Source organism: Vidua chalybeata, chromosome 11 (genome assembly GCF_026979565.1).
Source record: "Vidua chalybeata isolate OUT-0048 chromosome 11, bVidCha1 merged haplotype, whole genome shotgun sequence".
NCBI classification, from domain to species: Eukaryota; Metazoa; Chordata; class Aves; order Passeriformes; family Viduidae; genus Vidua; species Vidua chalybeata.
In genome coordinates, this window is record NC_071540.1 from 11,912,961 (window position 1) to 11,985,049 (window position 72,089).

Genomic DNA, 72,089 nt, shown 5'->3' on the forward strand with positions numbered 1-72,089 from the left:
TCCTGGGAATTATTACTATTTCTCTAAAGGTTGGTAAGACTTCATCTAAAATCTAGGCCATTTTTTCTCGAGAAAGCTTTATTCCAACCAGAAAAGAGAAAGATTATACTGATATAGAACCTGGTGAACCCAAAGGAAGGACTACAGCAGAGCTGGTTGTACTGGTTCTCCTACTGTTCAAAGCAGAGACGAGGTCAGTGTGTGCCCTTGCTCCTTTTTGCACCTTTTGGACTCTTGCACCCTTTGGACCCTACACCCACTTCTCTCTTGCACAAGCCAAGATAAGTATGGAGGAGGATGGAGTGTACCTCATGCACAGTCAGACTGAAACTGGGAGTGCTCCCAGTTCCACCTCACTTACATGCAGCTTTGCAAATTGCTCTCATACAACTATCTCTGAGACAGAAAAGGCCTGGTGCTAAAGCAGCAGCAGGAGCTAGTGATCCAAAACAGGTAGCAAGAAAGAATATGCTGAAGCTGAAACTTAACTACTGTATGAAACGTTCCAAAGGAGATTGAAATCTTTAAAAGACACTAAGTGCTAGTAAACTGGAAAGAGGTCAAAGGGAGGTGAAAAAGTTATGCCTGTAGAGAAGGGGCAGTGGTGTAGTTATGAGGGATAAAAACTGCTGGACATCAGTGTCATCCTCTCCATACACACATATTCTATATGTTATAAAATGATAAAGATGCCATGGGATAGCTTGCTTGGGTGACACTGATGGTCTCAGGAAGGTCATCTGGTGCTGGAGGTAGCAGATCCCAGGTAAAACGTGCTTTGAAGGCGTGTATTTGTGACAATCTCAAGCAATTTGATAAGGAAGTTACAAAAGCTGCTATCATGAGAAACAGGGAGAAGCCTTGTTTTCCCCTAGAACTTGGTATTCTTGCATGAACAGAATACCAAAATACTGTGAAGTGTTTCTGTAATATTTATTTTCAGTCTGAAGATGGTTTGTAACATGACAGACAACGTCAAAATGCTGGGTAGGACAACCCAACCACCCTTCTCAGTGAAAGAGATGCATTTCTTTAGCTCGAGGGAAGAGATACTATGACAGCAGCCTGCTAACAATAAAACATGGAAGTTTTAAATACTAAATAAACATTACATTTGGAATGGCATTGTGATTTTAGAGACACTGTGAAGGAAACTTGCCCAACCCACTCGTAAAAGTCCAAGAAGCTGGGGCTGATATATCTCCTGTCATTAAAAGATGCCCAGTATAGTCCATGGCTTGGCATCCTTTACCTGCTAACCTAGAAAGATGGGCACCCCTTCCAATGCCATGTTCCTATCACTGTGAAATCCTTTTAACATTGATTAGTCAGAAGGCTTTGTTCCCAGTTCCCGCAGCAACCGGCTATTCCTCAAGTTTCTTCTATTACAGAATAACCAAACCTAACTTCATTCAACTTATGCACTTTGTTTGAAAAATGTTTCGTCTTTTTAGTGCTGGTGAGCCTCAAGGCCAGAATGAGTTTCTGTAGATGTACCAGGACATGAAATTAAATACTTGATGTATATATCCATTCCCCTTTTTACTTTTTTCACTGTGTCTTGGATTATAATAAGAAACTGATGTCCCAAGTCTTCAAGTCTGAAACAACTTTGGCATATAAATCTACTCATAAAAAATATCCCAAACCCCAAGTCTTTAGTTCCCACTGCATTCACTGCTTTGATAGCTAGAACTCTTTTCATTTTCCCACCAAATTTATTGTGATCCCTTTGGTTTAAATAGTGGTGGTGTTTTTTTCTCAGTGACATTTATCTCAATTTACTTACAAAACAATTATATCCTCTCTCAGTTACTGTTTTGCTTGGCTCAACTGCCAAGCTCTTGCACCAAGTGTATCAGACACTTCGTGAAGCAAGACTCTTACAGATGCACCAACAGTAAAGTGCAAGTTCCAGACTATTTAAACACTGTTTGTTCAGTAACACCCTTCTCAGAAGATGTTCCTAGGTTCATAGGAAGGACTGTAGGCAGCCCCTGTAGTTCTGTTGGGTCAGTGGCAGAGGGCTGTGCTGCAGCACTGGAGAATTCAAACCCTGCTGAGAATTCAAACCAACAAGCACAGTGAGCCTTCACACCACCAGCAAATGGAGCTCTGAAAGTACACACAGAATTGTTGTTCACTGGGTTTTTTTTCTTCCTAGACACTAATGTGTGAGTGACAGCCTCAGTTTACTGTTACAGCACACAATATATTCTCCCATACATCACAAGAAATGACAGACAAGAATTTGAATTATTGATGACTAACCTAGCAATACCTGACTATTTTCTGAAGTAAATGACAACCTGTTTCCCAGCCAACTGTGGCATATCACTAACACCCTGCCATCTTGCCTGGCCCCACCGAGGCTTCTAAATACAATATTCTCTTCTCTGACTTCAACTCTACCCACTGTCAGGCTACATTAGGCATAACAAGATCCAGACAGATTCAAGATTAAGCAACTTTTTCATAAAATCCAATTGAGGACTTTCTTACCTTGAGGGTGCAGCAGATATTACATTAACCAGATTGTGCACATTTTCCATGCAAGAACTAAAGGCATACATGTATATATATATATATATATATATACATATACATATATATATGTGTGTATATATATATATATATATATATATATATATATATATATTCAGAGTGACTTAATTCTCTTAGGAAATAAGCGGGGGCTTTCTAGATTCCTCCCACCACAGACATCATGATCAAGCTCAGCTAATTGAGACCTTGTGGGGAAAAGGGTGCTCCTTAGCAAGGCCCTATTTTTCCAGAAGCAATACAGGAGTGCCGCTGTCTAGCGTAGGAAGTCTGTGCAGATCATTAAGGCAGTAATAGTCACGTGGAGAGAGGGGAACCAGGTTTAAAAAGCTCCTTACTGGCTAGGCTACATCTTCAGCTCCCAGAGAGACTGCAGTCCCTGAGTGGTGGAACCAAGAAGGAGCAATCCCCCTTCAGTCATCTTCCCCCTCCCCATAGGTACCAGGGAATGGGACAGAGACACCCTCAGTGCTATCTGGTGAGTTTGTCAACAAGATGCCTTCAGGGCTGTGCAGCTGAGAGCAGAGACTGCCTTTATGTCTGAAACAGAGCGTGTCCTTTATTTGCTGTGGGAGAATGGGGGTGCAGATTCACTTAAACTCAGGTGAGCCGAGCGTACTTGGGGGCAGTGCATGGCACAGGGTCTGTATTTGGTATATTTGGTGTATTTGGTGGAGTGACTGATGGCTGGTGCGAGGAGGAGGCAGCAGCACAGCTGCGCACGAGCACGATCCCGTGGGCTGCACTGCACAGGAAAACAGCAACTGCTCATAGGGCACCATGGGATAGTCATACAGACTTGCAGCACGTATGGCATGGTGTGTCAAAAAGCAGAGAAAAAGTCTTGTGTGGTGTCTTGGAAAGAGATGAGGACAGGAAATCACAGAGTGACCAAAAGAGAATGCATGAGCTTCATGATCTAAGCACCTAGGTGCTCTGGAACAGTATAGCCACTGCTCAAATACTACACCCAAATGAAAGCTTTAGGATTCAAGTCAGAGCTTGGATGCTGGAGCTTGAACCAAGCATTTTTTGTGAAGGCATAAAATCTGTATATTGTCACTAGCTCTCTTGCTAGCATCTTTTTAGTCTGTGGCCTAAAGAGAGATGGGGTGGATGCCAATAGGTGAACTTTAACTCTGAGGTGATATTCTTTTTCGCATTCCAAGTTTGCAGACAAATCTGGTTTTCTTTATGAACTCTGACTAGCGCCTCTTTATGTATTACAATATATGTAATAGTGTTTAATCAGCCCTAGCAGAGTAAATAAGTATGGTAGGCTTGTAGGTATGGTAGTAGGTATGGTAACACCTTCGAGAATCCTGTGTGACTTGACCTGCTCCTACTGATGACCAGCAGAAGGAAAGCTACTTAATACTGGGGAGGGAAAGCTGGCTTCTGTCTTTTGAGGACAAATTTTATTCCCTTAACTAACACAGAATGTAGAGTTACTGTTCACAGCTGTGACAAGAAGAGTCCCTGAAAACCCCTTTCTGCAGCTGTATTTAGCCAACTTCTGGCACCAATCACTGCTCTGCCAGATAATTCTTTCCCCATTTTACATGCAAAAGACTCGGGTTCCATCTAGAATAGCAGCAAATAGCTAATGTCCCATAAATGCCTCAACCTGACAACTGAATTCTACCAGCCTCCTACTTGCCATGAAAGAAGAAGCTGGGCATCCATCAGCCCTGGCATAGGAGCATTAGCATTGTCCAGCTCTGCCGTGCAGCCTGCATCCCACCGGGTTCTGATGTCAAAAGCCAAAAATTCTGCTGTTTAACTAAAGCCACGCTAGCGGACAGGGGAGATCAGCCGAGAAAGAAGGGAAGTGGGCGATCCAAGCAGGCTCTACCTGTTGCCTGCTAACGGCAATTTCAGCTGGCTGGGCTAGGGATGCGTGTTTTGCCTGGCGGGAAGCAGCAGCTCCGAGCGCGCCGTAGTCTGCGGCAGGACGGAGCCGACCCGAGTAACTCGGCGGGGAACCAGGGACAGTGCGGGGCTCCGAGCGGTGCGGGGCTCCGAGCGGTGCGGGGCTCCCGGGCGGTGCGGGCTCCGAGCGGTGCGGGGCTCCCGGGCGGTGCGGGCTCCCGGGCGGTGCGGAGCTCCGGGCGGTGCGGGGCTCCCGGGCGGTGCGGGACTCCGGGCGGTGCGGGCTCCCGGCTGTGCAGGACTCCGGGCGGTGCGGGGCGCGGGTCGGAGCTGGCGGGGCCGGGCGGCCCCAGGTGCGGCCGCTCCCCGCGGAAGAAGGCGCGGGCAGCCCCGCTCCCCGGGGGCGCCCCGGCGGGCGCGGGCGCCGCGGTCCCCCCTCTCCCGCCTCATTTGCATGGCTCTTATTACGGCCGTGCCTCGCTCCCGCCGCGCTGACACCGCCGGGCTGAGCGCGGAGTCGCCTCCAGCGGGAAGCGCACTTCCGTTATCTGCGCGCCCGCGCCCCCTCCTCAGCTCGCTCTCTCTGGATGTTTAAGGCGAGAATGAACAAACAGGTCCAGCCCGAGCGTAAAGTGTCGGTGGTGGCCCCCTTGCCGGACCGCGCGGGGCCGCCGCCGCCGCCGAAGAAGGACGTGGAGCTGATCCTGGTGAAGGAGCACAACGGGGTGCAGTACACCAGCAGCAGCCTCCTGCCCGCCGCCCCCGCGCCGCGCTACGGCACCCAGGACAGGGAGACCTGGGGCAAGAAGATCGACTTCCTCCTCTCCGTCATCGGCTTCGCCGTGGACCTGGCCAACGTCTGGCGATTTCCATACCTCTGCTACAAAAATGGAGGGGGTAAGAGAACCGCTTGCGAGGTCTTTTTCCCCGGCCCCACACCCCCAAGGCGCACCGCCGCGAGGGCGGCATCCCGCTCTTGTTGGCGGAGTTTCTGGGGGAAAGCCGGGAGCCGGGCTCACCCCGCGGTGCCCGGGCGCGGTGCCGGATGGCCAAGGGAGGAGCGGCGGCACCGCCGCGCTCCGCAGCGCTCCCCGCTCCTCCCGGGCAGCGGGGACCCGCCGCGGCCCCCAGGGCACCGCTCAGCCCCTTCCTGGGAACCATTGCTCGCACACTCCTCGAAGTTTAACTTAGTTTTTCAGTACAAGCGTATATGCCTTCTGCTGCCGCTCCAGGCTGCTTAACACTTTTTTTTCGTTCGCAAAAAATAGCACCAAGAGGAGTGGGGGGAAAAAGGCCAAACCAAAAACACCCAAGCAGAAAAGTAGCATCTAGAAGAGCTAGTGCCAGACCACTGAAAGGTTTCGTGAGGGCAGTTTTAATGTAGGATTGTGACTTCTGCCCTAGGTTCTGCAGCGTGGGGGTTCTCCCCTCCTCCAAAGTAGGTAGGAGACTTGTTACAAACAAAGCCTCACCTCCTGCACAGTTTGGCAATGACAGAAACAAAAAATTACACACAGTAACTATAGTTGGCTCAGATTGTCTGGCATGTCTTCAGTAAGACCTTAACTCCATCATCCTCTTTCATCTCCCTGAAGAACGCTGTGCTGTCAGTGATGACTCCAGACTGTGATGGAGTAACACCATCTGCAAGCCGGGCAGGTGCCTGGGGTGCTCTCAAATCACACACAGAAAGAACAGACCCTGCCTGGCAGATGGAGAACTGTGTGTGAACGGTGAACCACACAGATAGAAATGACAGAGAGAAAGCACGTTCTGAAAGATACATATGTATGTATATAGTGACAGAGTGGTTGCCTGGTGATAAAAGCTAATAGGTCACACTTGTAGCATAAAATAATTGCTTCCTGTGAAAATAGGAATGCAGGAAAAATGGGAAAATCCCTATCAAATAACATAGGCTTATACCTGTCCTTGGAACTTAATAGGATACTGATGCTAATGAAACACTCGGTTGAGCTTGGTAGCTCCAAAACTTCTGAGAGGAGTCAGAAAATCTCTCTGCTCACCACCCAAGCAGACTGAAGAAAGTAGTTAGTACTGAAAAATAGCTTTCATCCTTGTTTCGTTATGTCCAAAAATAGTCCTAGCCATTCACAGTACAGCAGCATAACGCATCAGGAACCCAGCAGGCTCCCGCTGGGTCAGGTGCAGGTGGGGCAGCATCGTTCATACCACTCAGGACAGATGCACCACTGCCACATCTCCATGTTATCTGGCAATTTTCAGGGAAAGAGATATATTCTTCTATCTCACATTGCACAAGGTGACACCCAGACTGCCTGAACTCTTTTCTATTGTAATTTGGGTCACTTAATTTCCTAACCTGCTTCCTTCATAATTCACTGCCAGCTCAGGCACAGAAGGTAACAGTCTGCAACTCTTGCATTTTGTTTAGCAACCATGTATTATCTTATGCCAGTTCAGCTAGAAAAAACTGAGTCTTCATTAGCATCTTCTAATTCAAATACTTCCAAATGGCAGTAAGAGAAAGCCAACAGCTACAAGAGGCACATTTCAGTGAAAAGTTTGCAGTAATTCTTCCATATCATCAAAGGTAGAGAGGCCCTTTGCTACCAAAGTCTATAGATTGGCCAAGAACTGTTTACTGATACAGACACCAAACACTCTGGTATCTTAACATTTTTCCATCCATTGCCTCTTATGTTGGACATACATATCAATTTTAGTCAGTAGAAACTCTTGTAAGAGTTTCAGGCTCTAGAAGTACTTTACTGAGTTTCAAGCCTACTCAGTCCCTTCTTTCTTTCAAACAGTGTTTGGGAGCTTGTTTGCTTTATGTGTAGATTTTCCTACAAGACCAAAAAACATAAGGCAACAGGCATATGTGCATATGCTGTGGCATATCATTGGATTTTGTTGAAATCTTTCCAGTCATAAATCACAGATATTCTTAAATGTCTCCCCCCCTGCCCCTCACTGCTATTGCATGAGGGAACCTTTCCAGCACTAATTTAACTTTTGCTGCCTCAAAAGGATAACACAATGGGCGTCATATAATTGCTATGTATCCCCATGCAAAAGTTGGTATGTGGATATAGACATGGCAAAAACTTAATTTCACTATCTTAGTAGTTTTTCTGGACTGCTGAGCAAATTAAAGGGACGAAATCAGAAGTTGTTTTTATACTTGTTTAGCATGTTCAAACTTAACCTGTAAAAAAATTTACAGGATGCTCATACTAGGATTACAGTTTGCCTTTTGATATTTATAAGGAACTGCTAGGTAAACAGAACAGATAAACTTGAATTGAATGGTATGCATAAAGTAAAGCAGTGGAAGGTAAAATGTTTCCTTTCCTCTTCCCCCTGCAGTTTCTCTTTATTCTGAAAGCCTCAGCAGTTACTCAGCCTCAGTGACTTAACTAGACCTGACTTTGGACAGTCAAATATGTGGGTTATGAACACATTACCAGTTGATTGATACAACATAGTTGGTGAAACAGAAGCACAAGCAGCTTACAGTGCCCTAAGTCCTGGCTCAGCACAGCTTGTGCCACCTAACAAAAAGAAATTCTGCTACTCTACCAAAAGCTACACCACAAAGGTTCTACAAATGTTCTTAGAATTTGAACAACAACATCAAGGACATGGAAGTGGTAGAAAATGGCATCTTCCTTTACATTTATAAAAAAGTTAGGTGGTTGACATATGGACTATGTCCTAAAGCTAACTATGATTAATTCAAGATGCCTGCAGACACACTAAGGGCCTTTCCATGTTTGTAAAAGTAGGTGGCTCTCAAGAAAGCACGAAACTTACAAGAACTGAGAAGGAAAATATAAACACACACTCTATTCCCCCATTCAAAGTTGAATTACACAAGGACATGGATGTATATACACCCCCTTCTTTGGGGCTTTTGGGTTAGATCTGGAAGTTCCACTTATAGCAAACTCTGATAGTTTACTTTAGTAAGTTTGACTTTCACAAGGCATACACCACCCAGCGGCAGTTATACAGACTTTTTTTTGTTAGTAAACTTCGGAGTTAACTGGTGGTGGTAACAAAAAGAAACATTTATATTTTAACAAGCTCCCAGTAACAAAAAGCTAGAGAGTAAGAAGCATCCAGCAGAACTAAACCACTGAATGAATAGCCAGAAACATCTGTGTTTTGGGAGTAGCCTGCTGAGAGACCCCAATGGGACTTCTGCACAAAGATAGATGGCAGAATGTAACCCTTCTGTAAACAACTATAATTTTTGGAATCATTCTTCTGCTATTAAAAAAAAAAAAAAAATCCCCAGTCTTTAGTAAGGTCTAAAAATCCAGAGCATTTATTTTTCTATATCAGTTACCTACTTTCATAGGATTTGCCTGCCTTACAAGGGCAGACAGATCCAGTGGCTGTATTATAATGAAACGTGCCACAGAAAGCTTACAGGACAGTTTAGTATTAACAGACTGGAGGAGTTCTTGCCCTCACTGACTTCTTGGAAGCAGGATATGTCCACTGTGTGCTCTAAAGTATTTATCAGGTGATAGGGTAGACTCTGAACAGATGGGGAAAATCTGCAAGCTCCCGCTAAGTAGATATGGCAACACTCCAAAAGGGGGAATTCTCAAACATCACCTTGTCAGTCCAGTTGATCAAAAAAGACCACAACTTGCAGTATTTGACTGCTGCTTGCAGCACAGAGGAAAAGCTCTGTTTGCAGCAGATGGAATACTTTTTGTGCAGTGCATTTGTAAGAGTTGCAAAGGAGCAAGGCTTGTCACTGGAGAAATCATCAACTATGGTCATTTCTACTGGCTAATCTTACAAGAGCTATATCCTTGTTATAACCTTTCTGGCAAATCACTTTTTAAAAAATTATTTTTAAGAAAAAAGATTCCCTGCTGTATAACTCTCTCTGAAAGTGGTCAACATCCAAAGAACTCTTAACAAACCCAACTTTTTAATTGCTCCCCAGGTCTACAAGAGGCTATGGTGAATTAAAGGAGAAGACTGCTATTAAAATTATACTCTCATCAAATTGGGGCAAGATTTACCCTGATATTTGGATTACATCTGAAATTTTACTGATGCCAAATGAAGTTGAGTAATGCCTACTATGATTAACTGATGTGCTCACAGTGGGGGAGGATGATGCTCAGTCTTAGTTAACAAGCTATTGTAGTTTTTGTACAAGACACTTACAGTATTAATGTTCATTTTTGTTTCCTGTTCCTGCATAGTCATAGGCAGAATTAATATTTCCACTGAAATTTGGAGAAAAGGAATTTACCAACATAAAGTACTTCTTTTGTGAGCCAAAGTATTTGCAAGGTCAGTCATGTTCAGACTACTCATTAGGAAGCATGTAATTGTCGGATTAGTCACTGGAGACTTACTGTATCATAAGAATCAGATTAAGTTTTTAATGAATTTAAGAATAATGGCAGATAAATATTTTAACATTTCTCTAGCTATCATAATGCACACTTTAAATCTCCCCTGCAGCATTATTTTAAAGGATTTTTAGACCACAGTATTTCCAGAAGAAATTGTTTGCTTCAACGGTTTGCCAGCAATCAATACACTTCAGAAGTATCTTACAATTTATCCTAATGCTCCCTGTCCTAGTCATAGTTCCATAAGCTGTAATGCAGGACTGAGCAATCCACAGCACAATACCAAAGACTGCATAAACCACATCCTGGTATCCCTGAACAGGCCGAGCACAAAGTCAGGAGCCCAGAGCTGTCACACATCAAGAAGGACAGAGTGGAACTGTCACTTCCCACAGCGCTGGGAGCCTGGCCACCACACCACTCCACTGAGAGCAAACTGTGGTGCTGACAATACCACCTTGTCCTTCTACTACACTCTGCCTCCTCAGTTTTGCAAAGTGTCTGCCACCAAATTTAATCACTACTTTGGGGAAGAATATAACCTGGTACTTTACAGTTCAAAGGTGGATGACCTTTGCCTTACAATATCAGAGTTTATACTTCAAAATAGCATTGATGATGATAATAATAAATCAACTTTGAAGTAATCTCACTGCAAAGCCTACGCCAAGAGTTTGACTCATCAGTCAATCAAAGCTCAGATGCAAATATAGTAATTTTGGTTTCCTAAAAAGGGGTTTTCAATTCCCATTAGCACATCAAACCACTGACCTCAGATAGGTTAAACTGTTGTGCTCTTCACTACGGCCTTGAGCTCTGGGTTCTCAGCCATAGTGTGACATTAGGGACAATGCTCAGTTGTGTGATGTTGCAAACACCTCCTTTCCCATATCCAGAGTCAGTGTCCAGCTTACAGATGCTCTCTTCCCTTTCCCACTCCATCTATTCTCTTTTCCTTCCTTGATCAGCCACTAATCACCTGGTGCATGCAGGGCATGGGTTCACCCAGGCTCAGCAGCCCTGGAGCTCACATGCCAGTTGCCAGCTGCTTCTCTGAAATTCCCTGTTCTGCTCTGCATGTCTTGTTGGCTCCACAAAATAAATCTTCAGAACAGGAATTTATGCAGGGCTATAAGCTACTGCATCATACACCTACTACACATGAAGTATTAAGAATAGCTGAGAGGGAAGAACTGAATCTCTCACCCAAATCTTTCATCAGTTGTAAACTTCTTGTTTCTGACTCTGAGGTATGATACCATGAAGTAGTGTATTTGTCACACTGATGTTATCTCAGCTAAATACCTGCCTGTGCAGAGATGTTATTTGTCCCTGAACAATTCTAGCAACTCATAGCTTGACAAATTTACAAAGGTCTAGAGATACACTAGCATAGAAAGGCTCCAGATGAGATCCATAATTTTTAGCTTGATGTTTCACATTAAGAGGACCATCCTGTGGCTGATGCAGGGCAAGTATTGAGAACTGATCTAAAAGGTGCTCCAATCAATTACCAAAACTGATTTTCCAGCTTTACTGACAATAAGAGCTGGTGTGGACCAGCTGACAAAAGCAAAGATACGTCTTTCCAAGTACAGTGGATGCACATTTTGATTACCACTTGAAGCACGTTATTCTAAACTAAGAGGCAGAAAAGACTTCAAGAACTAAACTTAGTTCTGTTTTTAAAATTTTAAAAATGTCTGCTTAAGATCTTCCCATCCCCTGCCTCCCTGCCAAGCCCTCTTCATTCCTGTATACCCTTCTCAATTCTGCCAAGGAATGGAAATACTGAAATATCCCTGGTAAACCATTTCTGCACAAGTAAATTCTTCAAGTGACATTAGGGAGCCTTCAAAGCTCATATTAACTCCTACTGAAACAAATACAGGACTTTCTTCCAGTTTGATATGGAGACCTGGGTTTGGTTACTCATTCAAACAGAAATAGCAGGCACCTGAGCTTTGTGTGCCTGCTTTCTCACTCACATTGCCCTAAGCTCTGGAGTAATGGAAAAGAGAAAGGCCAGCTTAGGAGTGCAGCAGCCAACAACCCTTCTTTACTGAAGAAACCAAAATATCTCTAAAGAGACTGAGACATAGTCTACATGGTTTGGGGGCAGAATTTCACTTTCATTTTTAGGCAAATACCACAAACTTGTCTGTCAGTTCAATGAACATATGAATACAGCTTCAGCAGTCTAAAGATATTATTTCCAGACAGATACTTGTTCCCCATGCTTAGACCAACATGAAACAGAATGTTAGTGCAACTACTTACACATAAGATCAGGAGGCACATACATCTTTAGTGAGAGTTTAAATATGCTGTAAGGGGAATGATGAATTAAAATCAGGCCATAAATTACTGAATCTCTTGCTGTGTATTAAAGTGGAAATGAATGGTTGAAAGAATTTTGAGAACTTCTGAGAAGCAACATCAAATAGCCCATGTCTTCATTTTTGTTATGTCTGATAGTAAGCACATCAGCAACTCCCAGTTGTAAAGCCTTTGTCCCAGTTTAACTAATTGATTAAATATTTAAGAAGTGTAGTATGGTTCTCAGCTATCAGTCTGCACTGTAATCTCCATAGCATTTACATACATTGCAGTTATTACATGTAGTTATTAGATACTGTTTTACCTAACTGCTCTCAACATTATTACAAAATAATAAACCATAACCAAATAATTGTACACTTGGAGATACAGTTATACTAAAGTATTATAATTTAGAAGTCAAGACACAAATTTAAATTATACATCTTTGTAAAACAGTTCTGGATCTTTCACTACTACCTCACTCTTAGTACTTTCCATTTTCTTTGTACATATAGAATCATAGAATTATTTGGGTTGGAAGGGACCTTAAGGATTGTCCAACCCCCCCTGGAATCTTGCATCTGACTCTCAACTTCTTGACTTGAAATGTGGCAACAAGAAAGAAATTATTATTGTTGTTCTTATTATAATCATCATCAAAGTTGAAATAAATTTTATTAAGGACAAATCCACTGTCCCAATCCATTTTCAATGAAGAGTATGTAAGGAATCCAGGAATATCACACTGGTTATAAACCTTGATTTTTCCCTCCTCAAAGCTTTTGGAGACAAAGAATTCATGTTAGCAGCCCAGTACCCATGTCCTGATAACCTGTAATTGCCTCCTCCAACCACAACTCCTAAATCATCTGCTTTCCTTCTCCCTACCTTTGTATTAAGTCTTGAACCTTTGATGGAAAGGTTTTGTCCTAACTGTGCAGATCTTATATACTGGTGCCCAGTCAGAATAGTTTCAAATGCAAGGCTTTATTGACATTCAAAACTTGATTTCACACAGATGGATATCTGAGTCCTTCAGGAAATCAGCACCAAAAGTGCCTAGATCCCCAGAACTGTTGAGTAATTCCTGTTCTCATGGAAATTCTGGGTAACTGTAGTATAATTCAGCATCTTAATTTCTGTATATATTCAAGATACCTAATTTTAGCCACAGAGCTTTTGAAACCTTTAATCCATAAAGAAGGGAAAAGGAGGTGAGAGGCATGGAAAGAAAACAGTTGATTTCCTTGCCTTGTGACATATTCTTCAACAAAACCATAGGAGAGAACCTCTAAACTACTTATCAAAACTATCCTTTGTTTTATTTTCACTCTTCCTTCTCCTTTCCCCTATTCTGTACTGAAACAAGTTTTGCAATCTTTCCTGAAGCATGACAAAGGTGACAGCACAGAGCAGCACTTTGGGGACCAGGGTTTACCATTCAGAAGCAGAAACTGTCAGCAGGGAGGTCTGGCTGTGTAAGCCACGTCCTTCTCTGCACTCATATTCATCTAAAGCACACTACCAACTTTCCAGTGAACAGAATTCTGTGATAACACATTACTAAGCAAAATTCAGGCAGGATTGGGCAGGCAGCTGTCTATTGCCAGTCCATAAATGTTTTTTTTTTTATGATAAACATTCTGACTGCTGGTATGTAATAAGACAAGCTGCCCTTATTATACAATAAGTCTTTTTATAGAAGATGATAATTTTTCCAGTGCTCCTACTCCTTAAGGCTTTATGAACACAACCACTCACTTCCAAAAGCACAAGTGATTGCAGAATTTGTGTTCTTAATGTAGGTATTAACTGATTGCTACAGTTTGGCTATTATAATTGTCCAAGAATATATGCTAGCTGTCCAGAATAGGATCCAATCCTCACAGACTGGTGGTGTTAGACCACAGAGACATGAAGTCTTTCTTAGAATGCTTTGTTATAAACTGTTTCCCTAGAGCAAACCCAGCGTCAGAAGAGCAGCACTGGTTTGATTCTGCCCCACTGAAGTACGCAGTTCAACAGGAAAAGAATATTACTCCTTTGCAGTCTTTACTTCAGAGCTGGAGAAAGTTATTGCATAATTTCCAGGCACTGGGTGTCCTGTCTTACTGCAGCACTTTTGCTAGTCTGAGAAACAGCTTTTGTGGCACTGGTGCAGGGGAAGGATTGTGGCTGGGAAATTGCACAGCATTCATCTTTACTGAAGCCTGCAGGACTGTGGGGATGAGCTGATTTTCTGGCCCAACAGCAGCATGGAAGAATGAACCCTCTGCAACTGCCTCATTGACCATCCAAACCACTTTTTCCTTGGGCCCAGTGTATGTACTGAAAAAAGCATCTGATTATTGTGCATCTTGGTTTTTGCCAGCTATTTTTAATTTATTCTGCATCTCCTGACCTATGTGATGTACAGCACTCTTCACTGATATTTTCATTTCTATTTTGCTCTTCTGTAATGAAAGACCCTCTTGCAATGTCTATCCTGAAGCATGCCAAAGGTGACAGCACGTTACTTGCCCTTAAGATCTGTATCTTGAGGGAAAGTATGATACTGATTCCAGTCAAATTCCAGTTAAATAAAAAAAGAGGAAGAGGATGGACTTTTCCTGGCACAGCACTCTGTGCAGAGTAGAGTTAACGGGAAGCGTTTTTCAGACCACAAGGTGGAGCAGTAGATCCTCACAGGTCTTGGGAGATCCCAACCTGATAATTAATGTCACAACCTTTATAGGAAAAAAGAATTTCATGGTGGCTCATTACTTCTAAATACAGTAATAACAACTATTATTAGCAGACCATTCTTGGATTTCCCACTTTATTTATTAGGATATTATAGGAGTGGCAGCTTTTAGCAGTGCCTAATTCATGTGTAGGACCTCACCTGTCAGCATGGCCACAATGACAGCAAGGACACAATCCATTGATAAGAGGAAGTTAAGCCCTGAACACACCTTTTTTAAAGAGAGTGCAACAATAAAATGGAGATACAGTCTCTTCTCCCCAGGGGTTGATACAGGAGGAAACAATTTCTCTAATCCTAAATTTAGTAGGTGCTCCAAATACCCTCAAAAGATTTGCCTTTGGGGAAAAAAACAAGCTCCACACAGACTTTCATGGATACATTCTACAATTGAAAGATTACTTTTTTCTTCTTCAATGTTAATGTAACCAACATTTCAGGAGGTCTCAGCATCTTTCCTTATTGGCAGAGGAATCCTTATTTCACAACACAGTAATTTCACAATTAAGTATATTGTACTTACTATGACATGAGAGAGTTCAAGGCCAAATGTTACCAAAACATCAAGTTACAGCTTAGAAGCCACTCCCAGAAGTGTGTTTGGTACATGACTCTTCATCAGCATGCAGGGCTGTATCTGCCCATGATGTGCAGTAGGACTGATGCTTGAAGAAAGCTCCCAAGCTCATGCCCTCAAACTGAGGGGAGATTGGAGCTGTACAAGGCACCTTAGTTCTACAATTTACTACAAAAGTAAGGAATAGTGCTGGGCAGTGCTTTGTGTCCTTTCAGAAGAGAAATTCAGATGTGTAAATGAGATTATGAGACAGGTATTGATGAGATCAAAGACAGTCCAGGACTTTGTTTTAGGGAAGAGTTTGATCATTTGCTTCTTTCCTACAATTTGTTTCTTGTGTATGTATGGCTGTACAGCCTTAGTTAAAATCAATAGATTCGTAAACCACATGGGAGGAATCCTGACCCGGCTGAAGTCAATGGGTGATTTTTTTCCATTGACGTCACCAGAGCCAGGATTTAAACCCAAATAACAGACGTCTCTTTCTTAAGGACTCCTAAGTGGACAGAATTTCCAGACTAAGAATTATGTGAGCAGAAAAACACAGTAAAGTAATAAAAAACTCCTCAGACTAAACTGATACAGAAGACTTCTACTAAGTAGTAACTGATATTCACTCAGTAGAATAGCTCAGTACTTTACCTAAAAAGCAAACTGCCAGGATTACATAGGTGATGGTGAGTATAAGACAAAATAGATTTACTCTGTGAGAGTTAGACTATGACCTCAGCATTCTCCTATGCCAAGCTCAAGCAATAAAAAAGTACTATTTTAAGAAGTGCCTTTTCCTCTCACAGTTTCATAGGGACAAATGATTTAGGCAAGACTCTCTTTCTAGCTTTCAAGGCTGAAAAGAAAAGCTGGGAAAGTACAAAGTAAATTCCAAACTAAAAGCAAGCAGGGAAATAAAAGGATTGTAGTAGAAGATCATGCATTTTAAAGTATTCTGGGGCCTACTTCGTGGTTTTAGAACTTTTGAAATTGGTGGCTATAAGAATACAGTTACTCTCTGGCATAAATTACTGTCTTGACTCTACCCTAACAGAAAGAGCCAGAAACCAGCTACCAGGGTCTTCCTAAACAGCCATTTAATCCTTCACTGACTCATACTGAAGCTGATGACAAAATCACTGTTTGACCCTAAATTATGAGATTCTGAGATCTTCAAGATCACCTATATGTTTCTTCCTAAATACTGTTTTACAGTCATGATGTATTATGTGTTTAAAGCTGCTTAGAAATACAAAAATAAAAAAGCGCTGTGTGACAAGTTGAAAACACCAGACTCAGACAGACTGATTTATCATGAGGTCTGAGTAATCAGTGAACAAAACTGCCCTGCAATCTGCCCAAGCAAAAGTTTGCACTGTGATGGAACAAGAAGGATTTTGCTTCAAACTGTTAATAGGCCTCTGCTTCATCTTGGGAGGGAGCTATGACGGGCCCTGGGGTCATTTTCACATTCTTCCATGGCATATCGAGCTAGGAGGCCCTGTGCAGAATGGCAGTGACAAAGCATGTACTGGACAGCTTGGGCTGAGGGGAAAATTACATTGCTTGAAGCCTATTAGGAAAACAGTCCACTAAGAAGAAACATAAGGCTTGAGTTGCAAACGTAAAGAAAAACTTTTGTCTTATTAATTCCCACAGAAGAAGCTGAGTAGCTGGAGGATGGAAAATGAAAGAAGGGCGTTGCTAGCCAGTACAGGTAGATCTGTGCAGCACTGTTGTGATTTCATACTGGTCCAAATAAGACTCAGTTTACCCCTTAAAGCAAACTGATATCAAGAGAAGCAGTTCTTACAGTCCTCCTTCTGCAGGAGGGATGATATGGAGAGGTTTCACTTTGTGCTCACAATGCCCAAATTCTCAGAGACCCCACCTAATGGCTGGCACATAGAATACTACCAGCACTACCCTGTGCCAAATACAGATTTTCAAAAGGAAAAGATTTCTGTGAAGAACTTGCTGACAGTTTTTATGAAATTCCTGTGTTCGGTGCTAACAGAAAGGTACAAAGTAAAGAAGCCACACCCACTTGGAAATTACCATTGCCCAGGCCTTCCAAAATATTAGCACAATCCAACAGTAACTATAACCTTTGATAAGAGTACAGGATTTTCAATTTTTCTAGGCAATTGTGCAAATAGTAGCCATGACTGTAATGGTAAATTTGCCAATATCATTGTTAATAGCACCACACGTAGCCATTAAAGTTTAAAAATCAATTAAAATTATGCAGCATTTGTCTTCTATAAGAAAATATTCTTTATGGCTAGATAACAAACTATTCATTTCAAATATATCTGATATCTGTAACTTGTAATTTAGAAAGCATATCTAAGAAATATCAGAAAACTGCACATAGTGGGTTTTAAGAAAACACGGAGAATGGCTTTATAGGGTGTATAACTTTTTGCCTTCTGCTTTAAAGCCCTGTTTTAGCCTGCATTATATGCAATTTAGAGTACAGTTACTCTGCTTCCTTTAGTGGAGTCAGAAAGAACATTCATCCTGAAGGCTTCATTTCTAATGACTGAGAGTAAAGGTTAGATTTATTAGAATTCTTATAGATAGAGAGTTGACTGTCTCACACTTCTGCAATAGAAATAACCCTTTACTGAGAGGAAGAATTTAGGGGATTCTGTTAGGCAAGAGTTTGTAAAGATTAAGACAGTACAGAAAGCATAGCACTAATAAAAATAAATCTCTTGATAAAGACTGGAAGGAAAATTAGTATTTTGCTTTTGTCTTTGAGCCCGAACATTGAAATTACAACTTAGAATTGGATTAATCACTAAATGGTATAAGGCAAGTTTTTAAGAGTGTCACAGATTGTTGTGCTTGATTCTTCTTTAGCAGAATGTAAAGGCATTTTCCTCCTATTGGTTTGTACATTAATCCTCTTGAAAGCTGCTTGGCACTTGTCTGGAGCTGATTTAAGATGTCTTGGGCACTTTGTTTTACCCTGGCACAGTTATGAATCCCATGCTGCCTAAAATGAGTACTGCATCCTCCCCAGAGGGTGCTTAACTTGGAGGCTGCTGGCTGGTTTTTATTTTGACAATATGGAAAAGAGAAGCAGTCTTTAAGAGCAACACCCTCCATCCCAGATTGCTGAGAACCGGGAATTGCCCTGCTACATGCACAGCACAAAGCACATTTCACACAGGGGCAATCCTGAGAATGTGAGAGAGAGTAGAGACCAAGGACCAACCAATACTGCCTAAATGAGGGGCTCAACTTCAGGGGATTCATCCCAAGCTCTTTTTTATTAAGATGGAAAAACATTTCAGGGATATAAATTTGGCATTCCAGATGCTGAGCACAAAAGCACAGCTGAGAAAGCAGGTATCATAACTTAATGTAGGTACCAAAAATGTCTGCACAGCTCTTCAGCCTGCTAACACCAAGGAGTACCCGTAGGGTGACAATTTCTGACAGAAAAGCAGATATCACTATTGCACTGTAATTAATTAGTTTAGTTCACTCATGTCTATCGATTATAAAACAGGAAGACCAACACTTGATTCAAAACTGAAACGCAAACAAAAAACCCCAAACAACACAACAGCAAAAAGCCCTGAAAAACAAAACAACCAAATAGCAAAGGATCTGTCTACTATCTTCCAATCAGGTTTGTAGGTTTTTCTGCCTGAAACTGTGGTCTGTGCTGGACAGCAAGTTAGACAAAGGTATCTCACAAGCCATTCTGGCATCAAATTCAGATTAATCCATGAATTTTGAAAACATTCATTTTAGTTTACAGCTGACTGAGGAAAAGAAAACCCAACAGAAATGAACATGCAACTTCCCTGAAAAGATGAGAAAACTGTGACTAACAGTCTATATCTGAACCAAAGTAGAACTGCAGTTGCCAAAATCTCCCTGGCACCAACTCTCCCTACATTTAAGAGACAACTAAGCTGATGAAATAGTATTTCCTTTTGTGTACATGATGATGTTCCACACACCACAGAAAATATCTTTTCAGTACTTAATAGTTCAAGGAAAACTTATCACATGAGGTTATGCTGTTATGGATCTAGTGCTGGAATCTAGGAAAACCTGCTTATCTTGATCCACAAGCTCACAGAAAATACCTTCTTCTATCTTAATTCAAAAGTACTTTTAGCCATGGGTGTTCTGCCACCAATAAATCAGGGTACATTTTGACAAGCAGCTTGCTCTTGTACATCTGAAGTACAGCCTACACCTCACCTGGGTGGTTTTGTTCATATGCAGTTGCAGGTGAATATCCTTGTGTCACCCCTAATAGCTGCAAGGTTAGAGAAAAAAAAGCACGAATAGAGCATTCATATTAATTAAATGCTAGAATAGTATTTTCCTCTCTTAATTTAATATCTCTTAAGCTTCCAGTCATGTCTGCTGTGAAGCAGCTGTGTTCTCCAGGGAGGCATCTGCATGATGACCCAGTAGCCCAGTACTACATATCTCCCCTGATTAGGACTTCTTGAAGAGTTTGTGAACTATAAAGTTTGCTGGTTTGCTCCCAGCAGTGTTTTCTGTCCAGGAAGGGATCCTCCCACTCCTACAACCCCTGTTCTATTGAGCATTAGCAATAGAGATGGCATAAATAACAGAACAATCTACAAGCTGGCTCCACAGTCCAGCTCACTTACGCTCTCATTTCTTGTTTAAGCCAGTCAGATAGTTAAAAGAGAAAAAGGCACAAAATCAAGATGCTGGATTTGAGCAGGAATATGAGCAGCTAGGCTTTCATATTGTTACAAACTACAAGTATTTACTTACCAAACTACAGATAAAACTCATCTTATTGCCTTGATCTAGAAACAAAAGATCCAACTCCAATAGTACCTCTGCTATAGAGGCACAATGTTAAAAGCAGATCTTTGGACTTTCTATGGTCACGCTCATGGCAAATGATGGGAATTGCTCTTTTCCTAAGCCAGGAACAGTGAATGTTGTGAAGGTCAGCAGCAGGAAGCCCCTGCAAACCTCCAGAGCTCCCACTGCCACACTGTCCATCTTGGATCAATCTGATTTATATTCTCTCAAACCCACCATGACTCTTCATTTATTCCTTCATTTTCTACCAAACAACACAGGCCAGAGTCCTGTTCTTGTATGTGCCTGCAATTATCTTTAAACTACACATTGTTGTAAATGTGAACATTTCATTAATTTATGCAAATAGGATCTTGGCCAATGACTTGGCTGTTATTTATGAATGAATCATGCTGCTCTGAGTGGCTGGATATATTTAGCTCTCATTAATTTGTTCAAAATAGCTACTAATGGGTTTCTTTAGCACAGGACTCTTGTAACAAAAGGCAAAAGGATGATTGGATTTGTGAGGGGAGGGCCTAAGTAACCCTTTCAGTTACTGATCAGTGACCACCTTCTAAACACACTGCACTTCAAGTTACTTCAAGTGATTTTAAGGCAGTAGCAGGTTAACAGCTCAAGACAAAAAATGCAGGCTTCAGTTGGCCTCAGCCAACAGCACTGAACCATTTCTGGAAACTATTTGTTTTCCCTTTCTTTTGAGTGAAAGGAATGCTGTTAAAATTTCAGTTCTGAAAAAACTGGAGGCTCTGAGCCCAAATTGAGAATAGTAATATAAATAAGCTCAAATCTAGCAAGAGTTTGCTAGAGGGAGTAGCTAAATGTAAAGACTTCAAGAGAAACATGCCACTCAGCATGGTATAGATCTACTGGTTTTATGATTCAGAAATACTTTCCATTAAAAAAGGTTGCATACTTGGAAGATTTTATTGTATACTTGGAGAATTTTACGTGTGTAAAGTGCTGCTGAAATTTTTGTAGTATGTAATGAAATCTGTTTTGCAGAAAAATGTTATTTTTTACAACTAGAATCTCTTGCTAGCTGCTGTCAACATCATCTTACAGCTGCTGTTATCATCATCATCATCATCTTGTCTTTGACCTGAGGTTCCCTCATGCTCCTTTCTAGCTCTGACATCTCTTTGCTGTACCACACAGACCCTCATTGCTTTTAATCTCAGGTCAGTAAGGCCTCAGTGTTCCACCCCTTCTTCCCAGCTGTGTGCAGCAGGCTCCAGCTCCCCTCCTTCAGAGGCGCCCTGGAAGGTTGTGCAAGCTTGGTGGCCTGTCTGCTGAAGAGCCAGATAACATCCATGTACTAGAAACACCTGCTTTTCCAATTACCTAGTTTTCTACCCATGGTGATCTTGTACAATCTTGATCTAGATTTCAAGAACTCTGCATCAGTGACTTTGTTTTTCATTCACAAGAGTCTGTGCAGATCAGAGTTTCCACCCATTTTCCTTGTTGTCCAAGCAAATGTGCTACATTCTGTCAACTGTTTGTTGATATCATTTGGAGTACTATTTATTCTGAATTTAAAAAAAACAGCGTTGATAAATGTTATTAGAGATATTAGCTGGTATTTCAGTTCACCCAGTTGGGAGTTCTCTGCTCTTAGACTTTTCCTGCACAAATTCTGGAAACACTCCTATTGGAAAATATACTGCCATATTTGCTCAGAGTTTGTTGTTTTAGCAGACACCCCTGCCAGTATAACATTTTGACTAGAAATAACCATAGTAACAAATGCAGAAGGCTAACAAGCACAAAGAGTTCAAAATTGTTTCAACTACCCCTGTCCTGGCCTACTTCTTGTATGTTCATCAAAAGTCCTTTTAGGATAACCACAGCTGTTTAAATTATCTTTTTTCAGCCATTAGTGAATTAATGCCTCTTCCTTTCTGGGATTTAAAAGTGAGATGAGACCTCCTGGTAGGACTGAGAAGAATATTTAGAGCTTTTGCTTCCCACCCCTTAGGATGCTAGGAATGCTTACGAAGAGAGGAAACACTCTGTATGGATTCTGGTATACCAAAATTAAGAAGTGGTTTTGGCACTGAATACAGGAATGCAAAGTCTGTCTGGCATTTTGTCCTTCATTAATTAAATGCAATAGTTTTTCAAACAAACAAAAAAAAAACTGTGAAAGTTTCCACTTGAAGTTTCACATAGATGGTTCTTTTAGAAGCTGAGGGTTTGACCTAACCTAGTTTTGCATAAGACATAGGCTGTCTTAACCCCATATTTGCACTGGTGCCTTAAAGGGACATGTATGGACCTTGTGATATCTGTCAGGAGAGAGATGTAGCAGCTCACAACAGTCTAAGGCCAACCTGTGGCTTTCGAGCTGCGTGTGACTCAGTAGAGAGTCAAGTATGGCTCTTGCACCAGAGCTGTATTACAGATGTCAATGACTTCAGCTTTTTAGCTGTAGAGGGAAATTAGGAACCACGAGGGATTGCTGAAATCAGTGCTGCCTTGTGGGATGCAGCTGTGTGCTCACCCCGAGAGGGAGGGGAATGCCCTCGAGTGCGATCAGCGCGTTACTGCCAAGGCAGCGATCGCACAGATTGCGCTCCCCCAGCTCGCTGAGGTAGGTAGGTCTTGGCAAGCTTGTCTGGAGTGTTAGCCAAGCTCTGCTTCCTAAGAGCTCAGCTGTCTGGCCTCTCCAAATGTGACGCTGGACTCATGCAATTAAAGCCCTGCAGTTTCTGTGGCCAGTGGCACGGGCAGGAGTGACACATGGTGCCACCCTTCCTAACACACTCTGACCTCCTAGACAGGGTAGGCATTAACAGCAAGTGCTCCTGCAGAGGAGTCTGGGCTGGTGCTTCAATTCACACCAGTGGATCTAAAGCAAGAGGACCACCAGGACTGCCTTGCCTCTGGCCCACAGGATGTTCACACAAGCAAGAATTTAAAAATTCTTCCAAACACCTCTTGTTCATAGGACACTGCTTCTCAACAGCCCTAAGACGGAGCCCCTGTGCAAGCCCAGAGTGACACTGGTCAGCTCTCACACACAGGCTGTTTACAAGAATTTGCAGACCATTCTATTCTATATCTATTTCATGTGGAAATTTGAATGATATTTTGACCATCATTTATTTTCTTCGAAGGGGCCTTGATCCCAGAAAGGGTTGAGCGAACACCATGAAAATTGATTCTGGATATTCACAAGGAAAATAAAAGCAAACATAAAAATACTTACAAAAGTACCTGACGTTTTGTTATTTTTTTTTTACCTAACCAGAAGCTGCTAAACAAGAAGTTTCCAGAAGACTCCAAAACATTAAGTCAAACTAATATGACTAAGCACCCTTACTTTGGTATTTATCTCAATTTCAAAATACTTCAATCACTTAGCACCTGAAAAGTAACCCAGCTACGAAACCCTGCCATGCTGTGTAACTGCTCTTTGATGAAAATTACACCACACCTTATTAATCCCTTGCGGGGGCAGGGCGGGGGAAGAAAAAAAAGAAAGAAACCTCCTATAACTAAAGCCTGGAATGACTAGCAGCCAAACAGATGACACTTAAGCAAGTATGCCTAAGTACAGTACACTTCACAGTTCATCTTGGTATTAGTCATACTTTTAAAAACTCAGTATTTTAAACCAGCATTTAATACGTATGTCCACTACACATCTCCAGGATTAATCTCCTTAAATACAAATTTCCCTGAATAGGCATCATGTTTTCCACAATCTCATGACATTAATCAAACATCACTCCCTGCAAACTCCATAACTCTCAAATACAAGCCAGGTTTGTGAGTCAGCTCCACACACTGTAATATGATCAAAGCAAGACAAATATGGCACTTCAAAAGCTCACTTGCAGGAAATCTGACAGTAAAACCACCTAAAATAATTTTTCCAGATACTAGATACACTGAAAGCAATATGTTGTATCCCAGACTGATTTTGCTGAGTGTGTTTCACATTGAACAGAGCTCAGAACTGCAGGGTATTAAGTATCTGTTGAATACAATTTTTTTTGCACAATATTCAAACCTACAACAGTTCCACATAGCACTCATAGAAAACATATTATAAACAATACAAAAATATTACTAAAACCACCAACACTGTAGTAGCTTATAAAAATGCAAGTTGCATTTGCATTACATTCCATCATGAAGAAGATTCTTGCCCCCAAAGTGATACAACCAATATATTTCAATTTTAATATGCATTCTCAAAAGTTTAAGCTATTTTTTCTTTCTCTTGATATACCTTGCCTCTCTTTCATTGCAAGGTTTCAACTTTCAAATGACTAAACTTATGACTGAATGCTGAATACATTCTCCTTACTATTATGTTACAGCACGTTACTTTTAGAAGTAGATTGGTGGTATGACTAAGAGAGCAGTTTGTTTTTCCATTCTATTCTCCAGTATATAGTCAAAATTCCCTTTCTGAGCAGGCATGCAAGGCAGCTTACACCAGTAATATCTGTGAAAAGCAAGCTCAAAAGTTAAAGAAACAACCATTCAGACTTTTAAAAGCGTAACAATAGTTTCAAACATACTTTTCAAACATGTAATTCATTCTGCTCAGTGGCATGTTTTGAAAAGCTACAGTCATGCTTCCAGATTTTTACCTCCTGTAAGTGTATAAATTTAGGAGCAATGCAGACTTACTTCCTTTTACAAAGGAAGTTTTCAAATTACTAAACCAATACAACAGACTTCAAAGCTTTGCAGAAGTTTGTACTACTTGCTATTAGGAGAAAATTTCAAGCTACTGTTGTTTCTTCCTTTTGCTGAAAAATTGAACCATGATATTCACAATCTAGTTTCCTTTTCATAGGTAACACTTAAGGACATTAGTCAGATATTCAGTGTATGTAATTACTCTATCAGCTCTCTAGTTATTAAAGCAATCCAATAATGTTTTTCAAACAGGCAAGTTTAATATTGATTGAACTCTTCTTGACCAAGCAAGCTGCGCAATATAATAAAAGCTACCCTTTGCATGTACCACAACACAGAGATCTGCCAGAGCCCACAGTTATTAAACATTAATAACAACAGTTATTAAACACCAGCTGTAACTGCTTTATAGTTTCACATGTAGCCATGCACTGGGGTAATCTCTCTGTGATCTGGATCATATGAAATAGCTAAGACATTTTCAGGTAGTTTCTACATTAGGTGATCCTTTTGTCTTTCAGCTTTCATACTTTTTATGCTACAGTAGCTCACACACCAGGATTTTTCCAAAGGTGACAGTTTCTCAGTGACAATACAAACTCACAGGAGAATGCTCAGCCTTGTGAAGTGTTCCAGGAAGGTTCCAGCAGCCCCAGCACTGTCCTGCTGCAGTATCAAGATGCTGGACTGGGGCTAGCAGGAACCTCCACATCCTCCACAGTAATGGCCACGAGCGTCACTAGGTTGGAAAGGGGTGTGTTGTCTAACCCATTTCATAAGAAGAAGGACATTTATTATAGCAAAATCCAAAATATGTCATGGAAGTCCAGATTCTATATAATTAGCGAGTAGTAATTAATTTTCAAGCCAGAGGTTACTGCAGACACTTTACACAGTGGTTTAAGCTGCACTTATAGGATTTCACATTTTTAGTTTCTGCTGCTGATTCCGTGTTCCCTTCTGAAAACACTACAGTAAAAAAAAAAAAAAGTAAAAAAAAAATTTCATAGTCCCTTTCCCTTTCAGCTAAGTGTGTTCACCTTTTTTTTCTTCTTCTGTTAGGGATTAATTTTCAAGGACACGTTTTTTTCTCTTTAAAGCCAAAAAGCAGAGGGGAAACATTAAGGGGAAATAGGAGTTACAGCCTATAGCTTCTTTCAGGGATTCTGTCTGAGACCTTTAATAAATGCGGAGAAGGGATAAGAATACATGGGTTCTTCATTCCTGATATTTCCTTTCTATTTCCCATAAGCAGTGGTTTTGTCTTTAGCTGGTAAAGGTAAGCAACAGAGAAAGAAAAATTCAACCAATACAAAGACTACAATGTCTCTTTACTGTCTTTTCAGGTGCCTTTCTTATTCCCTACATCCTCTTCTTAATCATTGCTGGAATGCCCCTGTTCTATATGGAATTGGCACTGGGACAATATAACCGAGAAGGGGCTGCCACAGTTTGGAAAATCTGTCCAGTTTTCAAAGGTAAGTGTACCTCTGCTCCTCTGAACAGCACCTGAGGGTGCCACACACGTGTGATCACAAGCAATGTAAAGATCTCTCATCTTTCACAGACAAGGTGGTATTTGGTGACCTTTCCCCAACCCTTGAAGTCAGAAGTCTTTGTGTTATCAAAGGTGAAACAGGAAATGGGAAAAGCCACAGAAATAATTTCAGGGTGATTGCTGGCTGAGTGTAACAGAGGGCAATGAGCAGGAGCAGCTCAGCCCTGCCCTCCCTTTCCCTGTGTACTGGGGTTTGGAAGGAACTGGGAATCTCTAGGTGGATGGGGGGGTTTGCCAATCCAAACATTGGAAATACCAAATCCCATCTGGGTTAGTTCAGCCCTCTCTTCCCCATTGACTAAGGTAACCACTACTCCATTCAGGGCATGGAACTTCCTCTGCAGAAGCCAACATACCACAGTGGCTACAACAGTAAAATGGAGTTGTGAAGACTGCAGTTTGGCCACTAGACTTATAACAGCACAGGAGTTTTCTGTGGTATCTCTGTACCTCAGTTTTCCTGCCTGTGAAGTGGGAACAATTATCCTGATAGTCTTTGTAAAGTGTCTTTCAGATTTAGCAATGAAAAACACTTATTAAAAACTGAACATTATTACTATTGAGTGTTTACCACTAGGATTAACTCTCCAGCATCACTGAATAAAAGGCTCTGGAGTGTTGTTTGTGCACAGCATCATTCTGCAAGGAAAAATAGGTTAGGTGCTTCAGGGTGTTTGGCTTTGATCAGGAAATGATCAATGTATAAAAGAAGCCATATGTGCTCTGTACATGAAACAAGTATTTGTTTCAAGGAACCTGAAGATTTTTTTTCAGCATTGCTTGCCAGCAAAAAATATAAGTTCCTTTTTATGTATACCAGGCTGTATTTAAAATCTCATGCAAAAGCCTTTTCAACAGAGACATACCTGAAACTAAACCAGGCAAGCTCAGCTGACCTTAGAACCTTAAAATTCAGATCATGTTCATCCTGGGACTGACAAAAGCTGAGGAGCTTAACAATAGCAATCCAAACTTGATGGATCTGCTGCTTGGATATAGGTTACACTGAGTAAATGTTAGTCTTCTCAAAATACAGCTTTCCTCTTCAAGCAGTCTAGTGCCACACAATAAGAAAAGTGGAGGGGGTTTTTCCTACCAGTCAAACCCAAAACTCACAGCAAAATCAGTGATACAACAAAAAATAAGTACGCAATCTAATAAAATAATGTGCCTCAAAATTTTAAAATTAATTCATATAGATTCACCTAGCCCTTCTATAATCCTGTCATGGGAGATAAAATTCATCTCAGCACCCGGGAACCTGAATACCCTTGCTCAATAAAAATTCCTGTCAGTATTATTTATATACCTTTGGATAACAATGAGGATTTTGAAAACCTAAATGCAAAAATTAGACCTTCAGGATCTCAAAGCATTTGAGCCAAATACCACTGTGCTCAGAGGTATTCTGTGTTGACTTCAGGATTGAAAAAGATTATGAAAAAGGAAAATAGAACTTATTTCATGTATATTCTTGTTGACATTCCAGCTGTGCTTTTAAGCTGACATTTTCAGGGTGGACTAAACATACATTACTGTTGAATTTTAAGTTTCTTATTACAAGAATATAGAATAGCATAAGTTATTTGAGTCTCAAAAAGTAATAAGCATTGAGACATTTACACCTCGGTATAAACTCAGTACATTTAAAGTTTTGACTAAAACCTCTGATAACATGCAAAGACATTTTACTGCTAGAGCTTTGGAGTTGTTTCTGGGACAACTCAAATCTCTCACTCAAAGGAAAAATACACAGTCTACACAAATTCATAACAGCTTCTCTAAATGAACAGCACTATAGTTCTAATTTTAGCTATGAATATTATTGCTATGAACTCTAAGCACTCTACTTCTAATGAGATGCTATCATAACACATGCAATTACAAATATACCCTGTAACCTTTGTAACATAGTCTGTTTTCATCTCTGCATTTTTTTCCAGAGTCTATTTTAGACTGTGGGTGGTGCAGCATTACTTTTAAGAAAACCTAGAAACATAAGAGCAAATTCATTCCTGAACATTCTTAAGATCACAGAAAAGAGCTATTTTAAACACATTTGATCCAGTATTTTTTAATCCTGATATTAAACATCTCAGGTCCTCCTGGACCAGAGGAATTTCAGGAACACTTTTTTAAACAACAATCATCTAATTTTAGTATTTTGTATATTATCCATACTTAGTGTTTTAACATTCACCTTAATACTTAAGAATTATTCTTTTTGGGGATTCATAGCTCCTCTCCATTCTATTGATCATGGTGTATCACTAGAGTTTGAGTATTCAAGTACTAGATTCATTTAAGCTCCAAGCATTTGAAAATACTGTTTCATCTTTACTTTCACAATTATTTCCCCATTGTTAGGGATGAGCAAACTGGTTTACAGATTAAAAGCCTCCTGCAGAGCAAAGAGTAAATTTTGTACTGTTTTGTACTGCAGCAGTCTTTGAGCTGACAGCTCCTTCAGGGTCAGAATCTGTTCCTTATGCAAATTTTAGTCCTGGATTAATACTCAGAATGTTTGCTACTTCCTTCCATTATAAAGAAATAATAAAGCCTAATAATCTCCAACTGCTAGGCCTCTGATGCAAAAAATTAAACTGAAGAAAACTAGAAGATTTGCACTTAGTTGCTGTGACAGTACCCTCTGTGACAGTGATGACATTCATAAAATAACTGTACTCCCTACCTTTTATATGCAGTACATACAACTTTGAGGAAGGATTCAGAGAACAAAGCTGCACACACAGTAAGAATGATTGAAGTCAAGGTAAAGCAAGATTCCTTAACAATTCTGCCAAACAACTTTCATTGGGCTCCAACATTTGTATCAAAGCTTCCTCTCAAACGGTTGGAAAATGTCCATTTTCATGAGGAGAAAGTGCATTTTCTGGGGTGCTTTTGCTAAAGAGATTCTCCAGCCACACTTCATGATATACAAAAATACAAAGCCTAAAGAGAATGCTTACACTCTGAATTCTGTAATCCTGGAGAGACAGTAAAAGGGGTTGAATGTCACACACAGTTTAGCCTCAACCTGATAGTCACCAAGTTTTACTGGCATGGCCAAAACCATGGACACCTCAGTGGAACAGCACAGACTCTTTCATGCATGATTTGGAGCCAGTTCCATGCTGATGGAAGCCAATCTAGAGAGCAGTATTGGGAAAGAAACAAGAGAGGGATCAGTGTCTGTTCCAAACTAGTTCAGGGTGGGAACATGAGACATAGGGAAACTTCATTTAAGTGTCAAGCTTTACTTTTCCAAGAGAAGTTGCCAAGGTCCCTGACGTCATGAAGATGAAGTGAGTTTCACTCCTAACATGGGCTTGCAGTCTTCTGCATTGGAAGCAAATCAGCAATGGAGTTGTACAAGGACAAATTTTGACATTGCACTGTTTAATTTCTTTTTCTGACAAACAACTGGATTTGATAAAAGCCAGTCATTTTCCAGAACCATTTCTGTGATTTTTTTGTTTAGAGGTCAGGTACATTGTGTCCACATATGTGTATGCAAATGTCAAAAATTCCTTTTTATTGGTGTGAAGACCTAAAATGAATTTGCAGTCATGTATCATTGAGTTTAACTCCAGTGTTTGTATATACTGTTGCATGTCAAGTGCAATGTGTAATCTAGTTTTCCTTTGTCTTTAGGTGTAGGCTATGCAGTGATACTCATAGCTCTTTACGTGGGTTTCTACTACAACGTTATCATAGCTTGGTCTCTGTATTATCTATTTTCATCATTCACATTTGAGCTCCCCTGGACAAACTGCCACAACAGCTGGAACAGCCCAAACTGTACAGATCCAAAACTCTTCAATGCATCAGTGCTTGGCAATGGTACTAAATACTCCAAGTACAAGCTCACTCCTGCAGCTGAATTTTATGAGTAAGTATTGACCTGACCTTGCTATTTATTCAAAGTTCTATGTCTAAGGGAGTTTCCTCTTGAAGGTAAAATAGTTTGTAACCAGCCTCTAGAACAAGCATCGGAAGACTAAGGTTAAAGTGGAGCTGTAATGTTGGTCTGTATGCCTGGGTGACTGACTTTTGCCTCTGTGATCTTTGGTTTCTCCTGTGCTAATGCAGTGCTTGCTACTGAGCAAAATGGAATTGGACAAGACACAAATGTTCTCTATGTGCCACTTTTGCTTGCACCAGCTTTGCTAGGGCAAAGAAACACAGTAATATTCTGACAGAGGTGACTACATGCCAAACTAAGATGAGTTTAAGCCTTTAAAATAACCATTTGTTCACAGATTTGGACTGCTGCTCCACTCACAAAATTTCAGAGCAATAGCAGATTTCTGTTTGTTCCTCTGCTTCAATACTTCAATGAAGTGAGATAAAACACTAAGCAGGGGGAAAGAGCCAGGTTATAGAAAGACAGGCTTTTACCAATGCCAAAGCAAAAGAGTGTTCTGCAACACAGGCTGAGACAGGCAAAGTCAGGCTTAAATCAAACAGCTCAAATCAAACCCCAAAAGGTATATAAATTAACAACTTAACTATAAAACAAAGATACCAATCTCTGTATAAATATTTTCATTATGGACTTATAGGGGAAATGGGATTTGATTAGGAGAAAGGGGATGAGCATCAAACTATTGAATCAGCTGTTTAATTAATCTGAATAATGAATCAATTAATATTTCTGTGTTTGGAGTAGAAAGATACCAGGGCACACACCTGCTAAGCAGTTAGTCCAACCTTGTAGAAACAAAGGGAAAACACTGTTACCATAAATAACTAGTAGGGCTCTTGGGGTCTCTGTTTATAGCTCTTTAACATTTGTGGCCGCTGTTCCTTCTCTGAAGACAGCACAGTGAAAGATCAGTGGTGATACACAAACTGCTGGCAGGGGTTTGGGTAAACGAAACTCAGTGCTTTGAAAACAAGATGGGGGCTTGAGTTCAAAGGAGCTTACTGAAATGGCAAATAATGACAGCTGTGAAATCTACTGCCCTTACAATAGAAGGCTTAAGTCTTAGTAAAGTAAAATGCAATCTCTACTTCTTGCTTTGCCTTTTTATTATTTAAAAGGGTTCTGAGCAACTTCTGCTATCACATCATGCTTGGGTAATGATTTTGACTTTGTAGTGGGTGAGGCTGTGGTAGAATCGATTCACGATGTTTTGATTTAGTTCCACTGATCTGGGGAACAGCTCAATTAATGATTGTCTGTACACTGAAACTGGAAATAGTATGGTCCTTTCCTCATCATGAATGAGACTCAAGGTTCAGAAGGTAAGAACAAAAAGGGAATTTGACGTTTCATTATGCTTTAATCCCTGAATTTTCAGCTGTAATTAGGTCACTAGGCCCTGTACTTATTAATGACTAGATTACATTGCAAAAATGAGAAGGGTAACCACTTAACTAAAACACTCTATAACATCTGTTTTCCCAGCTGTAAAAACAGGGAATCACAAGGGGCATTATATTCACTTATCCAGTATTTGGGTGAGCTCATTGGGTCCAGCTGTACAGCTCAGGTGTCAACCCAAACTTGTACAAAGTCTCAGTGTATTCAGATCCAACCTATCAATGAAATCAGAAAACAGTTTCTTTCTTATATCAAATAACACAATTCATGCTTATGGTCTTCTTACAACAAGGAGAGTTGAATCTTTTGATTATAAAATTTCATATTTTGTGCCAGAGTCACAAAAGGAAATGGGAAGTGATACAACTTAAACTTGGTTCTCTAGTTTGTATAGTTACATCAGAACACTCACACACAAAGTTTTGGCCTCTGCTGGGTAGGCTGAGGGGGAAGCAGGGAGACCAAAAACACCAAACATTTATTTTGCAGTTGCAGAGTGACTGAAAAGAGGTACTTCCAAGACAGGACTCAAGCAGAGAGCTAGTACGATTATTCTGAAAAGACACAGACAGTTCTTTCTGGGACATAATTCCTTCACACTAAGCTGGCCTGACCAAGAATTTAGAGTTGATTATTTTCTAAAGCTCTGTAGCTGCCAGAGCTGACTGCCTCTATCTCCACCAGCACAGGAATAAACTGTAGGAGGAAGTGGGAGTGCTGTGATGTGACAGTTCATCAAATACCACAAGAAAGGTACCTCAAATTCAGCAGAAATATGCTGGTTGTCAGTACTTATATTGAGTGAGAAAAGGGAAAACTTGCAAACTAGGCCAAATCTATCAGCTGTCCAGTATCTGGGAGGAAAAGCAGAGAGAAACCTCTAAGCCTCAGACTTGGAAGAAATAATTTCAAGTTGCAAATTCCATGCCAAGGCAATGACAAGGAGAACCTTGAAGAACATATTTGGCTTTTGTTTTCAAGCCTCAAGAGCTGGGCAGGACTTAAGGTTGAAGTGCTTCTACACTGAGGACTGTAAAAGTTTTTTTACTAAGTTTAATTTTACTAAGTCTGGTTTCAGTTGTAGAGGGCTAATTCAGGCCGAGGTACCACTGATATCATGGGGACAGCTTCTTACTACAGGAAGGAATGGGACCTCTGCAATACTTCATTAGAGATGCTTAAAATCAACTATAAAGTATTTGTACACTGTAAACTTGGCAAAGCACTCTAAAATCTAATATCAGCTGGTGCCTTTCTGCTAAGTAATAGCCAGACATAAAAGAAATCCAGTTAGGAATAAAATGTCAACTCCACATTTCTTTAGGGACACACATTACTTTAATTCCTTCCCTCTTCAGTGGTTTGGAATTAAACACAGAAAATGAAAAGAACCTTCTATCCTTTCCACACATGTTAAAATAATTCAATATAAGCCTTTCTCTTTTTTTTGGAAGAACAGAAGTACATCACAAATAAAGCTCCCCTATCTACTCCATATTGCTCCTATTTAAATACTTTATCTGAACACAGGCATATTTTATATTTGTTCTCTCCATTATTGTGTCTGGGAAAAGTCTGTTATCATCTTGCTTTCATTTATGCTGAGAATTAAGAAATACCAGTTTGGAGGAACAAAAGCACTAATCTTCTCACAAGGTACTGTGCCTGCAAAAAATCACAATCTGTTGTAGAAACAAGTCTTGGCAAATTTTTTAGAAAAAACAGTGAAAATATCAACAAACATTGGGCTACAGCTATTTCCCTCTGACAGTACTTTTTCTCAGGGCTGTAAATCCATTTCTCCTGAATGAGAAATTTCACAGGGAAATTTTCATGCCAAATTCAGTAAAGGAAATTCACAGAATTCACAAGTCTACCCAGCTGTGAGCAATTACAAAAACCTACCTAAGAACAAGGAATAAAACCAAGATTCACTCACAGCAGTCTACATTTGTCATATTTATGAACATCACGTGTATGAAATTTATGAGAAGTGTGTGAACAAAAAACATCCTGAAAAAAAAACCCTCACCCCATACAACAAAGGTTACTTTTCTAGACCAATAGGTTTGTGCTTTAGGGTACAAGTCTTCACTGGAAATGCCACCCCAGGCAAAGGCTCCACATGGTTCAGTCTGACAGAAAATGGAGTGACCAATGCTGTGGACCCCAAAGATGCAGGAACCCATCCCCATTAAACAATTGGGAAGCAACTTCTCCCAAAAAAGAAAACACCACTTCAAAAGTCAGCACAAGCAATTCTGCCTATAATTCTGCCTACATTTATAATGTAAATGCTTATAAATTCTGCCTATAAATGCTTATAAAAACTTAATCAGAACTAATGAGAATGGATAGCCCTATATTCTGCTAATCACATCAGGTCTTTCCATTCAGCTCTTCTGAAACAGTAAATTTTGGAGATTCATGAATGTGCTGAAGTGGGGCACAGTAGCAAAGGAGGTCAGAATTGCTAAATTAGTGGGAGAATAAAGCTTTCAGTGCATTGAGATAAACATTCTCTCTATTATTGTGATTCAAAAAGAAATTTCACCTCCAATGGGGCAACCCCCGAGGTACAGACAGGCAGAGAATGAGATCCTGGAAAGCAGCACCATGAAAAGGGACCTGGGGGTCCTGGTCTATGGCAAGCAGGACATGAGTCAGCAGGGCCCTGGCAGCCAGGAGGGACATCTGGCCATCGGGGGGATTGTCCTGCTCTGCTCTGGGGCGGCCTCACCTCCAGTACTGGGGGCAGTTTTGGGCACCACAGTATAAAAAAGACATTAAGATGTTATAGAGCATCTAAAGGAAGGCTATGAAGATGGTGAAGGGCCTTGAGGGGAAGCTGTGTGAGGAACAGCTGAGGTCACTTGGGCTGTTCAGCCTGGAGCAGAGGAGACTGAGGGGAGACCTCAGAGCAGTTACAGCTTCCTTGTGAGGGCAAGAGGAGAGACAGGCACTGATCTCTCTTTGTGGTGACAGTGACAGGACCCAAGGGAGTGGCCTGAAGTTGTGTCAGAGGAGGTTTATGTCAGATATTAGGAAAAGGTTCTTCACCCAGAGGGTGCCTGGCCACTGGAGCAGGCTCCCCAAGGAACTGGTCACAGCTCCAAGCCTGACAGCATTCAAGAAGTGTTTGGATAATGCTCTCAGCATGGGAGATGTGGACATTTCTTAGAGATGTCCTATGCAGATCTAACAGTTGTACTCAATGATCCTTGAGGGTTCCTTCCAACTTAGAATATTCTAGGATTAAGTACAAATAATAATTTATGATAAGCCAGCCAGGGTGCCACTGGGAAATCATTAGATTCCCAAAATCTGTCTTGCAGTCCATTACACAGCTCCATTCTCCAACACAAGAGGGAGCTGAAATATCTAGAGAAAAACCCAAGTGCTGCTGCATCCCCTGGCATCCCCCTGGATTGTGGCCAGCACTCCAGGGTGGGGGTGAGGCACACAGGGCACAAGCACTGCACCTCAGATGGCTCAGCTGCTCTCCGTGCTCTGGGCTGTAGGACAGCACTGTCCCAGAGCCAGGACATCCTACTGCATTGCAGCTGTGCCTGCTCAGAGCTCTTTACAAAGCATCCAGAGACCCAAGCAGCTCAGAGAGCAGCCCCAGGTATGGCAGAGCTGGGCCTGAGCCAGGCTGCCCTGTGGCACTTCATGTGGAGCCACTCTGCTCTGCACTGCACCCCCAGCTCAGTGCTGCAGACACCCTGGAGTCCAGCCTGCATGGAGCTCTACAAGTTTTGTACCACAAGCTCTGCCTCACACTGCTGTGTGGACACAAACTGCCATGAAAACCACAGCTGAATGTAAGCTGAATATAAGTAGTGCTATTCATGAAATAAAAATACCTGGAGCTTGGCAAACTCTTGCAAAAAGGGCTCTATCCACATCATGCAGCTAGCCTAAACTTCCACAGGTAAAGGAAAACCACATTTCATGCTCTGAAGGAAACTGGCAGCAATGATGACTGAACTGTGGTTGCCCAAATATATAACACAGAAGATGCATGTAGAAGAGCCTTCTAATTGAGCACAATTATCATGCTTCAAAATGCCTTCTAAATTGAGTATACAATTTAATTTCTATAGATTGCAGATTGTATACACTGACAGTTCTTTCAGCATCTTCAATCTACAATTTGCATTAAGTTTTAAATCATAAAAACATAGTCAAACTACCAGGATAGGAAATATAGCTTGGGACACCAGGACTATGTCTATTTATATCTTGTCCATTTTGCTGATGCTTAGTTTATGCAAGCCGTTTGGGTTTGTTCTCACAAATATGACTACTAATTTTTAGAAGTACTTAGATGTTCCTAGAAGTACTTAATATGTTAACTAGCAAATACATTTGTGAGTTAACATACTAATTTATTGACAAGTGATGACATTTTTGAATTCTGAATCAATCTGATGCAACGCATGTAAAATTTAGATAAATGACACCCTTCTATTGAGCACATCAAATTTAGGCAAGTAACTTTTGCCTCTAATAAAAAGAGAAAGAATGAGCTTATAAAGCTGTGTAAACATATTTGGACCAAAAATTAAAATTATTATTGATTTTGAATTGAAAAAATGAGGCCTACTCCAAGACCTTAAACTTAATCTATTTATGCAAACTTTTCTAAATTTCTAAAAGACAATTACATAAATCTGTCCAGGGATGAATAATACATAAAGATCCCTAGAAAGTACCAGTCTGACAAAACCATCCCAGAGAATTCTACACCTAAAACTCTTAAATACTGTTTTCTGGCAATAGTTTAAATATATTGGAGTGAAAATGATAGAGTAATTTTCAGATCACAACCCTTGGCATTTCTTTATTTCCTGGTTTGATTCCCTGTTTATGTGCAGATATTCACCACTTCTATAATAAATGTGTTCTGAATTGCTCAGGGTAGAGACAAAGCACACATTTATAATAATCCGTATTTTACAGAAGGGAAAGCCAAGACACAGAAGAATTTATTGGTTCCAACATTTCCTGTTATTAAAACTATGACTGGGTCCTTCATTTGCTGAGTCCTACTGAGCAGCTGCCCCACTACCTCCTCAATAATGTGTTTTTAGTAGCATTTATGTGTGAGTATCAAGCAGCTGAGCTGACTGTTGGCTGTTCAGGGTCTGATGCCAAATTAAAGGGGACCCAAGTGCTGCACAAAGACCAAACAGAGTCAGTGGTACCAACAAACAAATCGCTGTTTACAGATTTCTATGGAGGTGAACTATTTCCCTTTAGCTGAATGCAGTGTGGAAGTAAGGCAGGAACTGGTGCCAGAGTCCTTGGGTGACTAGGAAAATCTTCCCAGAAGAGAGCACAGGGAAGGAGAGAATGAGAAGAATTTTCCCTTGGGAGGAACCAGAATGTCTGAATGCAGCTTCATTGAGAGCCCTTCACATTCCTGCTCCTCCTGCAGGAGTGGAGGAGGTGGACAGACTCCTGGAACCTGGATGTACAATCTCAAAGCCATTGCAAATGTAATTTACACTCCCTTACATGGGATGCAGTCTTAGGATAAACCAAGCTCCTTTGCACAAACCCCTGATTTCTGCATGTAGTTTGATTCTTGCTGCTCTTTAATTAAATCTTTCTAGAGCTCAGACTAGAATATCAGAAAGTTTAAACAATTTATTTGTTTCTCTTGCATTTTGTCCAGCCTAATAAAATAGATCCCTATTCTACTGTCAGCTCCCTCTCTTAATGTTTGTTCTCAGTCTTTCCCCCCATAATATTCTCATTTTTGCATGTATTTCTCATCTACTTTCATTCTTTTCTCGATAACAACAATCTGCAAGCAAAACACTAATTCTAGTTGTCTTACTACCAATGGCTTTTCCTTTCTTTTTGACTCATTTGAATTCTGAGAGTTTATTTTGTTAGCAGAATTGGACAAACATCTCTCTATTTATGAAGCAAGGATTGCTTTCAGAAACTTTTACTTAAGACATGCTTTGGACATAGTTTGAAGGAGTCGACAGAGAACAGAGGCTTCACAAAGCACCTCCACTGACTGCCAGTGATGCCAGTAGGGTTTCTACTGCTGCCATTCCCATTCCCATTCCTGCTGCCCACAGCATGAGAGGTGCAAAAGCCTTTTTCCCCCAGTGACTTCACTTTGTTTCTGTATGTCTGGTGTGTAGGCGAGGAGTTCTGCACCTGCACGAGAGCCGTGGAATCCATGACCTTGGCTTGCCTCGCTGGCAACTTTCCCTCTGCCTCTTGGTGGTGGTAATCATTCTTTTCTTTAGTCTGTGGAAAGGCGTGAAGACTTCAGGAAAGGTAGAGCTAATATTGTCCTTCTGTCTTGACTACATTCTTTTTCTACTTTAAGAAGTCTCCTAATTTTAGAAAGCAAGAAAATAAATCACTGATTTAAGGCATCCTCAGGGACCAAATGATCACATTTCTTGTGTGATATTCCAACTGAAAATTTTATTAATTTATTATTTGAATTCAACATTGATGGTTTCATCCAGAAGCTAATTTTAAATAAACAAAATTGTCTTAAATGTGCATCATCTTCTTAGCCAAATGTACTAATATTTCAGAAATTCTAGAGCTGGATACATCTGAGAGCTTTTTCATGAAAGTATCACTTAACATCAGGCAATGACTGCTCTTTTTAGTAAACAGAGAGATAAGAAGTAATCAGCAGGCTAACACACACTGACACTGTCTTCTGTTTGTCAAAACTGTCTCCTACTCATATCTGTAAACTTATATATGAAAAGATTCATGACATATAACAGCATTTTCCCTCATGTCCTAAAAAGAGCTTCTCCATCAGACTGAATGGACTAAACCAAGAAAATGCCTGCTGTACTTATTACATATTTTTCAATCTTCTATAACAGCTGATTAACCTTTGGGATCTCTGTTGTCTGCAGGTTGTTTGGATAACAGCCACTTTGCCTTATGTTGTATTATTTGTCTTATTAATACATGGAATAACCCTGCCTGGTGCATACAATGGAATAAATGCATACCTGCACATAGATTTCAGAAGATTAAAAGAAGCCACAGTAAGTGTACTCTTCTGTTCTCATTCCCTAATTATTAAACCCATTGCCCTTGTTATTGAAACTGAAGATATTACAGCTAGCCTGAAATTAAATAGCCATGCTTCTACTTCTGGCTAAGCACTGGTCCCCTTTCTCTGACAGTTTAACGTTCCAGTACTCTCCAAAATAGGACTATCTCACTCTGAACCCAAACAATTCAGATCACAAAACACCTCTGTGAAGGCACTTACAGGTGTGGCAGACCCCTGAAAAAGTCCATTCTTTGACTGTGCACCCAGTCAACTGCAATATCCTTTACACAGGAAATTGGAGTCATGCAAAAATTTAGTTCTCAAAAGGCTAAGAATTCCCTCAAGAAGAAAATCTTGCTTTCTGAATTGCTAGCTTAAATACTAACCTAGAAAACAAAAATACTGACCTATGCAAACCTTGCTAAACATACAAAACCATACAACTCACCTAATCAAACATGGTCCTTCATACAAATAAGATTTTCAAAAGCATGATGTTCTTATCTTACTATTGAAAGTACTGTACATTTCATTCTATCACTGAATATATACAAACCAACACAATTTGTGGACTAACTTGGAACTAAGACTTATTTGTAAAGCAAAATCTACACATACAGTTGCTAATACATGGAATTGGCAGCATTTTAGACCTACAAAGAACATAGACTACAGAGATATTTACTCCCTTCTACTATTCTAAAAACAGCAAGAAACATTTATAAGACAGCAGTGTCTCTATGGATGGGTCACAAGGCCATTCAAATGGTTATAAATCTGAAAAGAGACAATACAATTTTACTAGAAAGAAATGCATCATCTTGAAAAATTGCAGCTTTCAGAAATGTCTGCAGTCTGTCCATAGTTTCACAGTACTTTTCCTATGTAGCCTATCTTGATTTTTCTGGAATTATTAAAAAATACCTCAAGTGTATTAATATTCTAAGCAAAAAAAAAAACATTCCTGGCTTTTTAATGCTAAATTTGAAAGTAGGCATTTCTTCAAAAATAGACCCAGACCCCATGTCTATTTTGGAATAATCCAGTCAAACTTCAAATATGGGATTTGTATCCACCTTTGTCACAAGGCAGTAGCTCTGCCAGTAATTCACTTTTATGCCCGCACATAAATACAAAGACATCAAGATGAACAAAGCAGGTGCTCATATTTTTCTTATGTATTTTAAGTGCTGTTTGGAAATAAACACCACAATTTCAGCTAGATGTCTATGGAGCTGCACTAGCTGTACCAGGCCTCTATAATCATATCTGCCTTCTGCTTCTGGAAGGACATTCTGTGTGCTGCTCTTTCTTGGCTTAATACTTCTGCAGCTGCTATTTAGATGACCCTCAAGTTATTTGTTTCTAAGACTACATTTTTCAGACAACAACAAAAAGTTACACTAGAATAATAAAAGACTAAAGATGACTTATTCTGAGAAGTGCCACTAACTGCTCTGTCATGTCAGCCCTTCCCCCTTGGACAGTGGGATCCCTGCTGCTGCAATAGCCTTGTGTGTTTAATCATTGTCCTCAGGCTCCAAAGAATAGAATCCCACTTCTGTTCTATGTCAATGCATCCCTGGATGTGATATGTGATTTTTTAAATTTCTTCCAAATGAAGAATCTGACAAAGAAATATCCTAAGTCAAAACAGTGATGCCCCACAGAGGGCTCTGCCAAGGCTCTTCTAAGAGCCCTTAGAGCACCCCAACCACTGTCAAGGTGTGCCCCATTTTGTAGAGCCACAAACTGCACTGCACAAAAGTTATAACAGCATAAACACTGAAGAAGGCTGGAAAGACTGATGACTGCTTACTGTAAAATGTTCCTGTTTATTTTTAATACAAATAAAAACAATATTCTATCATAAAATATATTAGAGCACACATCGATCAGAAGCTGTGAAAATGAGAAATGTGAACTTGAACTGCAGAACAAGCCATGCTGTCCTACATCCTGCTTGGTTAGAACAAAGAGAATGTTTTGCATTTAATCATAATTGTAAAGGAATTTCTCGTTTCTGCTCTTCTTTCCCTTCACCTTGATCTTCTCAATTTGTTTCCTAATCAGCTGCTATGAGCCAAGACTCTTACTCAACAGATACTTCAGCATGTGCTTAAATCCTTTGGGAGGCAGCAGGTGCTAATCTCTTATTCAGTCAACAGGACTTAAACACGTGCTTAAGGGTGCTTGAATAGTGAGAAAGGGTGAGCACAACTGCACTGGCAAGATACAAAAGAGACACAGAACCACTAAAAACAGTATCTTATGGTGGCAGTATGCAGATCTGGTTAGAGTTTAACAAAACTGATGTTAAAAATTTCCAAGAATTTTGTTAACAACAAAAGTTATCTGAATTTTTCAAAAAACAAAAACAAACATAGGAGACTGCATCCCTGCTTCTGCATTCCTATCTACATAAATGCTTTTCAGAGACTACAACTCTATATGATTTCAACCTTTGTGTGCAAACAGAATATTAAGATATAACTGGTATATAAAAAGAATGAGTATGGACTTAAGGTTACAGGATTGTTTTGTAATTCATTGAAAGAAATCCATAAAACCCTGCATTAACTACAGTTTGAGAAAATCATATCATCCTATCCACTGGCTAGCAATAAACACTCCACAGACTGCTCTTCATATTATCTTTCAAGTAATCAACTCTCTGCAGTTCATAAAATTAAGTTTTTTTTACAAATCCAGAGTACCATAAGTGGTTCACAGTGTCCAGCAGGCAGCAGTTGAAAGCATCTATCATCTATGTTGAGAAAAAAAGAGATCACCAGCCTAAGTGCTTTCATATATCATGTCAGCATGGGAGAAGGCACTCTCTCCCTTTCCACTAGGCCAAATATAAAGTGTAGCACTAAACTCCCAATGCAGAGGGAGCTCATAAGCTGTTTAGATCTATCAGAAAGTTGCTGCTGAATAGATATATTAGATCTGATTTTGTAAAGATGGATGAATTATGAAATCCAGTGCTTTTCATAGTTCTTTCAGAGTTCTTGGCAGATTTCATCAAACATTGCAGATCTCATTTTGAGAAATGTTGAGTATTATTCACACCACTGACTTCACTACTTCTGTTGAAGATGCTAATTTAAAAATCTCTGTAACAACAGAAGAGGGTTAACTAAGGCTATTTTCAGGTTTCTGGTTCAGAGAACCAGGACTGTGGCATTGTTCCTGACTGGATGAATGGCTATTGGTAGGACAGACGCTGTAGAAAATATTATACTTTTGCAATGTTTCCCTGGTGGACAATCCTTAAAATTATCAAGCTGCATCTAAACTGAAATTTAATGACTATCACAGAAATAACTCTTTCTCCAGCTAAGTGAGAAAGCTGAGAGATAAATCTGCACGGCTCTGTTCACAGCATATCAGTCATGCTTCAGCTCCTGAACCAAGAAAGTATCATGTAGAGTGTACTAACAGCCACACGAAGGAAGCTCTAGTATGGGAAAGAAAATGTCCTATAACTCTTGACCCATTAACTATTTTTAGATTTCTGGTTGTACATTCCAAACTAACTTGGAACAAGAGCTGTTGGAAGTGTATTTCTGTCACCCGGGAGAAAAAACCCTGCAATCATTTCAGTGCTGGGTAAAGTCTCAGAAGTGCCTGTTCCACTGCACAGCCCGCCAGGGCAGCAGTGTGTGTGTGCTCTGAGGACTTTTCCCCTGCTCCTGCTCCCCCCTCACCACCTCAGGTGAGGCCATTCCAGAGCAGGGCCATGCTCCATGTGACACTTACACTCCCCTTGGCATGAATGCCAATTGTTTTCCAAAAGCCCTTGTCTTGCTTTTCTCCTGCTGTATCCTTGTGGACTGAACTGACCCTGGCACTGTTGGTGTCATTCTGCAGGTATGGATTGATGCAGCTACTCAGATATTTTACTCCTTAGGAGCTGGGTTTGGCGTTTTAATTGCATTTGCCAGTTACAATAAGTTCGACAACAACTGCTACAGGTAAGAGCCTATTCTTCCATTACTGCTGCAAAATTATTTTTTTTTACTCTGGCTGCAGCTGAAAGAACTTTTAGGCTATCCCTTTATCTTCAGTCATATATTAATGATGGTGAGTTTTGTGTAGACATAGTAACCAACCCAAATCTTGAAATACTTTCTTCCTTACTGAAATTTTAGTAACAGGAACCTGCCAAGATATCTGCTGCTCTCCAAAGCAAAATGGGATTAGGTTTGGACTTTAGACAGCTGTGTAAACTGTGCTGGTGTTTGTCTTTCAAAAGTACCATTAAGCGCAACAGTGAACAGAGGATGAAATCTTATTGGTGCAGGAACAAAAAGCAGAAAGATTCCAGCTTCCAGAAGTGTTTCCGTGCTTTGGGATTATATTTCTGATATTTTACATTGTGCTCCGGTTTAGGAATGCACTTTAAATCAAGTCAGTTTGTAAGTGTTTTGCTGAATCACCACCATGGAAATACAACCAGAATCACTCTGTGCCATCTGAGGAATTCCAACATTTAGATGTTTTTTTTAACATTAAATTTTGGAATGAAAACAAGCATCACTCTTCCAATGAAATACAGATTCAGAAAGTGCATGTATTATAAGTGCATTGTGAACTGAAGGATGGGGGGAAAATGTTAAAGGAAATCCCCATCTAGTTCTTAAAGTTTTTTCTCACTGGGCTGTTCTTCTCTCCATATTTAGGGATGCTTTGCTGACTAGCACCATTAACTGTGTCACAAGCTTCATCTCAGGATTTGCAATTTTCTCCATATTGGGCTACATGGCTCACGAGCACAAAGTTAAAATTGAGGATGTAGCTACTGAAGGTAGGAAGTTAATTCTATATTAATTTTAACCCTTCTCCCCCACCATTTCTTTGCAAATGTGTTTATATTTGTTTCCAGCAAGTGTGTGAGTATCTCATGGAAGTGAACTGAATTAACTTACTTGGAACTAGAACTCTCTGTTTAAAACCCTTGTTGAAATGTGAACTCTAAATGGCATTGATTCACCTCACCTCTACTGAATTGAGGTTCCCCAGAATCTTGTCCCCACAGGTTTTGCCCATTCAACAATGTGGGTGTTAATCACTGGACAGTATCTTACAAAAGTATTGCTGTTCAGTGCCACAGGTGACTGGTTTTGATGGTTCTGCTAAGCTCAGCTCTACAGTCTTCACGGGGAACAGGTCACTCATGGTCTCAGCTCCTGCACCTCTCATCACATCCAAGAGTTCTCTTGCCAGACAAAGGCAACACATCCACATAATTCCTTCTCCACTACATAGATGAAAAATAACTAGTAAGGTTGCAAATCCAATAAAATATTATTCAAAGTGGACAACAATGGGATAGGGTTTTTTAATACCAAATCATCATGAGTAAGTAAATAAAGCATTTTAGATATATTTTGGTATAGTGCAAATTTTGTTTTAACAATACTCAGAGTGTGACAAGGACTGAAATGAAAGTCAACTTAGTCATGATTTATCTTATTCAAATGAACACTTTTGCGAAGATAAGAAACATAATGAAGTGACACCTCTTTTTCCCCTTTTCTATTCCAGGAGCTGGTTTAGTTTTCATCCTGTACCCAGAGGCAATTTCAACTCTTTCAGGATCTACATTTTGGGCTGTGGTGTTCTTCATCATGCTCCTTACACTTGGCATTGACAGTTCTGTGAGTATTTTTTCCTTCTAGCCTTGACATTGTTCTTTTCCTGTCATATTTTGTAACTAAAGAGGCATTTGCCTTAAGCAGGAGACTGCATTTCAAGTAAACATTCTGTGCATTTCCTAAATCTGTTTCCACAGTCATAGACAACATAATACTATTACTCACTGCCTTATAAAGACTGTCCATCATTAAGAGGTTTAGGAAAAGATTAAATCTTTGACCAGCCAGTAAATATTTACTCCCTGATACTTTTTTATGACTTTACAGAGGGGCTATTCATCAACAATTATTACTATTTAAAGGTCCAACAACACTACTATGAACTATTACTACTATGAACGTGCAAAAAGGTTTTGGAGCCCTGCTTGCAAAACACAAGACATTGAGTAGAGTGGTTTCTAGAAGGGATTATTTTATGTGCTGAAATCCACTAATCTGCTCTAGACAGACAATGTCTGAAGGTACTCCCATTGTTTTTCTACAAGCCATGATACAAAATTTCCTGTAAATTTAATCACAATTTTAAAATCATGCCAGAATATTTCCATAGTGGTTTCATTTTCCTATAATCTTACTGTAAAATGTCTAGGCTAACAAATGTATTTGCTCTTTGATGAGATAAGTTTTACAACATGATATTCAGGACCATAGAAACTTCATCCCAGAAAATATTCCAAGTCCCTGAGCAACTTTTGTACTGTTTTTTTCTACCAAAGAGGTCTCAAGACATCCTGTTATATTTAGCTTAAAGGTTAATACATTTCTGGAGAACCAAATAGAGTCTTTAAGGAATAGAAACCATGGACAAACTTTCATCCTCTTTAGTAGGGTAGGGGTTTCTTACTATTCCAAAGCACAGAAGTCTCTTTTGAAGTTCAGAATGTACAAAGTTGATCCAGGAATTTCTTGCTGGAAATGTTAAAACACTGCATTTCCATTGCTTACAACTTCAGGAAAATTAATTCCTTTACAAGGGCAAGAAAGGGAAAGAATGAATTGATATGGAAAAGAGCAAAACCCAAAAAAAAAAAAAAAAAAAAAAAAAAAAAAAAAAAAAAAAAGGGTTGCAGCAGGAAGCTTTAATAATCATTGGCAAATAGCTGAATGAGATCTTGTGGAGTGAGGGCTGAGCTGTAAAGGTCAGATTCAGGTCTAAATATTTCCAGGATGTTTGGATTTTTGGATTCCAGCTGAGGCCCAATGAAATTTGTCTATATAGACTAAGATCTGCATCCTTAGACAAAAGTTTGAGGGAAGATTATATCTGGGATTGTAGCTTGGCCATTTTTCAACTGTAAGCAAATATAAAGGGTTGAAATGAAGGGTTTATCACAGTGAAAGGACATGAATGACCAGCAGGAAAAGGACAGAATGAAGAAGATTTATGCTCAGAAGTGTCTAGATCCAAGGAAGCTCTAGTTAATGCTGCTAACTTTGCAACAGCAGTAAATTTTGGGCAATGTAAAGAAACGTAGAAGTGACAAAGACACTTTAGATTGCAGAACAAACTTTTCCTACAAATAGAGAAGAGTTTTTCTGCTGGAGCTAATTAAAATACAGTGAACTAGTTAACTGTGGCCAAGTTTAGTTTTTCCTTCTAAAAAGGGAAGGATTTACTGGTTCAAGATTTGTCATAATTTCCCAAAGAAAATTCAAGTCCTGCAGTACTTTTTATGGTGGTAATTCTCTGTTACTGATTTCAACCAGGAATATTTTACTCAAAGGCTTATAGGAAGGGACAGGCTGTGTCAGCACCTGCTAACCAACTATTGTATTGCACCAGGCACTTCGGGTCTTGCCGTGGCTTTTTAGCATCACAAAAAGCATAGAATTAAGCCTCTCCAAAATATTAAATAAATTTGTTTACTATGAGAAAAGATTTAAATTAATTTTCATAGCTTTTTGTTGGTGTATAGGGGCAGAATGTTTTCATTAATTGAAAGAAATTAAAATTGATATCCACCTACATAATCCAGCAATTTAAATGAAAATTTGGAAAGTACCTTTCTTGTATTGCAAAACAATAGCTAATGTTCCTCATTAACTTCTAGAAAGCAAAGTAAAATTCTTTCATGTTGTCAACAAAAAAAATTGCATCAAGCTTCCATTGTAGTAACTCTTCCAAGTCTGTAAAGATTTTTGTCAAACTGGATTTTGTTAATCAGTGGCTAATGCAAATCTTTGTTCAGTACATTTCCTTTAGGTGCTTGTCGTGCCTGTCTTTATTTAAGAAATATCTTAAGGAGCTTAGCTACTTAAGCTAGCAGCTTTTTCCCCAGAGTATACTCAAATGTATATTATTTTCCCCAAAGTACTGTCTGCTAAATGTTCTGTTGAGTCAGCAAAGAGTCCTCAGAGGATGCAGCTGTGGAGGCGACAACCACCCCTCTTGATGTCCAGTTCCCTGACCCAGAAGAAAATAAATCCTCGTATCACCACTTACTTACAGCTGAAATATCAGAAATCAGAGTGGTTGGGTATTAATTACACTATCTGCTTTGCATTCTTCAGTCTGTATTTCCAACAGCCAGTAGCATTTAACCAGAGTATTTGCCTTCCCTTTCTCAGATGGGTGGGATGGAGGCTGTCATCACTGGCTTGGCAGATGATTTCCACCTTCTGAAGCAGCACAGAAAGCTCTTCACCTTTGGTGTTTCTTTTGGCACTTTCCTACTTGCTCTTTTTTGCATTACCAATGTAAGTACAACAAAAGTTTTCATCAAAATGTTACCTAAAGAATGCCATTAACCTTTTCAGATGAAATACGGATAGGTTCAGATGAGTGTATTTTATTATAAACATTAGTTCTTAAACAACTTCTGTTCAGAACATCATTTTTAATCTAATATATGAAGCTTCTCTAGTTTTTGGCACAAGATCATTTGCTATCAACCAAGCCTGTAAGTCTTTGTTCCAAACAACTGTCTCTGTTATTGCTGGGTTTATTTGGTTCTGTGTGCTTTCTTTTGTATTTCTTTGGGGTTTTTTTTTTTTTGTTTGGTTTGGTTTTGGATTTTTTTAGTTCCATTAAATGGAATTGTGAAGAGTGCTTATTCCTCTGTGAGGAACTTCGAGTGACCAGACCATCTGTCTGTTTTCTTCTTGAAGAAAGTAAGACACTCACTTCTTATGGAAGGAGTGTAGAGTAATGACCTACTCTCCCCACCTTGTTTCTTCATGCACCTAGATCTTGACATCTTTTACTGTTAACACCACATAAAGCACAAAGAAAACTTATCCTGAACATTTAGTAACCTGTATTTATCACTACCATCAGACTGAATATTTTGCCTCATCTGGCTTTTTACAACTAATTAAGGAATGAAATTAACGAGTTTTAGATGTGAGAGAATTTTCTCTTTTTTTGACCATAAAAAAAGCCGAGACCTGTTAACTAACATACCAAAACTGTCAGAAAACAACTGAAACTTGAAGAAATCACCATGAAATCAGATGTGCTAAACCTTTCTCCATCCCTAGAAATGGTTTCCATGTCTATTATTAAGATTAGTAAAATGGCATAAGTGTATAAATAACAAAGTGCTTTTTAGGTAAAAACACCCCAGTATTTTTGCTCCAGTTTCCTCAAACTGAGAAATATTTGAGACTCTAAAAATAGATATATCATTTTAAATATCTATCCTTTTAATACCATACTATTTCTATCAATACCTAAAAATTGAACATGCTTCTGTTTATTGAAGTTTCAACTGGAATAAAATATCCTGAAATACAATATCAGAAGAAATTCAATGTCAAGAACCAGAACAGGTGCCAGTGAGTACAATTCCACTGCTTCCAAGTGAGCTAAAGCTATTCAAGATAATGACCTAACTCTAGCTTTTAAATAATGGCACCTGTTTAGGCTGAAGTTCACCCCTCCAGCTGGAATTCACAAACTGTCCAGAATAGTCCAAATGTCCATAACTAAAGAACAACATTTCTGATGTATAAAAGATAAAAAGGAAAACCCTTGTGAGAAGATCACATGAAATTTTTAAATTTTGGCCCCTGAATATTTAAGGCTATATTTTCAAATGTAGCTGTTTCTGAAACAAGCATGTTTCTTACAAAATCATATTAGTAATTCACTTTGCTAAGTTTGATTGCAAATGCATTCATTTGGAGCAGGTGTAGAGCAAAAACAAGAGGTCAAACTCAAATGTCATTCAATAAGCAACATTTTCTAACACAACAACCAAACTTCATTCCATTTCCAGACAAGTCCCCACAGAATTAAAAACCTCCATGAGGCCTGAGTACTGTTCTCCCTATTTTTGTAAATATGCACAGCTGTTTCAGAAAAAACATCTTTAAAAAAAATAAAAGCCAACTGATTACAGCGACTAGAATCACCTACAGATTTTCTATTTCTATTCTAGTGCTATTTCTACCACTGGTGGTAAAATAATTCCTTTGTTCCTCCCCTTCTGACCAGGCATAATCAGATTAAATTTGGTTGTAAAAAGATATTTTAACAAAAATCTACTGCAACTGCAAACATTTCAGTTGTTTATATGTGACACACTTTATCTGGGTTCATTTTGAAACAAATCTGGATCTCATAGTTTTCCATTCTTCTTCAGCTGAAACTCAATTAATTGAGCAGTAATTTACACAAATACACACCACATTGTAAAACATGGCAAAAAGTAGTAAAATTGCAGCTAAAAAAAAAACAAGACTTCAGTCAATGCATTTCCAGTTCTCAGTCACGAACCACTGAAGCAAAAATGTGCTGTTGTGAAGGAAGACAATGTTTGCTGTCTCCACTGAGCAAAGGTTTGCAAATACCACAGCCCAGAGACTGAACAGGGCACAGCAGCTTCTTGCTGTGCTGGTGGCAGAATTAACATCACCTTCTGCCTTAGGAGGAGCAGTGGGCAAGAGAGATGCAGGCAGTCAGGGAAAAGGGAAATCAGACCAACACTGAAGACTCACTGGCCTGCAGAGCACGTGGCCTTAGGAGCAAACTGACTGATAAGGCCTATGGAAACTCTTGGAGTGCTCCATTCCTGCCATTAATTTAGGAAGTTCTTCATTAACTGCTGCAGACAGGCCCTGCCCTACAAGCTGCTGATCATATCCCCAAACTTCCACTGAACAGGAGTGCCAGAGAACTCATTCATCTAAGCTGAGGTTTCTCTTTCCCAGTGAACTGAGGATATAGGTGAAAAAAGCCTCTTTAGAAGAGTTGCAAGTCTGATTCCACAATTTTGTATGCAAATATGAACCTGTGTCTGATGCATCAGATCCATACTAAAATACTTGGGTTAAGATAATGCTTCAAGTAAAGCAGATTTCTGTTAAGTGGATACTAAACTCTGAGATTATTCTATTAGTAACTTCATGTCCTTGCATCTTTTAACTCTCTATTGCAGGGTGGAATTTATGTGCTCACACTTCTGGACACATTTGCAGCTGGGACTTCAATATTGTTTGCTGTTCTAATGGAGGCAATTGGAGTTTCCTGGTTTTATGGTAAGCTTCTCCATTTGTGTGTGCAAAAGCTTTTCTGAAATCCCAAGTTCTCATGACAGGCTTACATATCATTTTAAGGGAAAACAGCATAGCTTTGTATACACAAAACCATGACAAGTCAGGTTTCATAGAGTGATTTTCATCTCATTTATGAGCAGTGACAGGAATGCAGATGTTCAGTGGGCCAAGCTTTGAGACCCTACACAAAGCCAAAACAAACAGCCTTGTGAAAGGGACTGTGATGGGATGGAAAAGTTACTCCTTCTGCCAGTATTTTATGACTCTCAGTATTGCTGATGACTTGCAGTAGCAGATTTAGACTTGGTACTTTCAAAGTAGATTAGCCTAAATATAGACTCACCTGTTTTCACTTTTCATTAGTCCCCCAGGGCCAATCTCAAGCACTCTCCACACAACACAAATAAAGATAGTGTTTAGAGAGTTAGAATAATTCCTACATCAATCCCTTTTGTTTGAGACAATATTCTACTTCATTGTAAAACACTAGCAGTTTATTTATTTCATAGAATGGTATAAAATACCCAACACACTAGACACAGAAATTCTATTTCTCATATTTGATACTAATTTATGCCACAAAAAGGGAGTGGTGATTTACTTTATCCCAAATATGGCAAGCTTTAGGAGTATTTAGTTGACCTCTGGCACTAGACTCTATGCCAATCAGAGTGCAGTGATATGCTATAGCCACCTAAAAAATATGGCCTCTTCTTTTCCTTCCTAATCTCCTCTTTATTCTCATGCTTTAGTTCCTGGCCGATCACAACTCTTTTCACTATTACCAGGTTTCAATGGCATAGCAGCCTGCAAATCTTCTTCCCTTTAAGTATATATTGAATGAGTTGCCCTGATTCCCAATAAGATTGTTCTTCCTCTGAACACCATCTTCATTTTTATTCAGATATAGTATTTATAGCTAATGTATGATTCAGAGGGTTCTTAGACGTTATGATTCTTATTATTTACCTGACTCAGTCACTTGTTTATCCATTCATTCTGACTTCCTAGGTTCTTCTAATCAAACAAAATTTATCTTGCAGTTAAAAAATGGTTGAGGAATGAGTGAAGTGAAAAAATGGCATCCATGCATAAAGCTGTTCAATCTATCAAAGGAATAGTTTCTAGTTTTAATGCACTAATTCTGTCATCCAACATCAGCATGGAGCAAGCAGCACATAGGCTGTTGTCTCTCAAATAATGGAGGCACTTTATTTCACAGACAGCTGTCTTTAATCCCTGTAAAAGAGCTGAATGTGGACAAGTGATCACAGCATAGCTTGGAAGTAGAGGCTTCTTCAATTTCTAGGAGACAGTTATTTTCTGCTACTATTAAAACAGGACTTACTGCACTTTACAGTAGCTAAGCTTTGTAGGTGGTTCACAAACCAGGCCAAAGTTAGTCAAATTTTATTTTACACTCTCTGTCTTTACAATTTTTTTCCTTTCTTCCTGCAGCCTCCCCATAATTGGGAAAATATCTATTCATTTTTCTTGAGCAGCTGACAGATGTTTCTACTGACACAGCATGACCTGTTGCTTTATAAAGAACTTATTACAGCCCCAGGTGCTATTTAAACTTATTAAATCTGGCATGATCTTGTCTGCCTCTTTTTTCTGATAGACCCCTCTTGCCTTAATGACCTAGCTGAATATTAAGCCAGCCTAAAGGCAAGCAATGACATTTTGGCACAGACTAAAAAGATGGAAATTTAGTTCAAATTATATCTATGACCATTTACTGTGAAGTCTTTCTTGCAAAGGCCAACTGTGTATGTAAGAGAAGGGAGAGCTAGTTTCTTTTACTGTGCAGATGTACCTTAGTTGTGACTGCTAAGTTGTTACCAATTTTCCTCATGTGCAACCCTGATGTCATCTTTCTGGTTAATATTCTATTTCCTGATAATAAATTTTAAGTATCTCTGAAACCAAGCCCTATAGGTGCCATCATCTGTAGCTATAGCTATGTTCTGCTTAAAGGTTGATTCTTAGAACAATTATTTGAAGACATGCAGTACTGAAAAAGCAAATTGTTTGAAAGCATGGCCTACTCATCCCCCATTTTCTGCAGAAATTGAGCACCAAGCACTGTCTGAGGTCCAAGTGCATCTCTCTGGAAACACATGAATAAAATTCTGATATACGTAGACCTCGTCTTTGACCTTCTACACAATGATAAATTTCAGTCAGTGTTCATAGCAGTTGAAATTTAGTCACTTTAAAGTTCACAGAAAGCACTGCAAATAGAATCAGATTAAGTTTAAAGAACATTTGCAGAGCCTTCTTGCCTATTTCTCTTCACATGGACGTAATATTGGGGGCTGGAAATTGTTTTGAGACATTTACACTCAAGTGTCCACACCCTGAAAATATTTTGCATCCTATTAGGTACAATGGACTAATTCAAGCTGACCCAGTTATTTACATTAAATAAATTAAATTGTGCTGAACTGATCCACATAAAGAGAAATCATCTTTATGGAAATCTATACATCCTCTCTAATACGCAAATATTCATGGAAAAAAAGCTGCATTTCTGCTGTTTACCTAATGGGTTCATGATTATAAGTTAACTTTCTGAATACATTGAGCAAAACAAATTGTAAACAAATAGTCTGACATGACAGAATGCACAGAGCCAATGTCTCTAAGGTGTAAAGTTAGAGATTGTTTTCTTTTTAGAGAAAACAGAGGAGGCTATTTTTTTCCCATTTTATATCAGTGTTAATCATCCCATTCTAAAGTGGTGTAGTTTTGTACATATTTACAATAAACAGAAGAAGAATTGCCTGAGTTTTCTGGAGAAGTCATAAATATGAAATTATATTTGTAATAAAGAACATTCTTTGTTCAATGAAACACTGAAAAGTAAGTATCTCTTAAGTGGAACAAAGAAATCTCCTTTGATAAATTAAGACTCATGAATCTACCTCATTATCAGCAAGCAGTTTGTGTGAGTAAGGGTTTACATTTTCCTGCAGTGTGCTCATAATAACATAGAAGAATTAGGTTAAAATAATCCATAACTATTTTAAAAATTGTGTCCTATTTACAACTTAAATTCTAGATATTTGTGAAATGCCTCTTTTCAGTGGGAATGCTGCTGTCTGCAACAGGCCTTAAGTGCTGACAGGCATTTAAGTCAGATACAGTGATATCAAAGATACATCTAGACATTGAAAGGAGATTGATGTTGTTATTTATTATGTCTTCTGATTTGAAAGTCATTCATGTCTGGTTTCTGGAAAAGCTATTTTGGGTATGCCAGCATCTCATCAGTTCAGACTGAAGTCAGTCTCATGCTTGCATCCGTTCACCCATTCTAGGTGTGGACAGATTCAGTGAAGACATCCAGCAAATGATGGGCTTCAAACCAGGCCTCTACTGGAGACTCTGCTGGAAATTTGTTAGTCCTGCTTTTTTATTGGTAAGTGTTGATAATTATTCCATCATGAAAAGACTACCAGTGCATTGCTTCCCAGAATGTACAATAGATACCAAGAGCAAGATACCTATTGCTGTGCCAGATATTGTTGGGATGAACAGAAGACAGTCCAATTTAAATCTTCTGTTCTCCTTGAAATTATATGCTGGTTATACTTTGTATGATACATTTCAGTTGTGGCAGAGAAGGTAATGGTGTTTGTGGTCTTCTCCTGTTCCTTCATTTTAGCGTGATTTTAAGAAGGCAGCTTTTCTTAGGGAACACTTAGGCAGTGACCTCCCTGTCCCTGCAGCACCTCTGCATATTAAACACAAACCATCCCCTTGGGAAAATAAGCTAGCCAGGGATAAGAGATTGTGTTAGCAAGAATATATTTTTGATTGGAGGATACTAGGATCCCCAATTTGTGAAATGAAACCATAGAAAAATTAATATACAGCTACATCTGTAATTAGCTGTGTGAAACACTGACGAATTGTATAAAATATACCTTGTAAGCTACCTGTTGGAAAAAATAAGTGTTCCATTGCATTAGGGGAAAAAAAATCCTAAAGTGTGAATTTGGTTGCTTTGTGTAAAGCTTAGATTTAGTACTAACCTCGAGCTTTATATTGGAATCTCTTCCTATGCATATTTGTAAATCACAAGGTCAGGATATTAATACAGAAATTTGACCTCATTATGATTTTAGGAGACAATTACTTGCATTAAAGCTGTGCAATCTTAAAGCATTACTAGGATTGCAAATATACCCTGAGTAGGCTTTTAGAACAGGTCCACATTTTTTTAAATATAAAAGCTATGACCCAAATTCATCCATAAGCACCTACAAAGCCTGTACTAATTATCCTTTTAAACACAGTTCTAGAAAGGAACTTGTATGGAACTATCCTGCAGCACTTCAAGCAGGCTGACTCAAGCAGAATGGAAAAATGCCAGAGCAAGCATCCTTGGATTTTGCACACAAGGAGGCAGTTTAAAATTTACATTTTATCATGAGTGTTGTAACAATCTAGCTAAAGGTGGAGAGCCTACCAGTTTAACCTTCAGGTAGTTTAAGATGTCTTGGTGAAAGAGCCTCAACACCTTCCTAGAAAAGCCTGAAAACATAAGGGTCAGAACAAATCTGTAAATAACACATCTCTCAGCCATCACAATACACACTTCTTTTTTCCATCCGGAAGTTCTTGAAGCTCTTTCTACATATTGTCTGCAGCTATGAACATAATCCCAAGAAAAATCACAAAATAGAATTAGTATTTTTCTAACCAGGTTCTACACTATGATCTTCCTTTAACCCACACTATCCTGGTGTAGTCTTTAAAACCCTAGGCTCAAAATATTTTAATTGGAAATTGAAATATAGAGCAGAACATATAGCCCCAAAGAACCAAATCAAGGATATCTGCATGTTACACAAGCCACATGGATTTAACAGCACAGAAGTAGGGTGGTACACCACTCTTTCCTTCTTGCATCTAGCACTGGACAGGGAAGCACTGGAAGAAAAAAAACCAGCTTTGTTTTCCAGGCCATAAGGCTGCTCTGCCTTTCCTCAGTACATTTATCATGCTGGAGTTTGCATTATGTCTCTCATTGAAAAGTGGGTACAAAACTTCCAAAGGAAGTCTAATATTCCTGGGAAACAAAAAGTAAAAAAATAGATCCTGCAGAGCTTTTTCTTGACTACAGAATCCTTTATTACATCTGAAACACTAGATTAAATGAGGCAGTAGTGGACAGTCACCTGATATTCCCATCAAAATTTCAAATAATATGTGTCCACAGTAGTTAAAATGAACTGTTAATACTAGAAAACACATCAAGGACTTCAACAGCTTAAGCAGTAAGAGGCTCAAAGTAAACAGGCTGAAGGTCAATCATAAAGCTGGTTTGAAATATACCTTAGGGTGGCTGCCTAATAGAACACCTGGAATCACTTTCCAGTAAGGTTCTTCATCTTAAATCTGTGGTTCATTTTATACTTTCTTCTCTAGTTTGTTGTGATAGTCAGCATAATAAATTTCAAACCTCTGACCTATGATGACTACACCTTCCCTCTGTGGGCAAACCGCATTGGCTGGGGAATAGCATTATCCTCCATGATCCTTGTGCCTGCCTATATCATCTATAAATTTATGAATGTGCGTGGGACCTTTAAAGAAGTAAGTGGAACACTAATCAAATGTCATGAAATGTTGCTGTGAAATTAAATGGCTGGGTCTAAGTTGGCAGTTTATTTCTTTCCCAAAACTTATTACTTACGAGTGACCTTTTGAATCTATCTGTCAGGTGGATCAGTGGTTTGAGGTAGGATTACTGCACTCTGAGTTTCTAGACAGAAATTTGCTTTCCAGACAGCACCATAATAATTGTGAAAAAATATTTTTAATGCATGTAATTGATCCAATTGATGAGATTAGATTTTTTTTATTAACAAAGAATGTACAAATTATGCTATCTTCATATTCAGCTATAAGGTATGGTCTTCAAACTGTTCTATACCTTTCTTTATTTATCAGTTCAAAATGGCACATGATTAAGCTTCACTAGCCATATAATTTTTACCATCATATTAACCTTCACTGTGTATATACCCTCACTCTTATCTATAGTCTTAAAACCTCTAACAGTGCTCAGAAGCCTCCTCACCATTACACAGCACTGAGTTTTTTCCTCTCGCATCATAATTTTATACCTTATCTAGACCCACTGACTTACACCTAGTTCTACTGCTCTCCTTTCCTACAGCTACGCTTACACAATGGTGTAGCAAGATTTTGATGTTCTTAGGTAAATCACTGAACCAACACCACATACAGAATTAAGCAGAAAATAGAATCTCAACCTTTACATAGATAGGTCATATCCCCCTCACACTGACCCAGCAAACCCAAAGGAACAAATTGTTTCTGAAACATTACAGTCACCTCATGTAATGTTCACCTTAGAAAGGCATCCCAAAGCTGGAACTCCTCAGCTGCCCTGTTTTCATCAGCTCTAGCATCTCAATGCTGTGCACAATTTCTAGATCTCATTTCCAGCAATTCTATAAGCCCTTTGTTTTGTTCCATCCAGGGGAGGGTTACAAACACATTTTCTAGGAGCATTTAAGTCTCAAAGAATAATTTGTACTGGACCATCAGGCTTTTGCCCTCTTACTCAAGTTTACTGATGGGGATGCAGAAGCCTTTAGCCAAAATCACATTTCTCTCCTTCATCTGTACTGTTAGCAAGTTCTGGTTTGTCTGTTACTGCTCCTGCAAGGAGCAGCTCCCCAGTTTCCCCACCAGCATTATGGCAAAAGGCTATACACAACATCCAAGTAACTAGCTCCAATATGATGCCCCAGATTGAGGCTCTTTAAGGGATGGGGAAAGGTATGAACCTAATCTAATGGGAACTCCTTAAGTTGGCCAAAAGTTCCTAATAAACCAAAATCTACATGTGATCTCAAAGGGCATGGCACAGGGTAGACAAAGGAGATGAGCTGGGAAATACCAGTGCCTCCTTCCTCTCCCACTCTGAGACTGGCCAACCCTCTTGCAGCACTAACAGAAAAACATTAATTTAGGGGATCTAAGGCCTGTGATACCAACTTGTTCCTGATATTCTTTTCTATATGCACTTGCTAAATATTTGGACTTAGTATTTGCATAAACTTTCTACTGTTGCTTCTTATATTAAAGGCTAACACCCAAGGGCTTATAATAGGCTTATTCTCTCAGTGGCTGAGTAAAGGCACATGATGCAGTGATATTAAAGATTTAAGTTACCATTTTAAATAAAGTTCATGCTACTTCCTCACTATAGATTGGGGATTACATACATAATCCCACTTCATATGGCTAACTTTTTCCTCTTCTTCCTGTCTGGTTTAGAGACTAGCTTACTGCATCACGCCTGAAAACGAGCACCAACTTGTGGCCCAAGGAAATATCAGGCAGTTTAAGGTTAGTATACCTTTCACATGCTTCTTCTCCTGATACCAACCCTTTCCTGTCTTTAGCAGCAACTACAGCCTTGCACCAATCTCCTCATGCTGGATGCCTTAACAGGTCTGTAGTTTTTATTTCTGCCAGCATGACAAGATGCAGGAGGCTCAGTACCACATGCATCAACCCTTTTGGAACCTTCCTTCCTTTTTGAGACCCTCCTTCTTTGTCTAAGGAGAGCCCTCAATGTTACAGATCACCTGAATCTGGTATTTTAGGTTGTGTTTGAATACAGAGAGATTTAACCAAGAAACAAAGGTATTTCAAAACTAGTGTGGTTTTATTTCCAAACTTGTGTCACTTTGAGTGATAGTCATGGCCTGTCACTCAGTTATTTGCATTTCAGCAAGCTGAAGTCATGTTTCTGAAACTGCAATTATGTTTCACAACGCATGGTAAACACCAAAAAAATATCCAGCATCAGAGTTTACCTATAATGTCATGAAATGATGTACCAGGTTACATGGCATTGGCTTTCCCCACAGGACTAGAGTTGATTGAAAACACTGCTGGAGACTTCATAAGCCATGAAAAATATGCTATAGGTTTCCAAATACTGCTTTCCATTTAGCAAATAAAATGAGCTTATTGAAATAAACTCCTTTATGTAGAAGATTAAAAGGATGCAAATATGAAGCTTGTTACACTTATCAGCATTCATACTGGACCACTTTTTGTCTTCAAAGTTGAAAGCAACTACAATTATGCACACCTCCACAAAATATGACCCAGATTTTATAGTGGTGGTTTGTGTGTTGATACTGTAAAAATAAATCTGGGTTTTACTTTTTCTGAAAGATATTGTTTGAAGTAAATTTTGGCTTTTAAAGGAATTAATCTGTGCATATTTATGGGATGCAGAATGAAAGCACAAATAGGCTTCCTGTTTCAGGATCACTATTTATTTGATGTGGCCAAGAATATAAAATAGCACAACACCTCTTCCTGCCTTCCCTTTCTTCTGTTTCTGCCCTCAGTTCACAGATGATTTACTGTTCCTGCTGTTACTCACTGTTTCCAGGGGCAGATGTTCCTGTGTGAAAGGACTATAAACAGTCACTCCACTGTTGTTCTGAATACAAATCTATAACCAAAAGGTAGCAAATTCATTTCACAAAAATTAGTAAAGGCTGTCCTCGGAAGTAAACCACTAAAGTTACCTCAAACCATGCTAAATATGAGAGCATTTTAATTTGCTGCCATCCTCAATGAACAGCTAGAAATGGCTTTGTTAGTGCTAAAGCAGATTTAGTGATTTGCTCACATTTCAGATAAACAAAACACTGCCTAATATAACCAAACAAATACAAATATTTTATTCCCACATATGTCTGACAGTTCTGAATTTTAAATCTGAATTGAGATCTGACTAAGTAGCCTTTACATTCAGCACATTTCTCACTGCAAGCTGGACTGCATGGAAATTTAGTTACAGAATGGATAATCTATCCATTATTTTGAAACTCATTTGTAACTCTAGATTTGTCCAAAAAATGTATCTGTCAGCATCATCATTTGAATCAATGATGTAATTTAACAACCACTTGTGTTTCCTCACAGCTCCAACACTGGCTAACAATATGACAACCAACAGATCAAGGAAAAAGCCCACGTTCAGCTAAACTGAGAATACAGAAAAGTTCAAAGCTCCCTCACTTATGCTTGGACCAGGCTGGCCCAGAGCTTATCTACTGACTCTGTGAGGGAAGACATCTGCTCTCTGTTGTCAATGCCTCCCTTCTATTACTTGGCTTCAAATGATCTTTAAAGACTCCATTTAAGTTTTCTTGCATCCTTTGGTGCCATGAGATCCCTACATGACCAAAACTTGTGAGTTTTGCTATAGGCAGAAGTGGAGGAGGGGGGAGCAGAGGAAGAGAACAATCAGCGTAAGTTAAGTGCTTTTTTATTGTGAAGAAGTGAATTAAACTTTTCTGGCAGTAATAACTTCTTCAGATATTCATGCCACAACCTATTTTAAACCAACACCGCCTGAGCGGTCTTAGATCTAAGGAAAAAGTACACCTCAGTTACGACAAAAGAGCAATTTTAACTATGTCCTCATGTCATTAGCTTTCTTGCCATACTGTCCTTTGGGATGTGAGTTTGCATCCTTCTGAAGTGAAGACTCAGTGCTTCATTCTCAGTGGTTTGTTATTAGTTCCTTCCCTTGGTGAAGAACATTGTCTTTGCTGTAAGTGTCCATGCCATTTTCTGACCAGTTTAATTACACTGAAGCTGAAGAGCAGCAGGAAAAGAATTCCTGTTAAGTTACTAGTGCAGAACACAGCTTAATATCACAGTGTACTTCATGAAAGAGGTATTCCCTTATATCAACAATTGGAATGACTTTATCATATGATCCACACTCTGCAGACTTTTCCAGCTAAGCATAAAAGTTACATCCAAATAGACTCTCATCTTTTTTGTTGTATTTTGTTCCAAATAAAGAATGTAAAATACATAAGTGATAATTTAAAAATTATATAATTACCAAGTGGCACAAAAAAACAATCTGTCTTTATTCCCCTGCTGTAAACATAATTTAACCAGGCTTCACCTACCAAAACATAGTCAGATTTTGTTGAATGACTTAAAAGTACATTTTAGGCACAGTCAGCTCTCTAAACCTATTCCAGCTCTGTTCTCTAGTAGTATTATGCAAAGCAGAAGATACAGAACAAACTCTACTTTTGGGTGCTGTTCTTATTCTGTGGTCACTTGTCACTGTAGTACCTTTCAAGTGATCACTACATTCAGTAGCTTTGAGTTAGTTCTTGTGATTATTTATCACTAGGTCTACAGTAATTTTCAGAGGCAGTAGCTTCTCTGCTGGATCCAACCCAGAGTTTACTTCTGGACATTACCTCTGGCTTTTTTTGTCTCTTTACATTCAGTTGAACTTGTCTTTTAAATTTATGTAGTGCTTCCTCTTTTTAAAAAAAAGACATTTTCAATGGATCTTTTTTATTTATGAAACAATTTTTGTTGAGTTGCTTTCTTTTTTAAAATAGCCAAGTTTTAAAGTGCCAAATGCTTTTGGGCTTTTTCTATTTAACATTGATTTCTGTTCAAAATAATGAAAGGGAAATTTCTCTCCTTATTCATTCTTTTCCTCCAAATATTCAGTACTTCAGAGCAAATCAAGTGTTGTCCTTCTCTTGAAGAGTCTCTGTGACAAACATTTTTTATTTAAATAGGGAGTTGAACCCAAAGAATACTTTCTTCTAATTATAAAGGAAGTCTTATTTTCTGGCCCCGCTGATGGCCAACAACTGCTTAAACCTCATTATAAAATATATTTCAATAATAAAGGAATTCCAAATGTTGCAATTCTAATGCTGTAATTGCACAAGAGGCTAAATAGTGAAAATATGTTGAAGGCTTTGAAAACGTCATCCCACCAACTTATCAGTTAATCTCATTTTTATTGTTTGCCAAATGTCATGAGAATCTTTCCATTGTTGTAAAGCCTACTTTTCAACAATACAGCTGCTTCAGTCACTGTCTTGGCATGGCTCAAAAGCTTCTTAGCATAGATGTAATTACCAAGTTTAGAAACTTCTAGGGGCTGTTTAACATGGAGCTTTAACAGGTGGTCACTTTGCACATTGTTTGGTTGGTTCATGATTGGAAATGCTAAAAACCTCCACCAACGTTCAGTTGTGACACAGTCCATCAGCACCATCCCTACAGCACAACCCATGCAGGAAAAGTTACATTTCCTCACCACTCTGCTCTGACATAGGAGCAAAGCTACCATACATGGGAATAAATCAGCTTTAGCCAGTGTGTTTGGGTTTGATTGTACTTTTAATATGGACTCCCAAGGCAATTACCCGCTGCATTATTTTTATTTCTGTTACTGTATAACTTCTTGGTTTTAATGTAGTATTTATAGCTCAGGACTACATTGCACTATTGCCACCTTTTTCTGAGGTTTTCTAGGTAAAGAACTTGCAATCTATACTGAAGACAAAAGTCTTACCAAAGGAAGTAGGGATCTTATTACCAGAATTAGCCTGAATGAAAAAGACAATACACACTGCATGACTGCATAGGTAGACTTTAAATTCAAGATATTGCCCAAAGAAAGCCTCCCCCCAAATAATATGACTTCTGTCCTAGAGACAAATGTCTTCAATTCTCCACAGAATAAGATGATGAACTACCTCATGCCTCTTGGATGATGAATGATGCTATTAGACACAAACTAGCATCTATACAAATGACAAACACTTCTGTGAAGACCAGGTTATGTTCATTGCCTCCACTCAGTGATATGGTACAGACAGTCCAATAAGAAGCCATAGCATGGGCATCCACCTCCTCCTACCCACCTGCTTTGGGCCCCCAAGTACATTTTCAATATGGAAAATATCAAATGCCACAAAGATACTAATCTCCCTTTGGTTAAAACACCTGTAGTTAAAAAACAAGACCAAAGCCTCCAGTCAGGTCTTTATCATCCATGTCACTTAACTGCAAGTCTTCCCCTAAATCGATCTTGACTTTTCAGCCCAGCAGCTCACCCTTTCCCTCAGCTGCACCCGTTTCAAGAGCAGACCCTCTCTGGGAAATGCCACTCTCCCAGATATCCCCATGGAATTGTGTGTATATTCTGGCTGAGTAGGCAGCCTACTTTTTAAAGAAGAAAATATTTAGTGCAAGTTGCAGAATCATCTGCTTGCTAATTATGTTGGCTGTTTGGGTAACAAGCCCATGGGAAGAATTCAGTGAAGCAGTTAAAGAGCTCATTTGACAGTTCTAGAAAATATTTTCTCAAAAGCTTTTTCTTAATCTGATAAAGGAAGCAGCTGTCACATATCAGTATCTCTCATCTGACCAGTGAAAAAGACCTGCCTGTGATCCATAAAGCTTCATAAATCCACAGAAAGTTAGTTAGCACCAAGGAAAGAGACCCTCCAGTCTCTCTTTGTACTCTTCCCTGCCATCATTCAGCCAGATAATTCTTCACATCCTTGAAACTATTCTAAAGCTACATTACTAAAACTCCACAGATTTAAATTTCTGGAAGAAACAGTAGTCCTTTCAGGGCAATAGTCCAAAAAGCACTAGTACTATTTATTATTGGGCCCCTGTTTGACCAATATCTTTTTTATCAGTCCTTCTTGTGTTCAATCATGACCCAAGACATACACCCTGGCAACACTTGAAAGACATCTTACCATAGTGAGGGATTCTGCAGGATATCCAGGATCAAACATGATATTTTAAGTTTAGAATGTAGGAGAATTACTTGGCTGTTACTACTGTGCACATTCCCTGACTGCACGTGCAATGTGTGTTGTATGTACTTTTCCCAGAGGAAATTTCCTGTACTTGGTCATTTCTTCTCAGCAAAATACCATTTAAGTGTTATTACTTAAAAGGGGCAAGCCCAAACATTTTGTATATACATTCACTTCTCATACTATTGTTTTGACATTAATTAAGTTTATTTTGTACTGTTAGGTTGTAGGAGGCCACATCAAAGTTATTTTGCTGTTAATGTCTCTTTTGCAGTTCTTTCAATTCATACAGCCTTAATTAGCAGATACTTGCTGTTATGGGAGTAGATGGCTTTCATTCATATCCTGGACTGCTTCACTAAATTTCACAAGGAATTGGCAAATGTTCAAAAATTTCTTTCCTAAGAACCAAATCAAAACTGTAGTTCAACAATTTCAAAAGAGGTGAGACTTGAAAATATTTTATTTGCAGTGCCACGTTAAAACATTTTAAAATGAGTCTGAAGGACCCAGACATTAGAAAGTTATCACAGTTCAACAAATGACAATACATAGCCTTACCTGCAGAAATTGTGTGAACTCTGAGCCTCTTGGAGCAGTAAACTAGGACTTTTTTGTTCTAACACACTTTATTTTCTCAATACTAGGAATATTTGTGGTCCACGGATCACCTCATGTAAGAGCCCAATTTTCTTAATGTGAAGGCTGACATGATGTTTCAGATTAGACCCCTGAACAACTTGGGAGACATTCTCAGCTACTCCCTCTGACTCATATCCACATTCCTGTTGGTGATTGTGAGCTTACCTAGACAATCAGTGGAATGTGATTAATTTGTACAGTGGTACTGGTCAAATTCAGACCAACTTTAGGTGCATCTAAATTCATCAGAGACTACTACAGAGAGCTAAATGGGCAATAAAAGCATTCCATCAGTAAAAACATAACAAGGTAATACAGTCACTTTTAAGTACAGAATTTGATTGGTTTTCCTTCACCACTAAAAACCAGAATGTGCTCAGACAGATTGCAGTCACTGTGTGGCTGGCAAGAAGAAGCAGGCCAGGGAACTGAAGACATCAGATGTGGCAAGAGCTCTCTGGCCACAGAGAGCAGGCACAGACTTTCCCAGGCATTTTCCCAGGGAAGGCTGTGAGAAGATCAGAGAAAAGAATTAGAAACAATTCTTATCTCCACTTGTTGCACCTGCTGTTGTGCACATGTGGAATGTGTCATGGAGATTTGTTTTACAAAGGGTGATTTCTTAATTGGACACTGGATGGTGTTTGGATTGATTGACCAATTAGGTCAAAGCTGTATCAGACTGGCTGGAAGAGTTCCTGAGTTTCTTAATCAGTATAATATAGTATAAGATGATAAAAAAAAAAAAGCAATTGATCAGCCTTCTACAATTATAGAGTCAGTGCTAATTATTACCTGGCTGGGGGCTTGTGGCAACAACCAGAAGGCTATAAAAGACACAGCTATGATTGTGCTTAGTGAAATTGTGCTCTTAGAAGGACATGGAGGTCTCTAGATCTGAGTGGCTGGGAGATAAATGGAGAAGTTTAACCCTTGTGTACATTAACCACAACTGCATTCATTCCCATAAGAACAGGGGGCCTTTCCTGCCCAAGCACTCACAGCAAGATCGAGTCACCCATGTGCTTTGCTTTCCTCCTTGAAGGTGTTTCTTTAGCTGCTGTACTAAACATGAGTTGCCTAATTTCATTATAAGGAAACAGAATAAATTCAGTGAATTAAGAGAATTACTAAGCCTTAAGCTGGCTTGCTTTTGAAGGTGTCATGTTGTTTCTTGGTCACTGCCAAAAGGCATTAAGCTTGAAGGTGACCTGCATTTGTAATTTACCTTGCACTCTCTGTGAACCTTTCTGCAAGACTTAGCTCTCCTTTGCTATGGGCAATATCAGTTACAAAGGGAAAACCTCCAAACAATACATTTTGAAAATAAATCCTAATAGGTCTAATGAAGATTTGCCTTACAAATAAAAGCTTTACAGTGAGCATTTACTTGGTTTACACCAGTGTTTTACTTAATTTTTAATGCCTTTTTATAGCAGTGACTAGAATTTAACTTAGATAAGGGTACCTCTGTATAGGAAATATTTTAATATTTTTACCAGTTTTTTTTAATTTTCATAGAATATATGTATATTGTAAGGAGAGAAATTCAACTTTGATGTAACAAGGTTATCACACAAGACCTATCTCTTCATTATAAGATTTTGTAGTCAGCCAGTCTAGTTCAATAATATGTTGGCCTTTGATTATAAATGTAAAAATATGATACAGGAGAATAGAACATTACCTACAGCTAATGCACATTGTAGCACAATATTCTCCATTGCTGCCTTAATCTCATGGAATGAAGTCATGTGTTTTTAATTTATATTCAAAAAAAAAAAAAAAAAAAAAACAAAAAAACAAAAAATCCAGAGTATCTTTTGGCTGCAATTTTGTGGTTTTCGATGACTTAACATTGAACCAAATATGTTAGTGTCCAGTAGATCTACTTCCAAAGCAAGAGAACACTTTGCAGTTTTCAGGAACAAGTCTTCATAGGAGCTTGAAACTTGCCACTAGTAAAAATACTCTCCCAAAGTGCCCCAGTGACCAAAAGCGTCCAAACACAGCCACCATGTTTCCATGCCTAATTCCATTAGTTGTGCAATCTGCAGGTCAATTTTGCCTTTTTTTAAAAAAGTCTTTGGTTATCTGGGGGAAATGGCATTTCAAATGTTTTTCATTAATTTTTGGTTTTTTTCAAAAGGGAGACACCTACATGCCCATGTGTATAATTAGAAACAACTGCATTTCTTATAAATATGGATATGGATGTGTGTGATGTGTGCTGGTTAACTATACTTAAAATGCTGATAAAGATGGTGAATGTAAAGTATTTGTCCTCATACCTCTGTCTTTCTGTGATCAGTGTAAATAAGAACTGTTTTAAGCTGTGCATTAATGTAACAGATTATCCCAATATTGTGTATAAAATTATTTAAGTAAAATCTGACAAATATGCACATACAAAGAGTATAAAGAAAAGGATTATGTACCAAGAATTTACTTCTGTCAATTAAAAGCTGAAATGAAATGTTTTGGTTTTGTCAATATTATTTGAGCTAAAGCTTTGCAGGGGCAGCTGGTCCTTGGCTCAGCAGACAGCTGAAAACAAAATCCCAAAAGCTGGAAGCCTACATAGCTCTCCACCTTCAGGAGTTTGTTCACATCCTTTCTGTGTCCAGTGGATGCAATGGGCAGATTAATTTCTACGTTTGAACTCCTTTCAGCAAAATAATTACAGTACTGCAACGAAGCATTCACAACCACACATCGAAAGGAAATAATGAAGACCTTCTAGGAACATGAATGATGATGCATAGCACAGATAGCCTAATTCTCCAAGGCTACATTGTTCTCCTCTTTACAAGAAATTCTTCTTGCCTTGTTAATTTTGCCAAAAGTAGTACCAGCCATAAGCACATTATTCTTAATTTACAGATCAGCCAGGAAAAGGTGACCCTTAACCCAACATAAATGAAGAATAGGTAACAATTATTTTATTTAACTTTTTTTACTAGAACTAAAACCACTTTCTTATATTTCCACCTCAATTTCTTATATTTCCACATCAATTATGAAAAGCACTATTTCCAAAGGTACATTTTGTTAGACTCACTTGTCTCCATACAAATATTATATTTGGAACACACAGAACCAACCTTCAATTGTTTATATTCCTCTACTGCCCTCAAGTAAGAAATGCATAGTTTAAACTATTTTAATACATCTGAAAGACTGAATAACAAAATTCTCATATGCCAGTTTTTAACTGTATCAAACACCCAAACCCACAAATTAGTATTAAAACAATTACAAGTTGAATAATTTCAAGATACTTTAAAACAAATTTCTGTGAAACACTGAATCTATTGTACCGTTCAACAGCAGCCTGTTTACAAAATTTTCATTTTACCACTACTCTTCATTCTCCCATCAATTGCTTTAACCAAGCTTTAGTCAATTGGCAAATCTTTAGGACTCATTAACTCAGCATTAATAGATTATGGAAGTAAAACTAGATAGGGATTACTTAAAATTACCTGAAAGTATTATTGAAACCAAGTTTTCTATCTATTTTTAGATACCTATGTTACCTCTTCTGATACTCCCTAATTTACTCTAAAAGCAGGAATTTAAGTAGCACCGTATTTCAACACCCAAAGCAGAGGAGGCAGATGAGGTACTGGATGCTACCAGGAGATCCAACAACTTCGTCAGCATCCCTGAATCTTCAGCATCCCAGATTTGTACCAGTAAACGTGAAATTTCAATTTGCTTTCTTACAAACTAAGATAATTTAAAATGCAGAAGCACAACAAAAATTATCTTTGATAAGGAAATTGAAGGCTTGGAAAAGTCAGAAAACATCTGGTTCTCTTTTCATTATAAGACAAATCAACAATGCTGCCAAAAAGCTGAGAGATTACATTCTTGTACAAGGAAAGAGAATGAAGAGAAAACAGGTATGACATGTTTCAAAGTATTAACTAAATAACAAGGACTTCTTTCTAGGAATTCCAGAAGAAATCAGTTTTAAAAGCTAAGAGTGAACTGCTAGAATTGAAAGAGATCCAGAAATGCCTACTTGCATAATCCACCAATGTGTAATTCCAGCAATAAATCAAAGGCAATTCCTAGAGAACAGAAAGGCCCTCTCCTTCCTCAGCTGTAAAAACAGTGATAGCACTGCTAATCTTTGTCAACTTCTGAAGTATCTGGGACAGGCCAGAGCAATGGCATTACGCAAGCCAGATAGTAGAACCCTTCATGCCTACAATTATTAAAACTCGTCAAAACAGCTTCCCCCCTTCCTGTGGTTTGCAAAAAAGAATTAAAATAAGTCAATAATTTTCTTCCTAGATGTCTACAAAGTATGTGTGGAAACATCTGCATATTTTAATGAAATGCACATTACATAAATCCACATCGAACCAAACTGGAAATTTTGGTCTGGTCTTGATTTCTCCTTAAGCAAGACTCAAAGTTTAGCCACCCATTTTTTGCAGGGTCATGTTACAATCAAATTGTGAAATTTACTGTCATTTTAAGCAAAAATGTGTGATCAAACCATAGATTTCTCTTCCAGCAAAGATTTAGTTCTCAACTTACCCAGAGAGAAATTGACTTTAACCAAAATATATGACACCACATACATTTTCAGAAGGCACCAGTGTCAGAGGTTTATTACTTTTAGTTACTGAGACTCAGGAAAAAACCAACATTATTTAAGATACTTACATGCCACTGAAACATTTTAAACTGAAAATCCATTTTTTAATTTCCTTTCTCTCTGCCAAAGTCAGAAAACAATCAAGCAGGGAATACTGTTGGTCAATACTATTTTTCTAAATCCCTGATCACAAATTTTCTAAAGACAGGCCTGGGAAACACTTGAAGTTCAAGTTGTCTCAACTAATTGACACACAGAATGATTTCTGGTAAATTCATGAGATTAATGTTCAGAATTGTGTGTTCAGTTTTATAAACAAAAACACTTGCTTCCCACAAATATCAACATGAACATTATTGTGTCTAGATAAATTTCTGCAAGCAGCACTTTGCAGCAATATTAACCAATGTGAGCATGACAGTCCACAATAGAACAAAATTGTCAAATGGTTTCACTCATTGCCTTTTAACAAAACCTTCACAAACCACTACAGAAAAAAATAAAGCACATGTAGGTAGCAAAAAAAAAGTTGGAATTCCTGGCAGAGAAAAAGTTCTACCACCTTTCAAAGAAGAGATGCTTGATGCTTCATTCAGTAGTGCTTGTGAAAGCAAATCTTTGAAGAAATCCGATATTTGGACATTGAACATGACCAGAAATTCAGTTACAGCTATTCAACTGCAAAATTGAAAGTATCATAATCAATATTCCATATTTTTACCCATTTCTTTAATTTGTAAAAGTGAAAAAAATTCATAGAAGGGAAACATTCTTCCAACCCAGAATGACTCTGGTGGAAAGGGAGCACAGGGCATCCAGTCGTGTTCAGGTGCAATTTCCTGTTCCTCACTTCCTGCCCATTTCTTCTTGTGCTCTTGCTTGGCCCCACCAAGCAGAGCCTGCTCCATCCTCTGACACCTCCTGCAGGCACTGACAGACACTGAGGAGGTCCCCCTCAGTCACCTCCTGAGACAACCAAGGCTAATTCCTCCCTCCCCAAGAAGGGAAGTTTACCCTAAATCATGCTTTAAGGGAAATATGGGTAATTTCTTGCAACCAAATGCACATTTATCTAAACTATTTCCTGACTTCTTTCCAGAACATACATTAAAGGAACCACAGACCAGAATTTTGAGCCTGAGGTGAAACAGACACTGACTGCCAGATAATAGATATTGTCCTGGCTTTAGTTCCTAGAACTATTTATTTTTCTGCCACCTACTGTCTCCATTAGAACTCTGGTCCTGAGTTGAACAACATTTAGTCTTCCATGTTCTGAAGTCACTGACAGCTTCCCTTAAGCTTCTGCTTTCAAACTTCAAAGTTAATTGAGCCTGATTGTAAAGAGCATATATAACTGAACTTTACAGCCAATTTTGAATTCTTCCATCTCGTAGCTTTCACCATCAGTAATGACAAATCTGATGGGGACAAAGGCATTGTAGGGCTGAGTGGTGAAAAGCAGAGATCACCAGGAGTTTCACAAAGCAAAAAGAGAGCCCCCTAAAGGAACACTCAGCATTTATGCAGTAAGGCCATGGCACAGCTGGACAGGCATCAGCTCTGCCAGGTGACTCCAATGCTGGCCCCAAGCTGCACTGCTCCACTTGGCAGGTTTCTGCCTTGCCTCAGGTTTGCCACCTATGCAACATGTGCAGGGATTTCCTGATCCTCTCTGCTCAAAACAACTCAAGTCAGCTATGGCTTTGAAACCATCTGCTGCTCATTTGGTGTAGGCCAAGCAATAGAAATACAAAAGTTGTACAAGAAATAGGAAACCTGCAATCCTTTTAAAAGAACAGAATGAAGCATTAGGTTTTCCATAAAACATTCTATACTCTAAGAATACATACGTAAGTGTCTGTAGCTGAAGACTGATTTTTTAATGTTAGAAAGAGCTGATTTTATATTTATTTTGTAAATACCACATTTTGCTTCCTGTTTTGCTGGGCTTCAACAGCCCCACTTCTATTGGGATAGCAAATGAGGCTGAAAATTAACTGCGCAAGAATTTTGATTTCCCAGTTTTGGAAAAGAACAAATTGGCTTTCAGTTTACAGTTGTCTCATCCAAAACAATAGCAAGAAAAGCTCGAGTTGAGTGCCAGTACAACCACCCAGAAAGGACAGAAGCCCATATCAGCCTTGCTTTGGTTTGAAATACTTGGGCAGCCTAGGAATTTCAAAATCTATTTTTAAATTACTAATTTGCTCTTTTGCTATTTCTTAAGCATATTGCATTTACCTACTGAACTGACCTTGAAACCTCTGAACTACTTTGAACTACTTCTTTGCTTTTAAATTTGTTTTACTCAAAAATTAAACCTGAAATATTAATCTCCCTCCTAGGCATATAGAATACTCTTTGTTATTCAAGAACAAAATTACCTGTTTTCTACTAACCTGATTTGATGTGTTTGTCCTTGTAATATGTCAGTTCAGTAGTTCACATTTTCCATTGACTTTTTAATGCTTTCTGAAGCCAAAATGACATTACCCTTTAAGTATATGAGGCTGTTGTCATCAAGAAAGAGGCAGCACAGAAAAGTCACTGTACACGAAGCTAAGATACAATTCAGCAACTAAAAAGAGGAAAAACAAATGATCAACCATTTCTGCTCCCATTCACCCTTTCCATGTAGAGCCCACCTGGAGATACATCAGCTCTGACATTCCTCACAATAGAAATGAAGGTAGCAGGCAAGTTCAGGTCAGGAAGAGTTCAGTTCAGGCTTCATGCTGTGGGTTGTTCTTTTATTTGGGGTTTTTTAGGGGGGGTTGATTCAGACACAGGAGTCCCATGTGTGACAAAACTTCAAAGACAAGATATCTCACCACCTCTTGTAGATGTTTTGGTGTAAGTAAGAGCCCTTGAAAGACCTTTTCAGGTGCTATGCAGGACATGACCTAAGGAATTCTGAGACATTTCAGTTTCCTGTATTCTAAAGACAGCTCATTTTCCCCTGAATTATAGTTCTAGTCCATAACAACCAAGTGATCTGTGTGATTTCTCATTTGCCATCATTAGCACCTATCAGCAATACCAGTCTGGCTTCCAGGAAAAACTTCAATCCCCCTACATGGACTATGGCTACACCAGAATAGTCTTTTTTGACTATTTTTAACAACTTCAGTGCAAATTAGTATCTCAGACTAACAGAAAGCTTATGAGATAAATATTTTATAAAAGACACTGTATTTTTAGGCAAGAAGTTAGAACTTCTGTCAAAAAACCTAAGCCAACTCTTCCAATATTTTGTCTCAAAATTTATTTTTACAAAGCAGGGGAAATAATATTTACTGCTTTGTTATTCATAGCACTTTGCTACAATTTCAGAAAAAATTATCCTTTTATGTCTATTGAATAGCTAACTTTTGCTCAGCTATTTACTAAGACCAAAATACATTTTACAGAATAAATACAAATGATAGAGAAAGACAATTTTGACTGGATCCTGAGCTCCTTTAGCTCATGCTATATCCCCCTTTCAGGGCTAAATACAAAATTACGACCCATAAGGATGTTCAGTAGATTGCATATACAAAACACTGTTGCATGCACAACATCAGTAGAAAGCTATTGTTATTACCTTCATTGATTTTTCTGCTACTTGTATTTGGCTTGAAACAATTCTGTACTCACAATGTAGGTTTGCAAAATCCTCATTTAAGTCTCTACCTGCTCTACTTCCATTTTGAGACAAAATCCTAGATAAAAATGCTACAGAGATTGTCAGACATGCCCAGGGATTTTCTTCCTTTATTTATGATATATTCTTTCCTTTATTTCTGATATTTATGTTCTGTATACAAGCAGAATAAACCATTATTACCTGGTTAGGAAAAAATGCATCAGGGTGGCAACAAATACCACCCAGTATTTCTTAATTTCCAAGACTTCATATCCAACATAGAAATTTAAAAAAAAACTGATGTGAACCAAACACTAAAAATTAGAAAAATATCCTTTAGAATTATTCAAGATAATTCTAAAGGTCATAATTTCAAAGGTCTTCTGGAGTTTTAGTATAATCCATTCTCAAAAATGATCATATACTTGAGCAAATCTGGCTTTTCAACAATTCT

General features: G+C 39.0%; 1 protein-coding gene across 1 annotated transcript; it reads left to right on the plus strand.

The window, feature by feature from the left end:
• Nucleotides 1–3,010: 3,010 nt before the first annotated feature.
• Nucleotides 3,011–59,079, plus strand: SLC6A2 (solute carrier family 6 member 2). Its single transcript, XM_053952889.1, has 15 exons — nucleotides 3,011–3,040; nucleotides 5,031–5,331; nucleotides 26,290–26,421; nucleotides 30,159–30,396; nucleotides 38,001–38,139; nucleotides 38,748–38,882; nucleotides 42,770–42,873; nucleotides 43,582–43,706; nucleotides 44,447–44,559; nucleotides 47,125–47,253; nucleotides 49,938–50,037; nucleotides 53,382–53,482; nucleotides 55,498–55,665; nucleotides 57,382–57,453; nucleotides 59,056–59,079. Exons 1-15 carry the CDS (start codon nucleotides 3,011–3,013, stop codon nucleotides 59,077–59,079), a joined length of 1,911 nt encoding a protein of 636 aa, XP_053808864.1.
• The last annotated feature ends 13,010 nt before the right edge of the window (nucleotides 59,080–72,089 follow it).

Coding starts and splice junctions, on each gene's coding strand:
- SLC6A2 (XM_053952889.1), top strand. CDS start 3,011: ATGGGACAGAGACACCCTCAGTGCTATCTG. Junction 38,883..42,769: donor GAAGATTAAAAGAAGCCACA/GTAAGTGTACTC, acceptor GTCATTCTGCAG/GTATGGATTGATGCAGCTAC. Junction 53,483..55,497: donor TTAGTCCTGCTTTTTTATTG/GTAAGTGTTGAT, acceptor TTTCTTCTCTAG/TTTGTTGTGATAGTCAGCAT.